We start from the raw sequence: 71,929 nt of genomic DNA, 5'->3' as shown, positions 1-71,929 counted from the left end.
AGGATAGATGGTGATTCCGAAGGACCTAGAATCTGTAGGGTGGAGGGACTGCTCTGAGAAGAACAGGCGGGTGGAGGTTTGACAGCTGCATAGCTGCTCAATTCATAGGATGTACTAAAAACAGGCCCTGACCCTGGAGCTTTATGGAACCTGTTCTGATACAGGGAAGCAGGAGAGACGGACATATCTCTATAGACTAAAGGATATAATTTAGTATGCCTTAGCCCAAGAAGGGTAGGAGAGTACTTACAGGGAATAACCCAGAGGAGCATGGTGCAGGGTTGAGCTCTGCAGTCCCTGAAAGAGAGATGCTGCAAGAGAAAGGATGAGGCCAGGCCAGGTCCTTGACTCTGGGAGACTTTCTTGCCAGAAGTCCAGGTGTCCTTCCCTTTGCTCTTTTCTGAGTGTCTGCTTAGGTCCCCTGAGGCCCAGAAAGGAACCAATCCACCTGTCCATTCTGTGCTTGGCATCAATTCTGACCATGGGGACAGATGTGACCCTACATGGTGAGCAGACATGTTTGCACAAGGGCTTTGCAATGCTCAGCTCAGAATATGGGACTCTTAGTCCCATCTCTGTCTCCAGAGCTGCTGCTCTTGAGCCCTGGAGATACTCCTTGTACCAGGTCAGCCTCAGTGCTGGGTACTGCAGCCAGGGGAATCTGGAGGCTCTGAAGGTGCAGTAGGACTTTACCTTCTGCAGGCAGCAGACACCAGCCACCCTTCTCTAGGATTGTATGTCCTTGCCTCTGAAGAGGAATGGTTACTACAGGGTGTAGAGCTTAGAGCAAGGCAAAGAGGTGCCAGGTGCCAGATCTCTGCCACACATTGGCACATATTGTCCCTAAATTCCCTGCTAGAGTCTGCCTAGATCTAAGGTGAGGAGGGCAGCTGTCTCAAGGCCCTGCCTAGCAGCCTCCTGTTTCCCTGATAGCTTCCAGCTCTCTCTGACAGACCCCAGCCCTCTCCATGGGCAGATGACTACTGGTTCCAGATGGGAGGCTTTTTTGGGGGACTGTGGGTCTCATGAGGCTGGAGCAGAAAATGCTACCTTGGAGTTGGAGCAGCCCCTTTCTGCCACTATAGGGTCTCACAGTATCTCAGGCTTCCTCTAGAAGTCTTGCCTTGTAGAGGCCCAGTGATGGCTCTCTGTACATAGCTCAAAAGTGAAAATGCATCCTCCTCCATATTTCAGGGAGACTCATGTAAACCTGATATGCAAGGGCTCTTCCCATTTCCCAACTCCTAAACCTTCCTCTAGCCCCCTCTCTACCCCTACGTGTATTCCCCGGCCCCTTTGTCTCCCCTTTGTCTCTGTCCCCTCTGCCCATGGATCTTTATGTTTTACTCTCTTCAACACCATTACTACTCAAAGGCCCAAGCTACAGGAACTGGACATTGGTCTCCAGGATTCTCCTCAGCCTCTCGGAGGGATATGTCTGTTCCCCCCAGATAGGTCAACATCCTTCTGACTGTCCTGTGCCCTAACATCAGACAGGCTGGGAATGTTTCCACCTTATCATCAACTGTTCTGACCCACAGTGTACTCCTCTGAGAAGTGGAGACAATAAAGCCTGCCTCCTGGGGCTTCCCAGTGAATTTAGGAGGCACAAAGACAGAACCTGTACCAGGGAAGATGAGGAAAAGGGGCAGCTGCCCCACATCTGTGAAAGGGGATCTTAACAGGAGCACATGCTAGTGACAATGCCAGTACCAAGGAGCTTGGCTTGCTAAGAATCTGTCTCTCCCATAATGAGGGGTGAGGCCTCCCTGAGAACACTGGCTTCCCCCAGACTTGGAAGAGGAGACTCCAAAGTGGGCTGGTGGCTGGTCCTCAAATCTAGATGCCAGCAGTCCCACAGTTCCAGGAGAAGGGACCGAGGCAGTGAAAGTTGAGAAAGGGGCAGCTTTTTCCTCTGGCTAGCCACTCTGAGGATGCCAACTGACCCTGACTCCTACCCCTGTGGAAATGAGCTGCCTGGACAAGAGGCTTTGGCCGGTGGGTGCTGTCCAAGGTACTGTCCAAGCTAGAGGACTCTGTACCTGCCTGAAGATGGTAGGTAGTTCTCAGACAGATAATTTGAAAGGAGCAGCAGCATACCAAGTACCAGCCACAAGGTATAGAGATAAAATTTACAGGGTCTCCTAACTCAGCTCTGGACTCCTGAGAGGCACTTCTTGAACTGTTCTTACACCAGCCCTAAAACCTGGGCCTGTTCGGGACAGATAGGGGCCTTGATATGGGGCAGTAACTGAGAGCCCCTCTCCAATCCTGCCTCAGCCATGGTGTTTGCATATTCCTTGGCTCTGCTCTGGGTGGCAGGGAGATTATAGGATGAGGAAGGGGCAGCATCTCTGGGCCATCTTCGGCTGCCTTCACTGGTGTCAACCTCTCCACTCCAAGGCCTGGCTGGCCCCAGGCCTCTTCCTGGCCAATACTACTTGTTGGTCTCCCATTTCCCTTGGTGGAGAAAGACGTGAAAGTGGTTCCCTGAGGACTTGGGGACCACTCTTGCCAAGAGGCAAGGGAGGCAGGTGTTGGCAGACAGGGAAGGAGCAGGGCAGGAAGGCACAGACCAGCCTTCCCTTTATCAGAGACCTTCCAGTAGGAGTGGGGAGAGGAATACTTCAAGGTTGGGACTCAGATGAGTCTTCTGAGTCTCAATGGGGCATCTAGTTTCTCAGGTTGGGCTTCTGGCTGTCAGGGGAGGCTTCTGAGGGTTCAATAAAGACTCTGGACGGTCAGGTGAGACATGGACATTTGTGGCAACCATTCTCTCTCCCTCTCCCTCCCTCCCTCACTTCTTCCCTTCCTCCAGTAATGTGAATGCAAGACAGAATAACTTCTATATCACATCATGGGGAAACCCTGACTGTAGACACTGAGGCCCAGCGGTGGCATTCACCCTTAGAGTCTGTGTCTGTCTGTCTGTCAGGACAAAGGCTGAGTGACCAGGACTTGAGTGTCTCCTCTGCCCTTGTGCTTTCCTTCACCACATAGGTCATGATCCCGGCTACATCCAGTACACCTACCCCTAGTGTGGCTCCAGGCAAGAGGTCGAGTTGGAAAAGAGCAGGAGTATGCTTGGCTGTACATAACCTCCACGGCTTGGAACCTAATCACCACCCTACCAGGCTGTGGGTAGGATTTGGGTAGGTGGTGAGGAGGGGCAGCTTGGGCAATGAGATGATTGCTCTGGCATCTTAGGAATGACTATTGCCAACTCTGGTTTCTGTGGGGCCAGGGCAGGCTTTGTCAGATAGTGCATTACTCACTGGACAGGGGACTGAGAAGGTATACAGGATTCAGAATCCAGAAGGGATCCAGAATGTGACCCCTGACCTCCTGTGGCCTGAGACTGGCCAGCTAACCCAGTAAGTCAGAGACAACGACTGAATCTCTGGGTGTCTATCTCAGCAGCAAGGCTGTGATTTTTTTAAAACATTATTTATTATGTGTACCTGCATGACAGAAGAGGGCACCATATCTTATTATAGATGGTTGTGAGCCACCATGTGGTTGCTGGGTATTGAACTCAGGACCTCTGGAAGAACAGTCAGTGCTTTTAACCTCTGAGCTGTCTCTCCAGCCCACACGGCTGTGATTTAATCAAAGATTGAGCCCTGGCTACAAACTGGGTCCCATTGTCTCCATTTCACAGATGGGGAAACTGATGCTGCAGGAGCAGCCAATTGGCTTCCTAACTGCCTGGCAAGGGGTGCAGTGAGGCCCTCCTGTGACCTGTACAGAGACTAGCTAGGTATTGTCTGTTCAGGGATGTCACCAAGCCGAGGGGTGGGGGGGAGATGGCTGGGGGACATAAGGTCCCTTCTATTCTTCCCTTTCTGTTTGTGTGTCTGAGTCTCCCAGTCACGTGTGCATTCTCTGCAGTATGTTCCGTGCCTGGGTCCTCACCCTCAGTTTGTTCTTCAACAGGCACTCACCCAGGGAAGGGTAGTCCCTGCAGCCCAGAAGAAGAGCCACGGTGTGGTAGGAGGAATTTTCTCTCCTGACCTCCCTGCCCTGTGTGAGTGAGCTGTTACTACCCTTGGCCATCCATCTTGCCACTCTGTCAGGCTAGCTCTGAGCAGAGGCCAAGATGATAGCTTAAAGGGGCTTGCCCCGCCCCCAGGCTGTGCCCCACCCCCAGGCTCTGCCTGGCCAGAACATTTCACAGTGGAAAATGTGCTCTTGGGTGGGGCAAAATGGCAGCATTATTTATCCCCCTTATTTTATTGGTATGAAAACCACATAGCATGTAATTAACCTGGCAGACGGTATGGTTCAGTGATGTTCACTCTAGTCTCAGTGTTCCGTAACCATCAGCACTAGTTGGCTGGTGTAAAAGCTTTGTCCCCCTAGCACCCTGGTAAATAGTATCTGCTCTCAATGTCCAGGCCCTGGCTCTGCCGTTCACTGCCTCTGAATTGGAAAATTCTTGGTCTCTCACGGGAGTGGCTGTATAGGACGGGTGTACTGTGTCATCCATGCTGTAGCAGGTGCCATGTTCCCTTCCATTACCAACTGATGCCCATATTAATGGCCCATATTTTGCTCACCTACTCATGTGTCCACAGACACTGGGGTGCTTCAGCATTTTGTTTGTGGGACAGTGCTGTTGAGCACATGTGTGCACAGGTACGTGTGTGAAAACCGCTTCAGTTCTCACGAGTCTACCCCAGAAACAGAACTGGTTCAACCTTTTGAGAAAACACCAGGCTGTTTTCTGCCATCCCTTCCTGATGTCCAGGGTCTCATGTCACTCCAGGCCTTGCCACCTGGCTCGCTCCATGTCCCCTCTTCTCCATTTGATCCTAACTTTGGAAGATCCCCAGTGGCAGCTGGACACCTGGCTTCAGGTCCACACCCACGCTGTCCATGGGCAGAGGTGCAGTTTCCTGGGTCTGGGAGTCCACCCAGACCTAGGCTGTACCATCTGTGAATGGAAGCTGGAAATGAGGACCCATGACCCTAGTGAACTCTAACCTATAACGACCTCTGCTGCCCTCACTTCCTGGTCTAGCTCCCATTGCAGGAGCCGCGTGTAGCCTCCTCACCTAGCTCACAGTTCTGTACCATGCTGCCTTCCCGTGGTTTCTGTAACAGATTCCCATACCATATGGTCAGGACTACTTCTGTCTCTCTCCCTCCTGCAGGTCAGAGTCAGTGGGCTTCCCCATTACTACTGTTTAAAATTGTTGTGGTCATTTAGCACAGCTTCCAGTTGTCACCATTGATGAGTAATATGGAAAAATCATTATTAACCCAAAACTATCTCAGGCTTCCTCAGTTTCCCACAATGTCCCCACCCGAAGTTCCCACCTGTTAACTTAGTTATCCTATTTCCTGGACTACGCTGGGCTACAACAGCTTCTCAGATGTCCTTGTTATGGACAACCTAGCAGTCTCCAGGAGGACTGACTAATTCATGGAACATGTCTGCTGATATATTGAGATTTGCTCCCAAAGGGCTCTGAAAGTATCCTTGGAGGAGTATGGCGAAGGCCAAATGACCTTGTTTATACATCCTGAAAAATGTGAAGTCTCTGGCCCTTGTAAGGAGTCCTAGCCAGCGTCTTCTGAGTATCTATCTATGTGCACGCAGCCTGGGCAGGGTGGGGGTGCTGGGGATGACTCAGGTTGGCCCTATCATTCAGAGTGTAGGTGAGGGGGCTTCTTCCTCATGAGGTACAGGCAAGAGATACTGGCCAGAATGGGGACAATGTGAGTGAACTGATGATTGCTGGAGGCGGCCCTGCCTTTCAGAGCCAGCCAAGGGTGTGGTTGTCTTTCTCAGGTAGCTTATTTAAGCTCAAGTCTCTGGCCTCACTACTCACTCTCATTGAGCACATGCAGGGCATGAACTAAGGGGAGAACAGTGGGCAAGAGAGGCCCCAGGCTTACTGTCGCGGTGGGACCTTAACCCATTCATCTCTGCGTGAGCCTGAGAAGTGAATTGGCCATGTCTGCACTCTTACCAGAGGAATACCTGCTCTTTTTCAGGCCTTGCAGCCTCCCTAATACCCACATCTCTGCCTCAAAGCTATATTGTGTCACTGGCTCAGCGCTCTGGCCTCTTTTGGACATCTACTTAGCAGGACCTGAGCTGTGGCCAAGCAAGTTCCTAAGAAACTATCAGGGCTCAGTATGGAATCCTTTCTTGAAGGGACCTCCTTCCAGACCTGTGCACACTTTTGTGAGTGGAAAAAGCTTTCACTTCCTGGGAAAGTGCTGGAGAATCTCAGGCTTGAGGTCTCTCAGGCTCTTTTTCCTATTACTTCAGACAATGGGGTTGGCCACACTTTCTTCTCTTGATCAGCTGCAGATTCATTTTTGAAGTTGTGTAGGGTTCAGGGTGAATAAGCTCATCAGAGGTCACCAGGAAAGAATGAAATGAAAGAATAATACAGACCAGGCCGACCCTTCCCCTACCTGCCCCGGTTGTGGATTCTGCCTGTGCTTCAGGCCTTTAGAACCCATCATAGGAACAAGATTTCATAGCCGGTAACTCCTGTGGAACCAGTTGCTTCTTGGACCTGCTCAACTTGACCAACACATAACCTAGTGAGGAGGAAGTGGGACCGTGGCCAGGAGGGAGGTCTCGATGAAGTGGAGTGGCCCTGGGCTGTTCCTGAAACATCATCTCCAGAGCTGCCTCACCTTTCAAGGTCTGAGGCCATTGCTCAAGTGTCTGTCTTTCCATGGTCATTGAGAGGGGGAGGATGGATAGACCATCTGCAGGGGCCTTTCCCTATGCTAAGCCAGATGGGAACTGTGTCTCATGGCATCCAAGGGGACAATGTAGGACCAATGGTCTGTTCCATGTACACCATGTACAAGTCAGGGACAGTTTCTACAGAAACAGCAACAAGCAGCACCAGAACCCACGGCAATGCCAGGATTGGCCAAACACAACTGGGTAGGTTGGAGAGCTTCTCTGGACAGCAGGACAGTGGGGGAGTCCTGCTCTAACCAGGTCCCTTGCCTTACCCTGCCCTGTGGTGGCTAAATGGTTAAAAGAAAAGAATCAGGGAAACCAAGCTGTCAAGTAGTTAATTGACTTTTCCTCAATCAGCTCGATGAATATTCATGAGGTAGCTGGTCCTCAGGGCTGTTGTCACTGCTCCTCTTCCTCGGAGCTGACGTGACATCCTGCGCCAGCCTCTTCCAGCCCACAGTTGTCCCTGATTGGCTCAGCTGCACTCTTGAAAATGCCATAGCAACCCCTGGCTGGTTGCCTAGCAATCCTTCCTTCTCTTTCCTCCCCCCCACAAAAAAAAACCCTAAGCTAGTAATCCATAAGCTTAGGGTGGAATCATCTTCATGTCATGGTGAGCGTGTGCATACATGCGTATGGATGTGTATGTGGGGTGTGTGTGTGTGTGTGTGTGTGTGTGTGTGTAGGTGTGCAAGATGAGGAGGCTGAGGGGGTCTTCTTCTTCTCCTTACTGTCCTGGCTATGCTGCCACAGATTAAAGATATGAGGCATAGACTCCTGGCCAGGCAGGTCATCTTGGGATGCTCACCACAGCACCCAATGACAGACCCTCTAACCTGAGTCCACAAGGAATCTATTTACCACTGCCCAGATATCATGGGACACAGGGCTCATCTTCAATACTTTGGCTCTTCAGTGGAGAAGCAACAGTGTCCTCAATTGAAGTTACTGACCAGCGTGAAGGATGATGCTAAGCTTCTGTTGTTCTATGAATAGTCTGGGTACAGATGTCTAGGTGACCTGCTTTAGGAAGCTGCTGTCTGGGATGGTAGATGCCCCCTTTCAGGCCGTGAGGGTTGTTGGGTGACTGTTCTTGGTGTACATGTGTTAGAGTAGCCACCGGGAGACTGTGAAGGCCAAGCATTGGCCCAGGAGCATTGTGAACACTCTAACTTGAGTCCCTCCTCCCATCCTCTGCACAGGTCCTGGAAGATATGCTGTGCTCAGTCCTGGGCCTGCCTTCAGGAGGCACTTCCTATGGACATCAAGGAAAGGGTCAGACCTCAGGAGGAAAGTAGAGAACACCCCTGACTGGCATTGGTTTCGTTTTTTACAAAGATGGAAGATTTGTGGAGGTACCATACTAGGGAGGTAGGAATGTTGCCTAGACTGAGATACAGGGCCCCAGCTACTTGCTGTGTATTGACATGGAGTTGGCACTGGTAGATCTAGGGTTGGAACTTAGTGTCTGTGGATTGGATGCCTGAGGGGATGATGTGGAGCACATCCAAGGTGCAGAGTCCTGTTAGACCTAGCTGGGACAGGCTTGACAGTATGGCCTGAGTGTTAGGCTCAAAGAAATACAACTCTAGCACTACATCAGGGCATTCTGGCCACCGGAGATGCTGGATACAATTCCCAAAAGATGTAGGAGGAAAATTAGTGTCCTGATGAGGAACAGCAGGTGAGAAACGAGAATAAATGCTCAAGGGACAATGCTACACTCTATGACCACAAGATACCAAAGCAGCACGCCATAATCAAGAAACCAGTGAATGGAGGCAAAGTCAGCTGCTGACATGTAATCATCTCCCATACCCCAAGTCAGAGAGAACTACTCATACATGCACAGTGGCAGATGCCACCTATGAGGGCTGTACGTGCTTAGGCTTTGCCTCCCTCAGATATGTGTGCCTATGTGAATGTACATGCAAATATGGGTGCAAGCCATTGCATGCCTGTTCAAGTGTGAATATGTAAACATATGTGTATGTGTATGTATGCCTATGCACACATGCCCATGTATGGACTTTTGCATATGTGTGGATATGTGTGTGTACATGTGTGCATGTGTACATATTTTCATGTTGAATGTATCTACATGCATGAATGTGTGTGCATGCTTGTGCATACATATTTGTGTGTGAAAGTATGCCTATCATGGAGGTGTACGGGTGCATGTATCTGTATAAGTGTGCATAGATTACACTCAGATGTGTTGAGTGACAACAACTGATATGGACACTTTATTTTTGACTGATGGAAGCAACACGGCTCGGGCTCCCTGCTGAGCCCTGCTCTGGTTTCCCTGTTAAACACAGCAAACGTGCGTCTCCAATAAAAAGCTACACAGCAACTTAATCTTCAATTGATTGCAAAGAAAGGAAAATAAAACCCTGCTCCCTGGGGCCCATGCTGCCTGATAGGCAGTTGTTCTTGATATAGAATGTGGGCGATAGATGCATTAAATATAAATGGAGGTACAGAGGAGATCGATAAACCCTGCTTCCTCCATGCTAATTGAAAACCAAGTCAAGGTTTGATTAATGTGGAGGTCCTTTGGGTGCAGCAGAAGCCTTGAGTCAGTTCACGCCAGAATCTCCCTCTCCACTGATGGTCAGGGTCTATGCTCCATTTGGGGCAGTAGGTGAGGTCTTTCCAGCTAGTCCTAGAGAAACAGGGGTGGTCAGCCCGTGAGGAGGGGTTAAGAATGATAGTCCCCTAACCTCATAATCTCAGGGACTAGAGTTCACCTTTGTGGCTTCTGGTGTGTCTTAACCAGGGAAGATCTGGGTAATCCTTGCCTGGAGTCCATAGTGGGCAAGATTTAGGGTGTATGAGAACTTGCATCCCCCAAGGAAACAAAGGCAGTGATGGAAGCCATGAAGACAGCTGCTGTTAGAGTGCTTGGCCTGGCACTGATGTAAAAGACAGATTCCCTGTCCTCTGAGGAGTCTAGATACTCATGAATCTACTTCCCAGGACTCCTGTAGACTCTATATCCAGGTACCTAAGCACGGGACCTCATGTCAGAAAGGACTCTAGCCAGCCTGAGCATGGTAAACATGGTTCTGACAGGCCTTGCCCTTCTCCTCCATCCCCTCTGCCTTGCTAAAATCCATTAGATTACATCTCTAAAGCTAGCCACCAAGGTTTATTCCTTATTTGGCTACTTCCTCCTCCTGAGGCTGACCACTAAGGTCCAGCTATCAAAGTATTGAAGTCCAGCAATCAAAAGCCCCCTTTGACTCACTTAATTAACATGCCCAATCAAAATTAAACACCTCATCCTAACATAGGATTTCTCTTTTTACATTTATAAACCACCATTTTCCTATAGGCCACGTCTGTCTCCTCTCTATCCAGAGGCAGTCTCTTGTTGTGTCTCCCCAGTGGGTGACAAATACCCCTTTTTCCTCTCCCTTATTCCCTTCCCCTCATCCTCTATCTCCTGTCTTTGTCTCTTATTCCCTGCCCTTTGTCCCTCTGGGGCAAATAAATCTCCTCTGTGCTGAGAACTTGGTCTTGCGATGTCTTGAGGAGATACCGATCCCTTCAGGAAGGGTGGTAGGACATTCCACTAAATTGCATAGACCCTCACTCCCACCCCAATGAAGTGAACAGGAAATTTCACACTTAGGAGTCTGCTCCTGGGCAGGCTATGGGATAGTGAGTCTCCAGATGTAGCTAAGTCCCTCTGAGCCCACCTGGGATAGGGAGGCACCCCACAAAGAGCCTGGGCTAAGTTTGCTGCCCAGGGATTTGGGGAGCTGAGTCCCTCTTGAGGCTGTAAGTTGAACAGTGGGGTGCTTGGTGTGAAAGCCAAACAGAGGACCTTGTGGGAAAAGAGGTAGACAAATAATGTCTACCCAGGCCTTCCTTTGGGAGTATGAATAGGCTGCACTGGCAGGATGGGTCCAACCAAACAAAGACTACAGGAAATGAAGGCAATGGTGTCAGGGATAGCCCTTTGATCCACTGCCCACACATAGATCCCATGCTCAGCCTGGGAGCCATGAGAGTTCTGGTCTTACAGTCTAGGAACGGGGAATCTTCAGAGGATTTACTGTATGCATGAGTGTGGTAAAGTCGTGTACATGTGTGTACAAATGTACGGTATAACATTGTGTGCTATAGCTTGAATAAATAGTATCACACACGTTAGGGACTTAGCCCCCACTTAGTGGTGGTGTATTGGGAGGAGCTGAAGACTGTAGGAGGTGGGCCTGGCTGGAGGAAGTAGACCATGGGGGAGGAGTCTACTTCCTGTGTGCCATGAGATGAGTAGCTTCTGCCACATGCTCCTGCTGCCATGATTTTCTTCCACACCATGGGCTGAGAAGCAATGGAACCAAGTAACATGGACTAAATCCTCTGAAATTAGGAGCTAAAACAAATCTTTCCTCCCTCGGGTTGTTTTGTGAAGTATTTTGTTACAGCAGGAGAAACTAACACAGTGTTGTCATGGTGGGAGTCAGGGGCAGGTAAACAGAGGTGGCAATCACTGCTTGCCGAGTCTGTCTTTTCCCTGGAGTAGTCCAGTGCTGTAATGTACTCCCCCAAAGACTGACAAAGAGGACATTGATGACAGAGACTGGTGTCGTTAAGGATTTACTTCAGAGAACTTCCTTTTTCTTACTGACTTTATTAAGATGCAATTACGTAAAATAGACCTTATTCAAGTAATGTGAACCACACGGTTCAGATGATGTCCATCCTGGAGGCCATCACCTCAACAATCAAGACCTGGGAGAATGCTACATCATCCATGGCCATTGCACAGATGGAGGCACTCTGGGCCTGAGCTATGCCATGGAGGTCCACTCATGTCCTTTAAAGGTAGAATTCTGAGGAATGATCGTCCAGCCTGGCTTTTTCCATTGTTCTGTGTAACTATGTTACAGTATGACTTCCTGTTTCTACTGGTTGCTGAGCTGTGCTCTGTCACTGGTACGCCATGGCTTGTCTCTAGTCTTCTGTAAATAGATGTGTGGGTGTGTCTGGGTTATGGCAGTTGGGTATTTAGCTGCTGTGAGCATTTTCATAAGTGTGTATGTGTTTTCTCATTTCTTCTCTGAATACCTGAGAGCCAAATATCTATGCTCAGTGATGGATGGATATTTAACTTCTCAAAATTTATATGTACAGCCTGTCAAACTTTAGAGTATTCACAGTAATGGGTAACCATCACCATTGTATAGTTCTAGAATGTTCTTATCATTCCAAAGAAACCCCTTGTCCAGCCCTGGCAATCACCAATCTACCATCTAATTTGCCTGCTCAGGATGGTTCACATGAGGCTTTATGAGGTGCTGACACTGCCCACTTCTATGGTGGCATGAGGTACTAGGGCCAATTAAGGAACATAGCGCCTCCTGGAGTTGGGGAAGATAGGAAGCAGTTCTCCCCAGGACCTCCAGAGGGAGCACAACCCTGCCTAGACTGAGGTTTCAGTTAAGTGAGTCCTGTTTCAGACTTGTGATCTCTAGCATCATAAGATTAAAAAGTGTGTGCTATATCAGCCAGTTGAGTATAAAGCACTATGTTCTGGCAGGGATGGGAACTAAGAAAGAAGTTCTATTTTCCAATTTGATCACAAACGGGTTTTGGTGAAATGTGTTTTCTACACTTATTGTGATACTTATGAGTTTTCCTTTATTTTGTTAATATAGTTGATTATATGGATTGGTCAGGGCACACAAGGTTAGCTGGCAGCCTAAGAGCTCTGGCCTTTCCATGAGTAGGGCCCAGAGCCTCCCTTCCCTTTTCTTTTCAAGAGCCTTTGTAAGAGAGGACAGTGCCCACTTGGAGGTTGGGATAGTGGAGCAAGGCTACGTGAGGAGAACCAAGGGAAGGGAGCTCTGGGGACTGGTTCTAGCTTCAGATCTAGGTGGGGATGTCCTGGACTGCTGTCCTGGTCTCAAGCCAGTGAGCGCCCCACAAAGTCCTTCCCAGCCCCAACTTCACCGTGGGTCCTCTCTTGTATTAGTCCAGACTATCTAGAGGAACAGAACTGATCGAATGAATATCCATTCATTCATATATATATGGGATTCTTTAGAGTGGCTTACAGGCTGTAGTCAAGCTAGTCCAACAATGGCTGTCTCCCAACAGAAAGTCAAAAAATCCAGCAGTTGTTTAGTCCATGAAGCTAGATGTCTCAGCTGGTCTTCATTATACACTGTAATCCCAAAGTAGGCTCTAATGTCAATGAAGCAAGAACAAGGGCAAACAGGCAAAGAGCAAGAATGTCTTTCTTCCTTGTCCTTTATATAGGCTCCCATGGGAAGGTGTGGTCCAGATTTAGGGGTGGGTGTTTCTACCTCAAGCGATCCGTATTTAAGGTGGATCTCTCTTCCTCAGGTGGTCAATTAACTAAAAATCTCTTACAGGTGTGCCCAATGACTTTTTAGTTAATTCCAGATATAGTCAAGTTGACAACAAAGAATAGTCATCACCCACCCACCCCCATGCCTACAGGTGGAGCCAGGCAAGGAGATGTGGCTATACATTGGAGGAGTGACCAAAGATAGATGGAGGGGTCAGAAGACTCAAGTGGGCGGCATTTTTGTAGGACTCTTGTAGTCTCCCATGGTAGACTGTCTGAAGGCCAAACAGTAGGCTCTCATCGTCATTATGTTCATCCCACTGAACAGGAGTAAAGACCATTGCCAAAATTCTTTGGTCAAATTTGCAAGCTTTCTTTTCTGTCAGACAGGGATATCTCCTGTGTTTAGGTGTTTATATAGTTCAAAAAGATGGTGTTTATATAGCTCAGAAAACTTGAAGACTAGGGGGTTTACAACATTTGGAGGATTTCCAGAGAAATTTTGGTTATATAGGCACTTGTCTGAACACTTCAAAATCATTTGGCAGTACATTTTATCTTATCAGGTGGAGGTTAGGGTATAGGGTACGGAACATGTCGAATTTCAGAAAATAGGTCAAGACACGCTCAAACCAAAGTTTTACAGAAAATAGGAATGAACTTATTTTGACCTTGTAATAAGATGGCTTATAATCTTAATATGGAGTCAAGCTGGTCCATCATCCCTCCCACTTGTCTTATGTGTCCCTTTCAAATTCTTGATAGGGAATGGTTAATTTTATCTGTTGTATGGGCTAATAATGCCAGAAGGAGGCAAGTAGTTTGTAATTTTTATTTTAATTTTTATTTGGTGAGAGACAAAGTTTGTATCATGGCTAAGGTCTCTGTAATTTTGTGATTGGTTAGCATAGATGGAGTATATTTTGATTAAAGCCATCCTTCTTGTTTTACATTGAGCAGGTTGAGTGCCCTAGCATATTGTAGAACTATTTCAGCCAGTGAGTTTACTTGTTGATAGACTTTGGTCTATTTGGTTTTAACAGGTACTTTTTTTTACAATGAGGAGCCTGGTATACCAATAGGCACTAAAAGTAGCCATTTTGCCTTTTGCCAGGAAGTTTCCTTTGGATCTAACATGACAGCCTTTGCTGAGGATAAGGGGCAACATATTTTCTTCTATAACTGCTTCCCAGCAGAAATGAGGATGCTGTTGTCAGAGACCAGAAAGGCTGGGGTATTAGTTAAAGGCTGGAAGGGGATTCAGGCAATGGGGCATTCATCAGAAGCACCTGGTTCATTGACCCAGTTGAAGAGAAAGGAAGCAATTACGTTGGTTGGACCAGTTCATATCAGCTTTTAGCAAGTCAGGGCTCTCTGGTTTTGTAGGACTACTTGGGTCTGGCATTTTTGGGTTTTGGAACAATTTGTAGTCTATAGTCCACAGCTGATTCCTGGATGGTGTCTGTCAGCCGAATGGAAGTCTACAGAGACAGAGGTAGACAAGGGACAGAAGTTAAAGTTAAGGAACTTAAAGGAAAATCTTATATTTGGAGCTTCCTCTTCAGGAATAGGCAATAGGCAGGGAAGCTTAGGTTGTTTATTGACATGAGTACTTATCTTGAGTCCATTTGACTTGTGGCAGGGGGATTCAGTTGCCCTCCCTGAAGCTTATATGAATCTTTAAGTTTACAAAGAAAAAAAAAATTAAAGTTTTAGATAACGTTAGCATTGCCATTGTTGTTGAAATCCATATTGTAGAAAAAGCAGCTAACAGGTGTCTGTAAAACAGTAGACTCATGTCTTCAAGTCGTGTAGCACAAGCTGTGACTCTGGGTTAAAAAGCATGACTATTCTTTTCCCTGCCCAGAGGGATAGGTATATAGATTGGACAGAGATGTTTTAAGCATGAAGAGAAGCATTTTTAAGTCTATACTTAGAAGACAACCAAAGAAAATTTAAAATCTTGAGCTTGTGGCTGGTAATAGTAGTCAGTGCTTTCCCAGCTTATCAGAATTCTATTGATCAGTGTTAAAACTCTGAACCTCTGAAATCTTAATATAATAATAGCATAGAAGGGGAAGAAATCTGATACATTTTATTTTAAATTATTTTTATACCTTTATTATATGCATTTATGTATCTTAAATCACTTTCAGACCCTTATAATTTTGTATCTTCATATGTTTATAACTTGCAATTCTATACCTTAACTTATTTTTAGACTTTTATAACTTATATACCTTAACTTATTTTTAGACTTTTATTTATGTAAACCTTAAATTTTTTATCCAGTTATTTACCATCAGACCTAAGTGGCTGATTACTGAGAGTAGTCTTTGCAAAGCAAGTTCTTTTTAAATAAAGTAATAGTAAAAAGTTACATCTGAAACCTGTTCATCCTTTAATATGAGCCCGTCTGTGAGTCTGCCTTTCCCATCAGGAGACCTAATAGCTCTAGGAGGGCAAGGCCTGATTCTCTTATACGAAATGCATTAACCGGGTAGCTTTGTTAAACTGGTAAAGCTATAGTTAGCCATCAATACCATCGGAAGTCTGAGAAGGATAAATTATAGCAAAAAGTATAAACTAAATGGTTTCTATATCAATTAAAATGGCACAGACTGCTGGGTAATGGTGGTGCACACTTTTAATCCCAGCACTCAGGAGGCAGAAGCAGGCGGATCTCTGAGTTCAAGGCCAGCCTAGTCTACAGAGCGAGTTCCAGGACAGCCAGGGATACACAGAGAAACCCTGTCTCAAAAAACAAAAAAACAGCAACAACAACAACAACAACAAAACCCCCAAACAAACAACAACAAAAACGACAGAGACTTGCCAGCTTCCTATACAATTTAGGCTCCTATATTGGTCTCAGTGGCTTCACTGGGGGCAGAAGTAGTTGGTCTTTGGCTGCCATATAGAACAACATTACATCATCAGTTGCTGCATAGGACAGCATAGGCCTTTGGCTGCCAGACCAGAAGGTCCAAGAACTTTTTCTGTGGAGGAGGAACTTGGAAAAACTGACCTGCTGTGATGGGACAGGGCAGTGCAGTCAACCCAACAGTGTCCATAGTGTGTGCAGGGCCCTGCAGGAGGCGAGGCATGGGGCAGCTTCTTCCAGTGATTAGCATCATTTACAATTTTTTTTTTTTTTTTTTTTTTGGTTTTTTTTTTTCGAGACAGGGTTTCTCTGTGTAGCTTTGCGCCTTTCCTGGAACTCGCTTTGGAGACCAGGCTGGTCTCGAACTCACAGAGATCCACCTGGCTCTGCCTCCCTAGTGCTGGGATTAAAGGCGTGCGCCACCACCGCCCAGCCTATCATTTACATTTTAACATTAGCCTTTAGAAGTGTTGAACTTGTAGTGGAGGTTTCAGACTGGGTGTGTAGCTGGAGAGTTTTCTCGGGTCCCGCCAAACCCTGGCAGTCCGACAGCCCACTTATAAAATAAACACACAGACTCCTATATTATTTAAACTGTTTGGCCTAATGGCTCAGGCTTCTAGCTATCTAGTTCTTACATCTTAAATTAATCCATTTCTATAAATCTATACCTTGCCACGTGGCTCGTGGCTTACCAGCATCTTCACATGCTGCTTGTCATGATGACGGCTGGCAGTGTCTCCCTCTGCCTTCCTGTTCTCTCAGTTCTCCTCTCTGTTAGTCCTGCCTATACTTCCTGCCTGGCCACTGGCCAATCAGTGTTTTATTTATTGACCAATGAGAGCAACACATTTGACATACAGACCATCCCACAGCATGGGTGTGCTGTAGGCCCAGGAGAACTTTTTTTTTTTGTTTTTTTTTTTTTTTTTTTTTTTTGGTTTTTCGAGACAGGGTTTCTCTGTGTAGCTTTGTGCCTTTCCTGGAACTCACTTGGTAGCCCAGGCTGGCCTCGAACTCACAGAGATCCGCCTGCCTCTGCCTCCCAAGTGCTGGGATTAAAGGCGTGCGCCACCACCGCCCGGCAACGCCCAGGAGAACTTAACAGGAGACACAGTAGCTGTTGGTGTTCCACCTTTATCCATCAGGAAGAGCCAATCCTCGGCTTTTGCATAGTTTGCTACCAACACCCAGCACCTGAATATCAAAGTACCTAGGCTTTCAGCCTATCATATAGTCCCTCAGAGCCAGCCACAGGCTTGTGTACATTACCAAACTCAGAGCCTTTGCTCTGGAGTCTCTGTGACACCAGCACTTCTGAAATCTTCACTTCCCTCTCCTTTCTTTCTTTCTTTTCTTTCTCTCTCTTCTTTCTTTCTTTCTTTCTTTCTTTCTTTCTTTTCTTTCTTCTTTCTTTCTTTCTTTCTTCCTTCCTTCCTTCCTTTCTTTCTTTCTTCCTTTCTTTTCTTTCTCTCTCTTCTTTCTTTCTTTCTTTCTTTCCTTCCTTCCTTCCTTCTTTCTTTCTTTCTTTCTTTCTTTCTTTCTTTCTTTCTTTCTTTAAGTCCATCGTCTTCCTACTGTTTGTTTTGGAGCACTTTTTAGCCATGTTCATCTAGACCCTTCTTTTAGGAGCCTGCTTCTATGAGGAACTTTTAAGACATTCATTGGCTATTCAAGTGATGAAAATAGCAAGCATATTTGTAGATACCTAAGGCTACTTGGAAACCATTTCATGTAACATCCTGGTACGTCTGGCAGCAAAAGTCCTCCTTTTTGCACAAAAATAACAAACAGGAAGTAGCCCATGGGGCGGAGGGAGACGCTTGCTGGGTACAGTGACAGACTTCAGTTGGGCCTGTGTACTTTGCCAAAAAGAAAATGTCTTAAGTTTTTGTACTTATAGATGTGGCCCTAATTTTTTAGCTTTTTTTTTTAATCTTTTATCTAGAATAATATAGATTTTTTTTGCCATTTTTGTCTTGTCCAAAATCTTCACCAGATCCTGCCTCATGACATTAAACCTCTGTTGGTTCTTCTAAGTTATATTTTAATCAGAAGACCTAATAGGGATGCCTGTGTCTGCTAGTGACTATCAGGTTGGCATCAAAGTCTGGCCAGAGAGGCAAGCAGCCCTAAGCCAGGAGGTAGCCTGGGCTGATTTTTTTTTCCTCCATGAGAAAGTTTCTTTTATCTCCTCTCTTATTTGATTTTGCTTTTGGCAACAATTTTGTCTTGACTTTTTAAAATGGATTTTTTTTAAGGCTTAGTCCTCTAAGTATAAACTAGAATTGGCAAAATTAATAGGATTTTTACATATATCAAATGACAGTGTCTCTGGTTTGATAAATGCAGACTCAATTTGAGGACATTGAAGGATAAACATTTTGGTCCAATTCATGACATTTGAGAAAAATTGACACCCAGAAGACCTGTTATTTAGTTTCTCTTTGTGGGATATTCTTTTTGTACATTATAAATATTTGTCTCTGCCTAAGGCACCTTCTGATTGGTTTACTAAAGAGCCAAATGATCAATAGCTAGGCAGGAGAGAATAGGCAGGACTTCTGAGGAGAGAAAGGACTCTGGGAAGAAGAGAGGCGGAGACGCTGCTGAAACACAGAGCAAGTTGGACATACAAAATGTTAGAAAGGTAAAAAGCCATGTGGCAGAATGTAGATTAATAGAAACAGATTAGTTTAAGTTAGAAGAGCTATTTGGGAACAAGCCTAAGCCAAGGCAAGCTTTCAGAATTAATAAGTCTCTGTGTCATTCTTTGGGGGCTGGCAGCTGACAAGAAAGTCTGACTACAGTTTCTTTTTAAGAGCAAATAGTTATTGACTGTAGTAATCAAAAGCTTACTTATGTTACGTTGATTAAGGAATAAAAATCATTAAAGGCTTTTATTTATATTTTTAATTATTATAGTATTTTAGTGTTGTTTCCCAATTTTTTTTCAAATAAGAGTTGAATCCAAGTTATATATACAATATGCTATAGTAAATTAAAATTACTCATGTATAGATTTTTAATTATCAACCTTTTTTGTTATAAGTTTTAAGCTAACATTTTGTTATAGACTTTATAAATCTTTAACTATGCGCAATAAATTTACAAATCTTGAGTTACATAAAGTTCATATAATAATACTACAAATCTTGAGATAAATTTTATGTTTCAGCAAAAGCCTTACAAAGTCAAATGAAACCATTGTTGTTCTGTTTTGCTCTTTCTTTCTGTCACAAAATCAGGTGGGTCACCAGTCATAGGACATACAGGAAACTTTCAAATAGGCATGCTTGGGTCTAGAGAGGGAAGCCATAGCCCGACACCAGCACCGGGTTTGCAGTGAAGCAGGACAGCATAAAGCAATGTTTTCAATATTGTCCATACCTAAAAACTGAACCCATTGACCAGGCAGAGCAACCTGAGAACAGAGAGGGCTCGAAGATAGAAATTATGAGCTCTGGTTATTAAATCAGTCATGGCAAGTGACCCAAGTGGCCACTGTGTCGGTTGGTCTTCTCCTGCCAGATCCACTCCTCCGTCCCTTTTTGGGCAACATTTTTTCCCTCTGTGCTTTCCGCTGTTCACTCTTCTGCCTGTGTAGTGTATTATCCCAGCCAGCACCTAGCAGCAGACTCAGGAGGGAAAACAAAGCCACACAAAGTTTTCTGGCAGCTGAGGTGGGGTAGGCCCCTGTGGCAGCTTTAAAGACACAGCAAGAACAAAACAATAAACACAGAACACAAAGCAATCAAGGTATGGAATCAGCAAAAATAAAACCAGTAAACATAGTACACAGAACATTCACATAGTCAAAAGGGACCAATCAAAAACAAAATGTGCTGGCCAACTTCATTCATACATTTAACTGGGTTTGACCAATTTCCATCTTGAGTCCCAGTACCCAAGAACCAGGAAGGCAGAGTGACTTTTTTGTTTTTGTTTTTGAGACAGGGTTTCTCTGTGTAGCTTTGAGCCTTTCCTGGAACTCACTCTGTAGCCCAGGCTGGCCTCGAACTCACAGAGATCTGCCTGCCTCTGCCTCCCGAGTGCTGGGATTAAAGGTGTGTGCCACCACCTCCTGGCTCAGAGTGACTTCTTATTAGTGCCCTGGGCAGGAGACAAACAAAACACAGGGGACCAAGAACCAGGTGTCACAAACAAACAAACAAACAAACAAAAAAACAGGTGGGCAGTACAGTGTCTTGCTAGTGCCCTGGACAAGAGTTCATGTACCTTATCAGGTAGTTCTCGTCCCCCCAGACAGGATCCTACCAGAAACAGCACCAGATGCCGTAGAAGGAGGCACCCTCTATGACTTACTGATGGGGACCCCCCAGACAGTTGCTTGCTAGTTTCTTTTTAGTGTGGCAGTTTGCTCCAACAATCCACCAAACCAAAGGCGTGGCTCATAGCCTTGAAGGTATCTTTAAGGTACACACCTCCTGAGGCAGCATTCCCATCCTGGAGTGAAGGTCTGGCTTCAGAATTTGGGTTCGGATCATGATCTTTCTGGGGCCTCTAACTGTTAACCCCATCCAATAAGAGTAAAGACTATTACCCAAATTCCTTGGAGATTAAGGAAACTTTATTTTCTGTCAGACAGGGCTGTCTCCCTAAAGCAGGGTTTAAAAAAAATAACATTAAACTCAGGAGAAGGTGGGGTTTATATAGCCCAAAAAACCCTGCAAGACTAAGGAGTTTTCAAGTGTTGGGGGATCTCCAGAGGAATTTTGGTTACATAGGAGCTTGGCTGAACATTTCAAAATTATTTGGCAGAACATCTTATCTTATCAGGGTAGAGGTTAAGGTATAGAGTGTGTTACATGTCAAATTCCAGAAAATTGGTCCAAGACACGATCAAACCCAAGTTTTACAGAAAATAGGAATGAACTTATTTTGACCTTGTAATAAGATGGCTTTTAATCTTAAGATGGAGTCAGGCTGGTCCATCATTTGCTCCATCCATGGTGGCCTTGGGGTTCTTGTCACAAGCCTACTTACCCTACCCTTCGTTGAAAGCCCTCAGTTAGACTTGCTCTGTGTGTCCTGGATCTTCTTCCATCCAAGTAGCTCAGCTGCATGTTGATGAAAATGCCTTTAAGGGGTCCTTGGCCTGCTACCGAGTCCAGAAGATTTAGTGGTGGGCATGAGACCTGAGACACTGTGTGCCCTCTGCATGAGGAGGAGAAGGAGGAGGAGGAGGAGGAGGAGGAGGAGGAGGAGGCTCAAAGAAAGACTGAGGCCCTTCTGCTTCAGTCTGCCTCTCTTCCTAAGGTCCATTAGTCAGCTATCCCACACTCTACCTGAGGGTGGGGAAGTGGGGTCTTGGCCTGGGTGTCTGTGACTCAGTGAACAGGAAAAATTATAAACAGAAGACAATCTATCTGGGGCCTCAGCTGAGCTGGAGCTAGGCTTCCATTCCCGAGGTACTAAGGCTGCTTTCAGGCTCACGGGGATGGAGATAGAAGTGTGGGTGTGTTTTTCTCCTCTGCTGTCTCAAAGGTGCTCTGTGCCTGTGTTTGCAGACTGCTCCTGTCCTCATCGTATTTGCAGACCACCTCTGCCTCAGCTCAAAGTGCAGAGCTGGCCCCTAGGCGTGAGCTACCATCAAGCAAGTAGAAAATAGCAGGAATGGGGTTAGACTTCCAACTGGAGGATACCAGGGAGATCAGGACTAATCACTTCCCCAACTCACTGGATCTTCCATCACCTCATAGGCCTGCCTGCGGAGTCTCCTGCTCTGGGGTAGCTAGCTTTCTCTCACTTTGTTCTTCTCCCCCTGTTGGTGACCCAGCATAATAATCTGGGGAGGCAGGTGTAGAGATGCACTCCCTCTTGCTGTAGGACTGGTGGAACTCCAGCAATGACCCAACCCCTTCTCACGAGAGGTTATCCATTCCAGTTCTGAGAGCTTCTAGAGATCTGAAGAGTTATGGTTTTACATAGTGACTTCATAGATCTTCCAGCTGCCTCAGCCCAGCTCTTGGTGACACTTAGATTTAAAATTTATCAGCCCCTCCTCTGGACACCTGAGGCAGGACCACACCTTCAACCTGGGCTCCTCAGTAGCTGGCCCTGCCTCCTGCACACTGGCCTTTATTACTCTGTTAATTTGGAAAACAGGTCACTGGAAATTAAATTTCTCAAAATAGATCATCAATTATAACTACATTCTATTAAAATAAGAGTGTCTGAACTCTTTCTTACTATAATGGAAAGCCACATTCTTGATGCTGAATTATTGCTGGTTGTATGTCTTATCTTGCAGACACCCTCCCTCCAGACTGTGTAAAATGCTCCTGGGAGGCCCTGACATGGCTTGGAATCTTCAGAAGTCACTGCACTGACAGACAGATCACATGAGAACAACAGGTAAGATACTGAGCCATCAATAAAAACAAGCAAGTTATATTCATCAGAAAAATGGGATCTTCTGATCTCTGTCCTCAAAACACGGTGGTCTTCGGTAGTAAGGACCACCCTTGTGTGGCCTTGGACCCAAGTCAGAGCTACTTGAGAATGCCTTTGAGCATTCAAGTAGAGAGCCAGGGAGTCTGACACAGAGACCCAGCAGGAATGCTTCCATGCTCTGTGTCCACATCCTTCACTCCACAGGAGCTTATGAAAAACAAGTGTAGCTATATGGAGGCTGAGGAACTTGCTCAATCACACAGCCTTATGTCTTGACCCCTCAGTGTGTCTTCTGAGGTCCTTTCTTGGATGGGTAAGTCCTATTTACTCCTTAAGAGAACAAAGAGCATGGGCCTACCTTAGCTTACATAAGCCACATAGTTTATATTGTCAACCTGACAGGAACAAAAATCACCCAAGAAAGGAGCCTCTGGGCTTGTCTGTGAGAGACTTTTTTCTTTTCTTTTTCTTAATAAAGTTTTTAGGTTTATTTATTTTATAAGTGTTTTTCCTGAATGTATGTGTGTGTACTACATGCATGTCTGGTACTTGTAGAATTTAGAAGAGGTCGTCAGATCCCCTAGAAATGGAGTCACAGATGGTTAGGAGCCACCATGTGGGTGCTGGGTGCTTGGTGCTTGGAGTCAAATCTTGATCCTCTGCAAGAGCAATAAGTGCTCTTAACTGCTGAGCCATCTTTCCAGCCCTGGTATCTTTGTTGGGTTTTCTCTTGCTGTGATAACACATCGTGATCAAAAGCAACTTGGAAAGCATAGAGTTTATTTCATCTTACACGACCAAGTAAAAGTTCACCACTGAGGGAAGTCAGGGCACAGATTTAAGCATGGCAGGAACCTGGAGGCAGGAACTTTAGCAGAAACTGTGAAGGAATGCTGCTCACTGGCTTTCTCCATGGCTTCCTCAGACTGCTTTCTTATAGCACCAGGACCACCTGCCAAGGGATGGCCCCACTCAGTTATCTGGGCTCTCCTATATCAAGCATTAACCAAGAAAATGCACTGTAGACTTGCCTACAGGCCAACCTGATGGATGCATTTTTCTTCCTTCCGACCTCCCTCCCTCCCTCCCTCCCTCCCTCCCTCCCTCCCTCCCTTCCTTCCTTCCTTTCTTTTTTCTTTCAACATGGTCTCTCTATTATACAGCTGGCTGTCCTGGAACTCACTATGTAGACCAGGCTGATCTTGAACTCACAGAGATCCACCCATCTCTGCCTCCTGAGTGCTAGGATTAATGGTGTGTGCCCCCACACGCGGCTAGGAGGCATTTTCTTGATTGAGGTTCCTCTTCTCAGATTTCGGGGGACCCAAAACAGCTTGACCACATAGCTGCCATGATAGGCTCTTAGAAGCCCAGACATAGCTTCTGGCAAGCAACCTGGACCCAGAAAAAGCCATAAACTGACCCCACCCAGGAAGCCTGCATCTAAGGGGAAATGCCTGACATTCCAAACATTCCCTAGACCCCAGAAATCCCTTCACCCCAACCTCTGCTAAGATAAAAACCCCACCCTGCCTGGGCTCAGGGCTTCTCTGCCATCACTGCTGCGTCGGACAGAGAGTCCAAGCTCTGAGCTTGAAAATAAAGGTTCTTTGCTTTTATGTACGGGATTCGGTCTCTGTGGTGGTCTTTTGGGGGTCCCCATGGTCTAGGCATAACAAGATAATTCTAGCTTGTGTCAAGTAGACAAATAACAACAATAAACCGACAAGCAGAATACCCAGTGTTTTCTTGATCAGGTTGATTGAGTTCAGAACACTCATCCTGAAAGCAGGTGGCATGTCCTGTGGGCTAGGGTTTTCGACGGAATAAAAAGGTCAACGGGAGCTGAGCACCAGCTTTCATTTCTCTCTGCTTCCTAACTGCCGATGCTATGTAACCAGCTGCCTCACACTCTTCCTGCCATGCCTTCCTCACCATGATGGCATGGTCTATCGGTGAAATTATTAAGGCAACTCCACGTAGTTAAAGGGAGGTTTATTTTGTGGGGTAACTCACAAATGAAGGGATAGGTAACAGGGTGCATATTGATACAAATGTAAATTTATGTCTGTCATACTGTATGTATGTTCTACTTCTGTTTAGGATATTCTGTATAATTGATATATATTTAAGATTATTGTCATATTGCATATTGCACTATAAAAAAGATGTAGCACAGTCCGGTGGTGTTCTCTGGAGAACTCTGCTCGGTCTACCTCCAGTGTCCAGGGTCCAGGCACCAAGAGAGCTAGCCCATCCGGATCTCGGGTCTTCAGGGTCCTCTCTCAGCCCCGCCTTGTAGGCGTGACAGTTACTGAAGCCTCAATGGGGGTTGGAACTTCCAGATCAAAGCTGGAATGGCTCCCCACTACATCTCCCCCTTTTGTCTACATAAGAAGGTTCTAACCTAATACAAGACTATATACAAAGGAATGGTTATCAAATATTGTCCTGGAGTAATGAGGGATAATGACCTAGATAAGATGGAACTACAACCAATGCGAACCATATCAAGCAAGAAACACATACTAAAATCCGGAGAAGTCTAGAGCGTAGGTAAATGCATGTTACAAAGATCATTCCAAAAGGTGTCCTATCCTAAAGAACCTGAATCTAATACTTAAAATGTTCTATCTAAGATATTATATATATACTAAGTTGTAACTATAACTGCTAGTCTTTAATCCCATCAAAGACCTGAGAAGGAATATAATGGTACCTGAGAAATAGAAGATGGATGCAAGCAACTTTTGGGAATCTTGTGAGAGTAGACAGAGACAGCTGGCAGCCTGGACAGTCACCTAATGTTTCTCAGCATTGTTGGTGTATTCAAATTGGCTACAGGCCTAGAGTATCTGACAGACAATTTTTAGAAGCAGGAATTCTGAAAGACCATCTTACCCTGTCTTGGCAGAGTTCAGAAGTTACTTTTTCTTGTGTCCTCCTTGTCCAGAAGGATAGCATTTATACTGTTAACAGTTGAGGAAAGGGCAGTTCTTTGTCCAATACGCCACTTTATGCCAAGAAGACAAACTTCCAAATGGAAATGTCTTAGAAGCCCAACATTCTCTCGGGATCAAATTGGTGCTGCCAGGAGCAATTGTGTCTCACGTCAACAGAATTCTAAGTTACTTAAATGTCATATTCTCTAGGTCCATGAACTGTTTGAAGACTACCTGTTCATCGGACCTATGTTATCTGTGAATCTGGATAACTTAACTAATATAACTATAGAAATGACAAGCATAGGTGACTATAAATCTATAAGTCTTATCTACCTAAACAACCTAAGGACTAAGGCTTCCCGTAAACAACGTAAATAGTCTATAAGCAAATGTATGGTAAAGGACTATGTCTTCAAAATTGTGACAATACACAAGATATTTATAACAGAAGTAGGAAAGTATAGTGCAATATGCAATATGACAATAATCTTAAATATATATCAATATACAGAATATCCTAAACAGAAGTAGAACATACATACAGTATGATAGATATAAATTTACATTTGTATCAATATACAAATATTTCAAATAAGAGTAGAAATATATGTACTTCATAACAAATATAGTTCTGTAGTTGTATCAATATACAAATTTTCTTAAACAGGAATATAAAAATAGTTTACATTTGTATGAACATATAAGAATCCATAACAGTGCAAATTACAGTGCAAATTATCTAAGGCTGTTGTTTTACTAAATTTGTTTACTAGTATATACAATAATCTACCATAATATCTTATACCTATCCATTCCATTTCTTCTTTTCCTTTTTTTTTTTTTTTTTTTTTTTGAGACCTCTCCATCTGTGAACCAGAATAAACCAATTCTCCCTAAGTTGCTTTTGCCAGGGTATTTTATCACAGCAACAGGAAAAGTAACTAACTCAAGAAGGCAGAATTACCCTAGAGACTCACTTTCTGGGGACATGTGTGGAGGTTATAGACACACAGGAAGACAAATAAGAAAAATGAATTAAAAATAAATAAATAAATATAATTTTGCTCTTCAGTTTGAACGAAAGTACCCTTTGTGGACAAGCTCTTCACCGGCAGGATTGTGCTAATTTTATTGCAATTTGTTTGCAGCGTTATGTTCTGGGTTAAGAGCACTCTGAAAATAACTCTTTTCAGAGTGCGGTAGAGGAGCCGCTGGGCTGACAGGCTGATTGCCAGGCTGGCAAGTGATGTATTCAGTGATGTCAGTTCTCTCACACTCCTGCAGCAGAGAGGTGCTTGGTCAATAGGCTGGCTCAGAAGCTCTCCAAGGAAGTGTCCTGGGCTACCGAGACTATACACTTGCTTTTCTTTTGAGCTCCCGCTAAGGTTCCTAAAAGTTCACGTGGACAAGCTGATAACAGGGTCCTGGTTCCGAAAGCCTTTCTGACAACACCTAGAGTCCCTGGCCAGCAAGTGATGGGGGGACCCTTCAAGTTCCCCCAACTCCCTCCCTGCGTCTTGCTGGTGGCCAGACCTGAGGACAGTCAGGACAAATGCAAAGTGAGTTCAGTATCTTGTGCCTTTGTTCTCTTAGATCAAGGACCCTACAACTAACTGGGAGTACCAGGCTTGTCTTCCAGTGTTTTATGCCAACTCCTATCTCTCAAGTGGCACAAACCTCCAGTGTCTAAATGATGAGCACTGAGAACAGAATAGGTGATGCCCTAGAACTGCAGCTTTGTAGGGGTGAGGCTGTCCAGGCACATGCTGTGGACCAGCTACAGAGCTACTCTAGGCCTGGCCTCTCCTGGACTTCTGCCTGGGGCAGCATTTAACAGGTGAATCTGTCTTGCTCAGAGCTGCCTCCTTGATGGAATGATTTGCTATCCCCACTCCAGGTTATGGAGCTATGGTTTTTGGTGCCCAGGCTGAGCCTCTCTGCTGGAAGCCACTCTGGCAAGCTGGAAATAAGAACCCTTGTCCGTTCACTGGGGAGAAAGAAACATTCAGCTAAATTTTCAGCGCAAATTACTATGCTTGAATTGAATCATGGGCAAGCAGCACTGACCAGCCTGCATCCTCACAACAGAGTCAGATGTAGGCAGCTGGTATGCCTTGGAAAGGGTGGTAATGCTGTGGTGCAGCTCAATGTAGATTAAAGCATTTAAGTATTCATCCCCCACTCAGCACACATGTCTGGATTCACTTGGGCAAAGATTTGGGGTCAGGAAATCTAGGCACAGCTGTGGTTCTCTAGAGCTTCCTACCAAACATTTGCAACAAGAAAAACAAACAACAACAAAAATCACATAGATGCCTTTGCATCCTCGAGGCCCTGAAAATGAGCGTGAAGAGTGGCAGGGCAAGGAGGGCTGAGGGGAGGCGCCTAGGGCTTTTGTGCACAGGGCCTTGGATATGACAGTCAAATGCCTAGCTGTAGGGAACCCTGACTCTCTTCTACTTTGAGAAATCCTAGAAGCCTTCCTGTTCCCAACAGTGTGTGTCCTTGGAGTGTGTCACCACTATCCATTTCACCATGAGTTCTGCTTGGGTTCCAGGGATGCCATGGAGGAATAGTGTATGCCCTACCACTTCCACTTTGTATTCTGGGGTCAGTGATTAGCCTCTGCTCCCTGGAGGCTTCTCACAACCCCCCATTTACAGGAGATTGTATCAGGCTTGGAAATACCCAGTCATGGCCCCTTAAGCTGTGAAAGCTTGATACTCATTTGGGCCTTTCCAGACTTGGTCTTTCAGAGGGTGTCCAGTCTGTGGGTGCAGAGTGAGTGTGTGAGACAGTCCTCATGTTGGCCAAGACCTGCACCCACCAGCACCTGTGACTAAGGAGATGGGAACCCTGTGGATAATTTAGATACAGCACCAGTCTCTGGGACTGCCATGACGAGGAATCACAAACTGAGTGGATTAGGTAATGGAAATTGATTCCCAGTTCTTGAGGTCAGGGCTATTGGATGGAAATGTCACAGGGCTGTCTTGGCTCTGAAAGTTCAAGGGAGGGTCCTTCTTGCCTTTTCCAGCTTCTGATGGCTCCTGGCATCCCCTGATGGTGGCCTCATCACTACTGTCCCTGCTGATTTTCAAGTTACTTGTCTGTGTATTTCAGATCCTCCTCTCCTTACAAGGACTCTACTCATTGGGTTTGAGGTCACCACAATACAATGTGACCTCATCTTAGGCAATGACATTCATTGGCAAAGAGACTATTTCCAAATGGGGCTATAGAGTCAGTGAACCCCCAGCCCTCTGCAGACTAGAGAAGACCCTGGCTTCTGCCTAATTGTCTCTTGCACTTGTTCTTATTCTCTTATTTTTCATCTTTGTTTGTTTGTTTGTTTATTTGAGGCAGGGGTCTTGATATGGTCCAGACTGGCCTCAAACTCTGACTCACCCTTCTTAGTCCCCTGAGTTCTGGAATTATAGGCAAGAGCCTCTTTTGGTTGTTGTTTTCACACAGGTGCTCATTATGTGTCCCTAGCTGGCCTGAAGCTCTCTGTGTAGACAGGCTGACCTCACAATCATAGAAACTAGACTGCAATTAAAGGCGTGCACTGCCACATTCAGTGTCATAGACACTGTTCTACTGCTGTGAAGAGACAACATGACCAAGGCAAGTCTTACAAAAGAAAACAATTGGGGGCTTGTTTACAGTTTCAAAGTTTGGTTCATTATCATCATGGCTAGGAGGAGCATGGCAGCACACCTGGTACTGGAGAAGGAGCTGAGAGCTTTACTGCCTGATCCTGAGGTGGGGGTGGCTTGGGCTTTATTTCCAGTGACACACTTCTTCCAACAAGGCCACATCTATTCCAACAAGGCCACACCTCCTAATCCTTCTCAAATAATGCCACCCCCTGATGACTAAGCATTCAAATATATGAGCCAATGGGGGCCATTGTTGTTCAAACCACCACACCCAGCAAGGGCATCTTTTTATTGCAAAGCATATCCTGTCAAAAGCAGCCACTTTTTTCTGTCTCCCTGCTGGAGTCTGTTTTGATTCTGTCAACTTTGAGCTGCCAGTAGGCAGGAGCTGAGATGCTTAGTCCTGAGCACACTTGGTACTTCAACATACCCCTAACCATGGCAACTCAGCAGCTGGCAATTGAAGTGTGCTTCAACAGTTGGTATCCAAGTCAGCTATATGCTTTCTCCATATGATGTTGAGTATCCCATCTCAGATGAGAAGTAAGTCAGTCTGCTAACTTCCAAGTTGTGGAGAGCTGCCAGGTGAGCTCACAAATAACACCTACATCAGCTGTGTAGACTCGGACTAGCCAGATCTCTGCACACAGGATGATGTCCTTGCCTCTGTGGCAGATGCCAGTAGATACTTGGGCTGCAAATTCCTGGGAAAATCCAGAACAGGGACCACCTCATCTTACAGTGCAGCAGGCCAGGATCTAAGATCCTAGTATTTTCAACACGGAGGGATCACCACCCTCACTGCTAAGACGGGGCTGAGTACATGGTGAGGATGCAGGAGAGTTTGCCTTTTAGATCCAACAGCTCTGTGACTTTGAAGTACCTCTCACCCTTAACCTCTCACCTGACATGTGGGGTTAGACAAAATTAAACCCCAAACAAGTGAAAAAGGAAAATACTGATAGGAACAGAACAGAAATCAGGAAGCATGCAAACAACATGGAAAGTCAGAAAAGCTGCAAATCGACTCTGAAAAAGTGATGCAATTAGTAAAAGTGATCAAAAACAAAAGGGAAGACATGTTTTCTACATCAGGAACAATACAGACTTTGGAAGGTGCTATGGTTTGAAGGTGTTTGACTGGTCATCAGCTGGTAGCACTGTTTTGAGACTATGGAACCTTTAGCAACTGGGGGCCTAGCTGGGGGAAGTGGGTAGTTCGGTTATGAGTTATAGCCTAGCCTTGGGTGTGGCCTGAGCACTTGCTTCTTGATTCACTAAGATGTGAGTAAGCAGTCTTGTACTCTTACTGCACTCCATTCTACAGTCATATCTTCCCTGAAATTAAGAACCCAAATAAGCCCTTCCTCGCTGTGCTGGGTAGTTTCATGTCAACTTGACACAAGCTAAAGTCACCTTAGATGAGGGAACCTCAACTGAGAAAATGCCTCTGTAAGATCAGGCTGCAGTCAAGCCTACAGGGCATTTTCTTAAGTAGTGATTGATGGGGGAGAGCCCAGCCCATTGTGGGTGGTTCCATCCCTGGCTGGTGGTCCTGGGTTCTATAAGAAATCAAGTTGAGCAAGCTGTGAGGAGAAGCCAGTAAGCAGCACCCCTCCAGGGCCTCTGCATCAGCTCCTGCTTCCAAGCTCCTGTCCTGTTTGAGTTTTTATTCTGACTTCCTTCAGTGATAAACAGTGCTGTGAAAGTGTATGCCAAATAAACTCCTTCCTCTCCAAGTTACCTTGGTCACGGTGTTCCGTTGCAGCAATAAAAACCATAACAAAGACACTCAAGTTGTTTATCAGGCACTTTGTCATAGTGGCCAGATAGTAACTAATAAGGGAATATTGTGAACAACCTCAAGCCAGGAAATCTCATGATAGAGAAAATGGAAAATCCACTTAAAAACATTATTAACCAAAACAGAAGCAGGAATGAGGAAAACTTAGAACTACATAAATAGTTGTAACCTATTAAAGGAACTGGAATCAAACAAAACAACCTCGCCACACCGGAGACTCCAGTCTCAGCTGATAAATTCTGCATATACCTAAGGAAGAGAGATTACAAACTGTAGTCTCTTTCAGAAAATACAGGAAGGAAAACATTTTGTTTGTGAGTCCAGCTATGTTTCCTGGTAAATATTTAACGAGTTATTCTCCAGGACGGGAAGGTGTGATTTGTAGTATGTTCATGCACAAGCGTTTACTTGCACCTGCTCATTTCAGACATTCAGGGTAGCATCAAGGGCACATGGATGGTAGGAGATCACATGGCTGGCCCTCAAAAGGCAGCACAAGTTGGCTCCTGTGTAACACCAGAGCTAGCATGGTCTATTTCCAAAGCTGTCAAAGATATTACAAGTAATGGAAATGAAAAACCAAATGTTTCTTATAAATGGAAATCGTTCACAAAATATTAGCAAGTCAAAAACAGCAATACAATGCCTAAGGATTGCTTCTCCCTAGAATGTATGCAAGGTTGGGTCAATGCTCAAATGTCAATTTATTTTTACCATATTAACAGATCAAAGCAAAAGTCTATGATTATCTAGATAGAACAAAAATAAAATCACCATTTTAAACACATTTCCATAATAAACATCTATTCACAAGCTGAAGTTAAAGAGAAGTTAATGTGATAAGAAGGACACACTGAAAACTTACAGTTTTTCTTTAAGACCCTAAACTACACAAAGTCATGTTTCTGACCTTGAGATAAGATAAGAGCCCGTTGGAAGGAAACACACACACACACAAATACCCCTTAACAAAACAAGGGGAGCTGGAGAGACGGCTCTTCCGGAAGACCTCAGTTCTTGTCTCAGAACTCACAGAGTGGTTTACAATCATAACTCCAGTCCAGGGGCATCTAACACCCTCTTCTGGCCTCCGTGGACACCAGACATCCAGGTAGTATACAAACATAAATACAGGTAAAACACCCATAAACACAAAAACATTTAATTTTTAAAAAATGTGCAAAGGGGCTGGAGAGACAGCTCAATGGCTAAGAGCATGTACTTCTCTTGCAGAGGACTGAGTTCAGTTCCCAGCACCCACATCAAGTGGCTGGCAACGGTCACTCCAGCTCCAGTGCATACGTGTAATGCGTGTGTGGTGTATGTGCATATTTGGGTATGTGTACCTGTGCATGCATACGGCGGAGGACAGAGAAGGATATCAGGTGGCTTTTTCTATCACTCTCTGCCTTATTTCCTCAAGACAGAGTCTTTCACTGAACCTAGAAATAGGCTGGAGGCCAGCAAACCCCAGAAGTTCTCTTATATCTGCCCAATACCTATGGGATTATAAGCATATGTGCATTCATGCCCAACTTTTTTTTTTCACATAAGTACTGGAGATTCAAACTCAGTTCATCATGCTCTGACCCACAAACCACCTCCCTAGCCCACGAAAGCTAGTCAAAGGCATCTTTAAGAAAATGAAAAGACATGTCTAATGTTAGGAGAAGCATTCGCCTATATGTGCTGAAAGACTTGTATCCATAACATTGTGGCTCACTCTGCAGAGCAGGGCAGAGACAGACACTTGACAGTGACAAGAAACCAACACCCAGTAAGCCTAGGAGAAGCTGGTTAATTCTATCAGTCTCCAGTGAAATGCACATGCTGCCACCAGCTACTGTAAGACCCAGCCTGGAAAAGACTGATTCGACCTGGCCCTCTCATGCGCAATTGGGACTTTAATCCATTGTCATGGGTATGGTCCCTTTGCATAACAAGTATTTTTTTCTCATAAAACAAGACTTCCCCCATCCTGTGATCCAGATGGTCAGGTAAGAGAAACATGAATGAACATCCACACAGATGGACGTTCTCCTGAAACTTTGCTCATGATGTCTTCAGATGGTGACCTTATCCAGTGAGTTCGTGTGGCAATGCTCCTGAGTCAGAGTACTTCTCAGCAATTTCCATGAAATAGACGTTGGATTCTTACAGGTCATGATGACTCCCTGGGACATTGTGCTGGAAAAAGGAACCAGACACAGGACACATTTAATGAACTCACACAAAAGGGGTGAAGTTTTAGAGGCACACTGGACTAACAAAACAAAACAAAGCCGGAAAGCAACTGCCTGGTGTCAGACACTGGCTAAGAAGAGGCACAAGGCACATTCTTGGTGCTCATGAATTTCTCAGGTGCACAGGTTTGTAAAGCCTCAGTTACACCTTCTGTGTATGTGAATGCAGCAGCAGGAACATGGAATGGAATTGCTGGGTAGTGGGGTGATAGTCGATACTGTCAACTCGACAGCATGGAGAATTACCTAGGAAATAATACTCTGGACACATCTGTGAGGGAGTTCTAGATTGTGTTAATTGAGATGGGAATACCCAGCCTAAATCTTGGTGGCATCATTGTCTATGAGCACCAGCATATCCCCCTGCCTCCACTTCCTGACTGAAAACACTATCATCAGACGCCTCATGGTCTTGCTGCCACATCTTCCCAACCATGATCAACTGTACCCCCTCAAACTGTGAGCCCAAATAAGCCCTTTCTCCAGGGCAGTGAGGAAAATAACTAACCCATGGACAATATCACTTTTCACTCCCAGCAGCAATGACTTACAAGTCCTGCCTGCCTATGTGTGGGTGGTCCCTTACACATAGCTATTGGGTTGGGTGTGTAATGGCAACTCACTCCAATATGCAGTTCCCTGGCTTGCCAGAGCAGATGGGTGATTTGGGCCAACAGCAGGGGCACCAGCCAGGAAACCAGATGTTGGGGCCTGAATGAGACCCTGCCTTTAGCTGGACTCAGGCTGCTGACCCATCAGCTTTGTGCACGTGTGTTAAGCTAATTACAACCATCTATTAAATCTGAGAATTTGCTGTACAGACAGCACTGATGGCATCAAGCCTGTTGCAAAGCAGTTTTTCTCAGCAAGATATCGCTGAAGCAGAGGCTATGGAGATATGGAACAGAGGGAGCGCCGATCATCTCAGAGCACTGTTCCTCCACAGGCAAGGTGAAACCCTGGAGGACAGCGATATTCACACCTCTTGATGACTATGCGGCCATGAGTGTGTTAATTGAACACACTTTCATGGTAAAAGGCAGATGGGTGTGCAGCTAAGGATGTGGACAGCTACCCACACCACCCTCCAGTGTATTTTGGATCCCCAGGGCTGTAGTGTGGAAGGTGACTCTGGGAAACACTGTAGTGTGCAGGTAGATGGCTTCACTGCCTCTCTTTCTCTGTCAAGGCTATTGCCATTTCTTCTGCCTTGCTGTGCAAACAGATTTAAAAATTGCTGTTATGACAATGAGGCTTTTTAATCACTTTGAATGTAAGATAAAACGATACCAGAATAACAGTTGCCAAGCCGCATGCCCAGATTCCGGGCAGCAGAAGGGCCTCCCGTGACACATGCTGAGGCGGGCTCAGCGTCTTACTTGCCTGGAACAAAGCAATGCCTGCTGTCACTTAAAAAAAAAAAAAACACTTGTTATTTTGAAATAATGATAGACTCACAGGAGGCTGAGGACAGACGGCCCAGCGATGTCCGCTGCATATCTCACCCAAGTCCTTCAGTATCACTTGGGGAAATTGTGATCCCACATCACACCCTGGATGTGATATCCCTGTAGTGTATCTGTCCTTTCTATATAACCAACACCAGTGAGACCAAGAGTTGTCCCCTAGCTACCAGGCTTTCCTCCCCCACCCTGCCACTCCTGTATACCCTTCACAGGCACCTCCCGCCCCTCAGGTACTTACGTGTCCCCCAACTCTGGATACTAAGTATTATGAGACAAAGAAGGCAGGTCTGGACTGAGTTCAAGCTCTGAGGACAGCTCTCCCCCCTCAGTACCCCCTCCAAGATCTCTTCTTGCTCTGTATCAATGGTCATTGTTCCATAGCTGAGCAGTGGCTGTGATGTGCTGAGCCACAATCCTTTACCCATCACCTACACAGGACACTGTTTCTAGTGTCTGGCTGTTAACAACATAACTGCCATGAATAGCTGAACAAGTTTCCATTTCTCTGAATAAAAACTCAGAACTGCAGCTGCTGAGCAGCTCAAATGCACACACTTGCTTTGGTTTTCTGCAGTGGCTGTACCATTTACATTCCCCCCAACATTGTATGAGTGGCCACGCTTCCACAGCCTTGTCAGTTTCTTGGACTGACCTCCAGCTCACAGTCCTCCTGCTTCCATCCTGAGTGCTGGGATTCTACATGTGTGCTGCCAGACACAGCTCCATCTTTGTTTCTATCTCAGCCACTCTGATTGGGGCAAGCGGAGCTTCCCCGTGTCCTACTTGCATTCCCTGGTGGTGGATGCTGAGGACCTTCGCATGCCCCATTTCTCCTCTGGATAGCCTTTTGGGTAGGATGACTCTTCATGGTTCTATTTTCCATGTGGGTTGCTTGTTTTTCACTATTGAGCTTTGAGAGTCCCTCTGCGTGTTCACTGGTCCACGGTTTGCTGATGTTTTCGCTACGCCTGTAGCTTGTGTTTTCATCCTCTTAATAGTCTTTAATTTAAACTAATTTCTTCAACTAACTTTAGTTATTTCCGCTGCAGCTAGTGAGGCTTCAGGAGTTTCCAGGCTATAAGTAAGGTGTTTTCCTGGCTGGTCATCCTTCCAACATGGTTTCCCTGGTAACCTGGTTCCTATGAGCTCAATTGGCTTAAGGCAGCTGATAGTGTGTCAAATTCAAATGTAGTTGTTTTCTCCAGGAGACTTGATCTGTATGCTAGACAGAATGATGCTGCCGTTGTTCAGCATCAAAAGTTCCTCCTGCAGAGGCACACCTGCCTTCACTCCCTAGAGACCGTGATACTGGAGCAGGAGCAGGCTGGGTGTTTGTAGAGAACAGAGGTGACTCTGTGCCATATTCAGATCCATACAAATGCCACAAGGTGGGATGGAAGCTACTTGGTGCTGTGCTCCAGCAGTCCTGTGGGGACTCACCTTCATGGGTCTCTTTCCCATCCTGTTAGACTGTTTTCACATTAGTTCAGGCAAAGGCTAATGGCCACATACCTTTTCAAAGGTGTGCAGGTGGCATATCCTTAAGACCTTGTCAGGGCTGAGGAGACCCAAATGGGCCAGTCACTCTATTTCTAAGTCTACAGTGAAAGTAAGATAGACTTAGTTCACCTACGAATGTGTCTAGCTGTGACACCCTAATGCCACAACTAGCTCAGCTATCCTCAGCATGAGTGTATGCACCAGGAACAGAACACAGCAGCGCCTTCCTGTGATCCTGTATATACACTGTCCCTCTGTTCGTGACTATGACTGCTCCGTTGACAGGGGTCAGGAGGGGTCAGGAGAGCAATGTGTCATACCACAGTGAGGGAGGCTATTTTCTTCTGTAAATGATTTAATTTTTCATTACATTTAAAATTTTATTTCTCTGTGTGGGCTTATGTATGCCACATTGTATGTGTGGAAGTCATAGGACAGCTTGTACAAGCTTCTGGGTCCTGGAGCTAAAACCCCAGATGGCAAGCACCTTTACCTGCTGAACCATCTTGTCAGACCTATTTTTAACATCTTTGAAACAGAAGCTCAGAATCTGCACGCAGCACTGGTGGGAATGTAAAATAGTGCAGCTGCTTTGGAAAAGCTCATGGATCTTCAAAAGGTTAAAAATGGGAACACCATGTGACATCACAATTCCACAATGCTCATAGCAAAATTGCTTGGAAAAGCCAAGGGATGGGAACAGCCCAAATGTCCATCTCCGGATGTGTGGACAGATAAGATGCAGGTTCATGTAAAGAAGAATGTTGTTCATTCATAAAAAAGGCATGTGTACTGCCATGTGACCTGAGCCTCCAGAACACGATACTGTATGAAAGAAATGAGACACGGAAGGCCATATATCAAGGCTGGGAGATAGCTTAGTGGGTAAGAGCACTTGCTCTGTAAGCATGAAGACCTGAGTTCGAGTTCCCAACATGCGTGTAAACAGCCAGGCATTGCCGTAACTGCCTGGAGCCCCAGCACCACAGATCAGAGGCAGGCAGGTGTTGAGAGTTCCCTGTCCAGCCAGCTTAGTTGAAATGGTGAGCTTCTCACTCGAGAAAAACCCTGTCTCAAGGCAGTGAGGCGTGACAGAGGAAGGCACCTGACATCCTGTTTTGGCCTCCACATGCACATCCATATACTCACATGCATGCCCAACACACATGTACAATACACCATAGTCACACACACAAAGCAGGCCATACAACGTGTGAGTCCACAGACATGGAGGACCCAGAGCACACAAATCTGTACACACAGAAACAGATGATGGAGCACCCCCTTATCCCTCCCAGCCTCTGAGGGCTCAGTAAGAAGATGCTACCACAAGGTACAAGATTCTACGGATCTAGAGTTCGCCAGTCCGCTAGTTCCCCACCAGGACTTCCCAGGCCCCAGGATCGTAAGGAATGGATTCCTGTTCTTTGCAGCTCAATGGCCTGTGCTATAGCAGCCAGAATAGAAAGGAGCCCCTCAGTCTACGAGAAAGGCCAAGCTGGGGCACTATCCACTATAGTCCTGCAAATTTTCACTGATTTGACTGACTCCTTCTCCAGCCCAACTCATTGAGGCCTTAGCCACATCCCATGAGCTCATACCCACACTTTAGTCAGGCCCTGGGGAGAAGAGCCACTTGGCCTCCATGTCTTATTGCCTCCTGCCCAGGGGTTGGCCAGTGGGTTCCAAAGCCCACAGCATCCCATGATGCCCAAGTCTTAGAGGAGACTATTAACCGGGGAACTCATGGCTGGACATTGCATAATCAATTCATAGGAACCAAATTAGCCCTGAGTCCCAAATCCTCGAGCTACAGACCAATTCGGCTAATCCAGAGTCACTGATCTTGAACTCAGAAAATGGCTTTTCCAAATGGTGTATCTGGCAACTTTAAAGTTCATTATTAACTTAAAGTGTACCTTCCTGGTTCGTTTTTAAAGAAAGTCTTGACTAAGCTTTGTGTTAGCCAAGCAGGTCCTCTGTACTCCAGTGAACACTTTCAGCGTTAGATTTGGGACAAGGAAGGGCTATAGACAGTTCTCACTGCCCTTCCTGGCCCTTGCCCTGCTGCCCTCCTAGTGGCTTCTCAGGAGACTCGCCCTCCGTTGGGGGAGGAGGTTAGGGATTCTGACAGTTTTCTTACAAAGGCAGACTGTATCTGCCTTGTCCTCAGGGTTGAACGAAAGGTTCGAATGGCCAGAGTGGCTGAGATGTCCAGGGCCTCCGCTGTGATCCTTGAGCACAAGCCTTTCCTCACTGGGCAGAGTGTGCTGTGGGGTCCTCTGCAGTGTTGCCAAGTGGCACGAGGTGACACGTGCCAGAAACAAAGGGCCTGGGGAGCGGGTGTCAGCAACAGTGCTGGAAGAGCCTCCCACTTGGCAGAGAAGCAAAGCAAATGTGCTTGGGAGCGTGTGGGGCATTCTGTCACCCAGCCTTGCCCCTCCTACATCCTTGTCCTTGGTCTGTGTGCCGCCATGCAGCATGGCATTCACAAGGAACTGCTGCATCGTGCTATATTCAAGGACACACCCACCTACCCAGGCCACACAATGCAGCAGAAACACACCATGAAGCTTGAACCATGGAGGAAGGGGCCAAAGGACCACCCTACCGTACAACGGCCAATACCCAGCCTGTGGAATCTCCGGGGTTCCACCTCCAGGCTGGATCCATAGGGAGGGCCCAGGAGCCCAGGCTTTACTCAGTCTTTCATGGCAGCATTTATTTGGGTGTTTCTGGGAAATTTTTTTAATGAGGATATGGACCTACTGTGTTGTAGCACAAGCACTCCTAGCTGTCTGGGTAGCGGCATGTCCATAGCTAAGTCCAGTTTGGCTCAGGCAAGGCTGGAAGCCTTATGTGTTAGTAGCCAGCATGATTGTACACACAGCCAAGATCCTGTCTGCTAGGGTCTGCTAGGACCAAGCCTCACCTTGGGCCTGCCCAGTTAGACTCTCGCTCCTAAACATGTACTATTCTGGAAATGTGACCCTCACCCATATCCTTGGAGTAGAAATCAGTAGGATTCTATTCAGTTACGTGCAGGTGTCTAAATGCACACATGTGAGCATGTGTGCAGTGTCTGAGTCCACATACGTGAAGATGTGAAGGTGCCTGAATGCATGCATGTGAGCATGAGTACATGTGTCTAAATGCACATATAATCATGAGTATGCATGCAGATGCCACTATTGGTGTGTTCATGCATGTGTGAGTGTGTGTGTGTGTGTGTGTGTGTGTGTGTGTGTGTGTGTGTGTGTATACAATCCCCAGCAGACCCTTTACCTTCTCTCTGCCTCTCTTTTTTCCAGACTCAGCTGGAAGAGGCGCTACTGACAAGGATCAAAATGTCCCATGCAGTCCCAGAAAGTGAAGTCTGTGTGGCTAATAGACAAGTGGGTCTCCAGGCCCGTTGGAGGAAGAGCAGGCAAGCCTAAAATTTTATGCCTGAGAGCTCCACTGACATGTACTGGAAGGCAAAGGCATTTATCACCCAGTGTCACATGGCAGGGTCATAAACAGTTAATCTTCGACAAAGTGCAGAAGGAAGCATTGTTGGATACCCCTTCCAACAGAAAGAATAAATTAGGCTTAACTACCAGGTGCATCTTTAAATGCCGGTTACTATTCACATTGCAGCACAGACCCGTCTGTGAAGCTAGTGGGTGGAGATGCTGGGTGGTATCACCGGCTTCAGAATTGCATCCCCCAGAGTGCCTCTCTGGAGACTAGAAGAAGGGATCCTTGGGGTTCGCTATTCTTGCCCCAGCTTTTGATGTGGTCTGCATGGGAGCAGCCACAGGCTAGGCTTCCCTTTCTGCTTGGATTTCTAACCAGACCCTCTTCCTACAATGCTAAACTGACTGTTTGCTTCTGCAAGGATTGCACCCAAACAGCTATGGTCTAGGCCACTCACCACCTGAGATTCGAGTCTGAGAATGGCATGCAGTGCCTCAGCCATCTCAGAACAAACACATATCTGGGAGCTATGGCACTTTTGACTTTCCTGGTGGCCTCTACCTCATCATGACCTCTGCATAGCTCCAGGCATACCTTGTCGCAGTTGTGAGCTCCTATTTATGGCTATTCCTGCAAATACTATTGCATGATATGTATTTTGTATGTTTTGTAAGAAACAACCTCTGAGTTTATTTTTCCAAAATAAAGATGAAGACAGTAAAGATGTGGAGGGACCTTGAAACTACAGTCTGCACCCCCTACTTACTGGTGACAGGTCTGTCACATCTGAGCTGCTGTGACCTGCAACATGCCCCTCTCTGGCCATTCAGGCAGGAGGTCTTGAGTCCTTGTCTCCTGCTGGTGGGCTTCTGTGTATCCTGGGGCGATGGGGGTGATGACTAGCTTGTTTTGGAGGAGGGGTCCTCAATTTGCATTTCAATGGGTTTTTATTAATCCACCTCCACGCGCATGAGTGCAGTGCACGCGTGCGCGCGCACACACACACACACACACACACACACACACACACACAACATACACACTCCATTTCTGTGCTGTGCAAGGCATAATTTCAGCAGCTTCAGAAATAAAAGGGGACAAATGGTATTGTTCTTCCCAATCTACAGATGTTTACTCTGCCCCCCTCTATTTCCACTTCTGTCTAGTCAGTGACGACATAAACACGACGTGTCTCCTTGGTGTCTCCAAAGGGCTTTGTTTCCCGGGACAGCAGCCTATTATGATGTCACGCTGCGGGACAGTAGTGACGCCCCCGTGAGACAACGGGGAGACAATTGTGAGGCAGGCAAAGGAGGAGGCTGTGGAGAAGGAGGGAAGCGGGGTCTCGCGGGGAGAGAAAGGATGGGGGTGGGCAACGTAGCCCACTGACCACAGGCTTGGTGGCAGAGGCTTACTGAGCGAGGAGGAGGCTGAAAGAGAGGACTGCAGCAGCCTTTGGCTCCTCCTCTTGGGACAGGGTGTCAGATGAGGATCCATGCTGCACAGATGCTGCTAGCACCCCAGGAATCCACCCAGCAGGTGGGTTGGAGACAGGGCTGGGTTTGGCCCCACAGCAGTCACACGGGCAGCGAGTGGCAGTCTTTTGTGGAGACTCTCAGGAGACTCCCGGGATGATTGTTATAAGAGATCTTATTTTCTTTGTGGGTGCAGAAACAATCTGATAAAATGAAACTTCCACTGAAGACCAAAGCCTTACAAGAGGAGGACGGCCACATGCTGTGTGGTACAGAGTAGGGTATGGATCTGCTCCCACCACAAGCCTGTGAGAACAGAGGCACCAACCCAGCAGGAAGGACCAGGAAAAGGAGAAGATGGGGAATCAGGCAAGTGGGAACTCACAGATACCCAGGACAGCCTGCAGTACCAGCACAGGAATCCCAGGTTTCTACATTTGAGAGAATCTACAGAAAGCAATGAAGAGGGGCAAATGTCAGGAAAACCATTCCCAATGTCATTCAAATATAAAGCATAGCGTTAATACAACAATTAACTGAGCATCTGTGGGAAATACCAGTGAACCACCAAGCAGCAAAAACAGCTGGACGTACGGAGAGAGATGATGCTGTGACCAGACTTGACTGTAGGTGGAAATAATATCAAGCACCCAATGGGTGAAGATGCAATTGGGGAAGGGGGAGAAAAATAGAGATATAGAGACAGATACTTTTTAAAAAAATATCTTCAAATAATTATACTGTGGAGAGTGGCTGGGCATCCTGGAGGACCAGATGGACACCCACACTAGTAGGTGAGCCAGAGATGCTCTGAAGCCATAGTAATTGAGAACGTAAGGTTCCCTCAGGGTGGATGAGGCAGGCAGAGAGTGGAACAGGGCATTCGGGTAGCCAGGCATGTGCCCAAAAACACTGAGGAGGACCCAAAGTGCTGGTGCCACAGTTTCATAGGAAAGGGTGGACTCCATTGGATGGGTGCCAGGAAAACTGGGTCCCCACATGGGAAACAAGTTAAACTGATGCCTGCTCCACTCCTCCAATACTCAGATGACTCAGCCAAATATGAACTTGAATCCAAAGCATCTAGAGATGATGTAGAAGGTCTTCTCATGTTGAGAAAGAAGAACAGAAGCTAGAGGGGCAGCCATCATGAAGAGACTGGCAGAGTCACCCGCACTGCCAACGATGCCATGGGAAGCAAAAACTGGAACACAGAAAACACGGCAAAGAGTGGGCATGGTGGTACATACCAGTGGTTCCAGCTACTCTGGAAGCTGAGGCACAAGGGTTATTTGAGTTCAGGAGTTTAAGGCTAGCCTGGACAATAGAACAAGACATTGCTTGGAAGGAGGAAGATGAAGAAAATCAAAAGGAAGAAGAAGGAAAGCTCACAGAGTCGGCATCCAGAACAGGAAGTCTGGAAGTCAGGAAAAGATGATGCCGTAGGAAACTGAGCAAAGCCTTGAACGCATCAGGAGGAAACTGGGCATGATGCTCCCTCTGTTCTCTGAGCCTGACATGGCCATGGCTGTTTTGAAATCTGGGCATCTGTGATTCTCTTGGATGCAGGAGAGAGCTCACAGGGCTAGTGAAGTGTCTCATAAGGCCCCCTCTCTTGTCCGTAAGCAGCCCATGCACTCATTCACTAAACTGGATGAAACTGATCCTTTGGTTTTGTCGCTGGCGCCTTATTTTGGGTTAACAGGTTTGTTCACGTGTGGTGGTTTGAATAAGAAATCTCTCCCACTGGCTCATGTATCTGAATACCTCATCCCCAGTTGCTAGTGACGTTGAGGAGGTTATGGAACCTCCATATGGTATGTCTGTTTTTTTCATGCAGTGATCTTTTTGGCTGTAGAGTCATGAAGAAAGACCTGTGTTTGGACTGGGCACAGTAGTTGGGGACCTCAGATTGAAAGGCAGTTTTCTGCTCAATTCAGGGTACATTTTAGTGCACATAGGTTCACAATGCACATAAATGTGAATGATGTCAATTAATGTGGGGCATGCACACGTGTGTGAGAGAGAGCATGGAGGGTAATAGACACTTGGTGGTACAGGCAAAGCCAGCTCATCTGGGACTGCTCCAGCCCTGGCCAGCATGACCTCTGATTCTAACTTTTCTGTTGGTGATGGTATCTAAGCAAGCTGCTTCCCTGTGTGACTAATTTTTCTTAACCTCTGATTCTGTGCCCTAGAGGTCTTAGGATCCTTGACCTCTCCTCCCAGGTCTAACCCTACTCCTCCCAACCTCCCAAAGGCTACAACTCAGACAGACATGCTTGCCTGTGCTTGCTTCAGATTGGTTGTCCCCATTTCCACGTTTGGACCAGCTTTCCAATGTGGCTTCTCTGGTTGTCCAACCTTATTGGATGTATGTGGGGCCAAGCGGCTGTGAGACCTCTCAGCAGCTGTCATCCTGAGCTAGCAGAGGGGATATAGTTGCTTCTGCCAGAACAAAACTGTTCTTCATCTAGGCTCCCCACTCCCTGGCCCTGATGGTGAGTGCTCAGGAGGAGTGTTTTGGCTGATGGATGATTTACAGGTGTCTAGCTGGCAGAAGCTTCCACCCCGTGCATTTCTGTAGGCTAATTTAACTCACAGCACAGCTGATCATGGGAGGAAATAGCTGCACTGTAAATCTGAGCCAGGTTTTTATTTGCTTTGAAATTGGCCTGCTTCATGTTGCCTCCATTAACACACACCACCAGGCCCTCACTCCAGGCATCTAAACGAGGTCTCTCATCCGATGCTCCCATATACACACATTTGAGTGACACATGGCACACAGACAATGACCACACATGTGGAAACAATGTGTCCCCTGCAATGCCCATGAGCTCAGAGCACACTGTATACATGTGCACACGTGATCCATGTTGCACAGTGTATGCAGATGCTGTCTTCACATCTGGTTCACTCACTGCTAAGGAGGTTGTGGTAAAACATTCAAGCAGGCATGCTGTGCCAACCTCTTCAGCCCCGGCCACCATTCCCAGCATAGTGGCTGAGGACCAACTGCTTCCTATGTGGTGGCAAGCTCAACGGTGAGCTGTTAATTGCCCCCAGCAGACATACTTCCCAGGACAACACTACTTTATAAAAATGGTCACTTGGGGGTGTGGATGATCCAGTGTGACTAGTTAGGAGTGAGAGTTTCACTGCAGTAGTTTTGGGGATATGGTCCTTCCTCATGTGCTGTGGGAGACCAGTTCCCACCTTTTCCCCAGGGTACTCTTTAGGAGAGAGGGATGAGATTTAGATAGAAGGATAGAGGGGAGAGAGACAGATAGAAACACAGGATAGCCTCAGGAGGGCCTGGATCCTTATCCACCAGCCCTCACAGTCTCGTCTAAAGGGCTATTTATAGGAATGCCAAGGGGTGGAGCAAAGACCTCCACCTAGCACAGCCAAATGCAGACCCTTCCAATCACCTAGTAACCATGCCCGTGGTCAAGCAATCCTCTAATGCAGCCCTGCTGGGTAAAGCAAGCTCAGATCTCACTAGGAACCTTTGTGGTCCTCCACACATCTGGAGCAGGTGAACTTTTTGGGGTCATGGTCTCATTATCTGTGATAGATTTGGGGAAGCATGGGATATTATCTCAGTCATGTGTGAAAGGGATGTGGTCACAGTCCTCACAGCAGTAGGCAGAGGTCCAAACACCCTTCTTTGCTCCACTATATCACAAACTCAATCATTCCTGTATCTTTTAATTCAGGGTCACCAACACTGCCACTATGACTGTGATCGGTCTCCAAATGCATTCTGTAGGGATGACAAATACATCCCAACTGCCTTTTCCTTGAACAATGGGACTCCTGCTGCAGTGTAGCACCAAGGCCCCAGAAACTGCATAGAACCAAGAAGTGAGCTTTCTGTGGGGGCTGTGTGCACAGAGATGTGTCTACACATACATGGCTGGTAAATGAATATGTTTGCATAGAATACAATGAGCAGACATACATGTGTGTATATACATATAGAGGTACACATGTACATGTTATGAGAGTGTATACATATGTATATATCTGTGCCCATATGTATAGTGCATGTGCACATGTGCATATATGCTCCATATATGCATGCATTCACATGACGTTCACTATCTATGGTTGTATGAACATAAGACAAGTGTTTTCTGCTGCTTGAGGACTTCCTAAAGGGAACAAAGGCTGCCACACTCTGTGGTGCAGTAAATATAACCTTTAAATCATAGCAACATGGATGCTGCTGGTGTCTGTGAGCCAAGCGAGGGAGTAACAGGCTAGATCTGGCCTGAGCCCCAAGCAGCAGGGCACTTGTAGTCACTAAGACATCTTTGGCATTAGTTCCTTTTCCATTGCTATGACAAAACACCAGGACCAAAGCAATTTGTAAAAGAAAGAGTTTAATTCGGCTTGAAAGTAGGAGGCAAAGAAGACACTGGGAATGGTGAGTCTTCTGAAACCTCAAAACCTTAATGACACACCTCACCCAACAAGTCCACACTTCCTAATCCTTCCCAAACAGTTCCACCAATGGGGGACCAAGTTCTCAATCATATGAGCCTATGGGGGCCATTCTCATAGAAGCCAACACACACCTCAAATGCCATCTGTGAAGAAGCAGGGAACACACTGCTGTTCTCCTATGGGCCATCGTGAAGATGTTGCTGTGCTAGACTCCGTAGAAGGGCAAGGCTCAAAGAGCACACTGGGTGGCCACCCCTCTACTCCCTTGCAGAATCCAGATGTTTCATACCTAGACATTGATAGGCAGGCTTGGCATCAGTGTTTAGAAACATGGGCTCCAGGTGCCACACATGTCAGCGCAGGCAACAGTCAGTAGAAATCACTGACCATTTGCTCAGCAGAGAACTGTAAGTGTATGATTGACTCACAGGCCCGTCCAACAGCCCATTAAGCTGGATCTGGAGATGTAGAGGGGCCATTTGCCTAAATCCATGGGCTGCTCTAGTTATGCTGCTGCCTGGGCCTGTTGTGCCGTGGGGCACCTTCCTGCCCCCTGCCACATTCTCTGACCATCTGCTCAAGATGTTCCCAGAGGCAAGATGAGGCCCCAGTGAAAGTTGAAGACAAATGGATACATCTTAAGTACCAGTGATAGAGATACATTTGAGGGGTGGGTGATGGTTTGGGGAGTCATTTAATGGAGGTCACACGGAAGCATAAAGCGCTTCAGGCAGCTAAAAGCCACAATGTAATGTGAGTTAGGCTGACTGAACACTCTTAAGAGGGTTAGCTTCAACACGTCCTGAGATCATGGTGCCAGTTCTGCCACTGAAGAAAGGACCTTAATCCAGAGTCAGGTCTTCAACGTGAGAGCAGACAGGAGCACTGCTGGGCAGGGGCTGAGGAAGAGGTCTATGAGGTCCTTAGGCCTGGGGCCAGGTAATTCTCTCTGGTGGCTCAGCTTCCCCTGTGTCAGCGCAGATGTGGATGCCAGTGCTTGAGAGGAAGGATTGTCTGAGTGCTGAGGCCAGAAAGCCCCAGGCCATGTTGGTCAGCCCAGGCGGCTGGGTCAGTTCTCTAGCAGCTGGCTGCATCCGGGAAAGCAGAAAACTGAGTATCATCAAGACAAGCTGTTAGCGGAAATCTTGAAGTCAGCAGCAGCAGCCACATACATGAAGGAACCACCCAGCACGGGGTTCGGGAGTGAGGCCTGGAGTGCAGCATGTGAGCTGGGAGAAGGAGCATGCATTTTTTTTCCTGAGGTGCCATTTGATCCTGCTAAGGGAGGTGAACCCACAGTAGAGCCCTCAGGGAGAAGGGCAGAGCAGGAATAAGATACATACATACAAACATACATACATACATACATACACACTCACACACAGCCAAGCTTTCTCAGGCTCTCCCCCAGAAGGCTCTCCCTCTTGTGCTCCTAGGCATCATATCCCAATCTAGTAGATGCTTGCACCTTTCACAGCTTCAGGGAGATCAGCACCTTCTTCCAGCATCCATGAGTAGTGGAGAGGGGCCTAGTGTGTGATCCCAACAAAGGACATACAGACTTGCTGCAGTGTCTTGCCTAATGTCCAGAAGTTCCCTGCATTGTGCCCTTGTGCCCATCACCATCAGAAATCCCTGTGCTGTAACAGTCAATGGCCCTGCCAACCCGAAGGCTGCACTTGTAACAACTCACAAGGATCTGATCCTGGTCCAGCGTTGCTACACCAGAGCTGCTGCTGCTGCGGCAGAGCAATGGAGTCCCATTAGCCACCTTGCCTCAAGGACTTGTGCTCAGCACACTGTGGTGGAAGAGCTGTTAATGAGGCCGAGGAAGGGCGGACTGTCTCATCAGCTCTGGCCGTCTGAGGCTGCCAGGGAGGAGAGAGCATGAAGATTGCTTCTTTTTAATTACTCTGTTAATTGACATAAAACAAAAGGGACGCAGATTAGTTGCATGCAATTAGCAAATTAATTCTCGGCAATTACAGGCTTAATAATGGAATGGTTTTTCGGTCACATGTTGGCCTCTGTGGCTTATTGATGGTGTCTTTCTAAGGGAAAGATTGATGAAGAAGATGTGAGCAGGACCCTGGCAGAGGCAGGAACAGGTCCTGCTGAGGTGTCTATGAATGCAACAGCTTCATGCCATGGCAGGGAAGCAGCCTCACGTGGCTGACTGTTACAGATTCTTCTGTATCTGACTCTGTGGCTCTGATGCTGGCCCTGCTGTGAACCTGCCAGTACCCCTTGCATTCTTGTTCTTGTCAAAGACAATGGGACCCAGTAGTCAGTCAGCATGTCACTCAGCTTGTATGTGCTGTGGTATATTTGTGGATGTGTGCATGTTTTCCCCTGTGTGGGGTATATGTGCATATATGTACGTGTATATACGTATTTGGACAAGCAGAAGTAGTTCAGCTTAGAGACCCCTTACTGGAAGGATGCCCGAGTACCCGGAGTCCCATCTGCCAGGTATAGCCCAGGTGAGGTGGGCCATGGGGAGAGGGGACAAGGATGAGCTCTCCTTACAGAGTTAGAGGCACTGGTGGAGCAGATGGATAGAACCAAGGCTCAGACCTCAGGGGAGACGGTACATTCAATGTTAGACCCCTTACTAGGAGAAGTCAGATGTCTAGCCTAGGCTACAATGGTGTGAGGGGTTGGCCAGGATGACTGGGAACAGGCTGAGTGGTCTGTGAGTCCAGCCCAGCAGGTGCTCCGTGTGTAGCAGGTACTGGTAATGTGGAGTGCATCCTGTCCTCGCTGCCTCAGAGCTTCCCAGAATCTCTGGGGCAGTGCAGATGTTCTTACCCTTGCCATGTGCAATGAACTCGAACACAGGACTTACTAGTATGTGGTGATACTGTGTCCCCCAATATATTGTGCACCCTAATAAACTTACCTGGGGTCAGAGAACAAAACAGCTACTAGATAGACATAGAGGCCAGAAAATGGTGGCACACACACCATTAATCTTACCATTCTGGAGGCAGAGATCCATCCGGATCTCTGTGAGTTCAAGGCCACACTGGGAACAGCCAGGCAAAATGACACACACCTTTAATCCCAGCACTTGAGATCTTATGTCTTGCTTGGAAAAGACACACATCATTAATCCCAGGAAGTGATGGCAGGAAGCAGAAAGGTATATAAGGCATGAGGACCAGGAACTAGAGGCTTTTAAGCTTTTAGGCTTTGAGCAGTTCAGCTGAGATCCATTTGGGTAAGGACTCAGAAGCTTCCAGTCTGAGGAAACAGGATCAGCTGAGAAGTTGTTGAGGCGAGGTTAGCTATGGCTTGTTCTGCTTCTCTGATCTTTCAGGATTCACCCCAATATTTGGCTCCTGTGTTGTTTTTTATTTAATAAGACCTTTTAAGATTCATGTTACACTAGTGTATTCTGCTGGCTCCATCTCCATGGCTCCATGCATGCCTTCCTAGAGTTTAGAATATAACCTAATTTAGAAATACTGTCATTGTACATTTGATTGGCTAAAATCATGTCAAACTGGATAGGTCAGGTCCTGAATCCGATGTAGCAGAAGTCTTCATAGGAGGAGACCAGCATCACACACACTGCAAAGACAGAGAAGGATGCTACACTGACTGAGGGACACTTGGGGCCACCAAAGCTTAGAAAAGGCCGGAAGGTCCTCCTCTGGTGATTACCATGGGCGCATGATCCTACCCACACCTGGATGTCAGAGGCTAACCTCTAGCATTACTTAAAACCTCTAGGTTTTTGTGTTTTATTCCAGAAACCTCAAGAGACAAGCATAGGTGTACCCAGGCTATTATACATTTGCCACACATTCTTTTGGGGAGGCTGAGTGTGCTGGTAAGTGCCTCTCTTTCCCTAACAGGGAAACCCTCGGTCTAGGATGTCTCTCCTCTGCTTCCGTTGGAATTATCAGTCATCACAAGCCCTTTGCAAAATACTGATCCAATATAAAATCTGTGATCTGCCCAAAGGAGTACTGTGTTGATTGGCCAGAGGTGAACCTAATCACCAAGCCCTGTGCTGGGACTAGAGAAAAACCAACCATTCTCTCTGGAATGGGCAAAGTACTCAACTGGGAAACCAAACAATTTACAGGTCTATTTTTCTTTTTCCACTTTGAATTCTTGCAACATCCAGGAGAGCTGGGATGTTGGAAGGATAAAGGAAGTGTGATTTTTTTTTTTCAGCCACCATAGAAACAACATTTCTCATTAGCCTCTATGCCAATACAGGGCTGTCTCCAGGACCCAGGTAGAATATATGACAGATGATGATGTCCCAGTTGTGGGTGAACCAAAGACTTGAAGCAGATTACATGCAAGGGCCCACCAAGTTTCAGTCCCTCTAAGAGGGAAGAGACCTCATTCTCTTTCAGGAAGCTGAGACTTGGGAGTGGAGGAGCACCACATGACTCACAGAAAAGTGGCTGGCACAAAGTGGATCTGAGGTCTGTGTGTGTGAGCCAGAGTTCTTCTGAAAGTATAAAGCAGACATACTGGCCTGGAAAGCTACACCTGTTGCAGCTTTCTGTAATCCACTCCATCTGCAACCCTAGGTTCCCTTTAAAGAGCCAATCCAGAGCCTAGTGCTGAGAAGACTCTAGAGACAGCTGTGGCTGTATTCCGAGGTGGGAAGAAATGGAGATACCATTTCTGTCTCCGGATTTGACCCTCAAACATTCAGCCCGGTGGCTCTGGACCTATGCAGCCACTTGACCCTCACAGGTGTGCTGCAGTGAACTCCCAGGACTGGTGAGACTCGTTTTCCCAGTGGAGTATTTACTGTATTTAGTGAAGTGAAAAGTGAATGGATAGCAGGCTAAAAGTGAAGTGTTACTGTGCTCTGCACAGCTTCAGGCTACATGGGGATTTAAGTGCAGGGTGTTAGCATCCTGCCCTCACTCCTGCACATGCACAGCTCGGGGTCTTGTGTCTTACTTCATCAGGCGGCGCTGGCAACTACTTACTTGTGGCGTGCTCACACAATCTGTGCCTTAAAAACCAGACGCAGACCCCTCTGCTCTCTGCTCTGCTCTGCTCCGCTCCCCTCTTCCCCCACCCCACCATCTTTCTCTCTCTCCAGGCCTGGCTCTCCTCTCTCCTATCCCCTCCTTTCTCCCAATAAAGCTCTCTGTAACTCTGGTAGTTGTGGACTTTTCTGCCGGCCACTGGTTATCATCCTTTCACAGGGCGCGCGCACACACACACACACACACAAACAAACAAACAAACAAACAAATCGCAGGCTTGGCCCCCAACACCATGGAGCTCACAGTCTGGAAGAACAGGCTGTCCAAACTCCAACGACCCGGCGACAACACTTAGCAGAGCCACTAGGGAGCATGTCTGCACTATGAGAGTGCAGCACCCCCAACCGAGGCTGGGCCGCCAGAGCTTTTCTGAGCAGATGCCACTTGAGATGAAGGTGCAGTTTGGTTGGAGCCTGAAGCTTCTCCTGAGAAGCAACATGTGGGCAGGGAAGGAGCAGAAGGCCAGAGAGAGACCTAGTCTCTTCTACACCTACCCCTGCCCTTCTGGGGACTCAGAACATGTTCCCAGAGGAAAATAAGGACTGTGCCAGCATTTGCTCAGGTATCAATATGTGTCCCTGAGGGGAATAAAGAGCTGAAGTCCATGTAAGTCCCTTGAGGGGTTGACCTCAATACTTCTGGGGACTCAGGGCAGGTTCCCTGAGGGAAACAAGGGCCTCTCTCCAGTAACTGCACTGCCATGTGTACAAGTGCCTTGAAACTGGTAATACCGGGAAGTGCCGAAGCTGACTTACATCTATGTGGTGTGAGTGTGCTGGCCTTATCCCCCTCCCCCATCTGGATACCTCTCAAGTCCCAGCTGATGCCCATCCGCCCTTCTGTGCCTGAGGCATGGAGCAGCAGACACTAGGCCACCTCTCCTAGGGTGGGGCCACTGAAGGTTCTAGCCCTCCTTTACAGGTAATACTGACTTACCTGACCCTTGTGGCCCTCTCGTCTTCTGCCTCTCCCCAATATTATGATCTATTTCCCAAGGTAAACCCTGCATGAATGGCTTGGGTGTGATTCTGGGACCCTAGTCAGGGTGCAGGTCTTGGGGTGGGTGGTAAGTCACAGGCCAGCTCCCTGCCGGAGTACAGCCTAGCGCTGGAAGCCCAGCTCCACCAGCTGGCCAAGTTCACTCCCAGCTCTGATTCTAAAGACACATTGTGCCCTCGAGAGCTGATGTCTCATTAGACTTCATTCAGGAAGCAATTTTATGTCTCTAAGTACTGTTATCCCCTTGCCTAAATAAAAACATCTCAGAGGTCATCTTGACACCTTACTCTAACAGTGGAGAAGGAAAGAAAATAAAAGCCCAGAGGAAATAAATGAGGATATTCACCTCACGGTGTGACCTCAGCTAGTGAGATGGAGCGGTGGGTAGAGGAGACTGTCACTGGGCCTGACAACCTGAGTTTGATCCCCAGAATTCACACAGTGAAAGGAGAGATGTTGATTGAGTTTTCCTGCCTGGCCCACAGTCAGGACAAATCTCTCTCACCTGCCAGTCCCACAGCCAGCTCAGACCTGACCAAGTGAACAGAGACATATTGGTTACAAACTGTATGGCCGTGGCAGGCTTCTTGCTAACTGTTCTTACAGCTTAAATTAATCCATTTCTATAAATCTATACCTTGCCACGTGGCTTGTGGCTTACCAGCATCTTCACATGCTGTTTGTCATCGTGGCGGCTGGCAGTGTCTCTCTGACTCAGCCTTCCACTTCCCAGCTTTATTCTCCTCCTTGTCCTGCCTATACTTCCTGCCTAGCCAATGGCCAATCAGTGTTTTATTTATTGACCAATCAGCAACACATTTGCCATACAGAACATCCCACAGCAGAGAGAACTCATTCCCCCGAGTTGTCCTCTGACCTCTTCATGTACACTGTGGTATGTGTGCACATGTGGTGTGCACACACACACAAATAAAAATGAAAAAAGCACAGTTCACCAATTGCATTCACTTCTAGATTTCCACTTCTTATGGCTACTTCAAAAATATTTCTCTTTCAATTTTTGTTTTTTGAAATTAAAATATAAATATGTCATTTCTCCCCTTCCCTTTCTCCCCCTTAACCCCTTCTATGTCCCCTGCTTGTGAATCTCAAATTTATGGCTTCCTTTTCCTTAATTGTTATTGTTTTACACACACACACACACACACACACACACACACACACACCTAAATACGTAAATTCAACCTCAGTTCATTTAGTGTTATTTATATGAGTACAATTTCAGGGCTGACTAATTGATATTGGATAACCAGTTAAGGAGCTCAAAAAGACTGTTTTTTAGAGCACTCATAGGTTTCCTTGTCATTTTGTGCATGCACGTGTGCACACGTGTGTGTTGATCTGTCATTGGTGCCCTCTGTGGGGTGAAATGTTTTCCTATCTCCATCTCCCCTGGACAAGTTGACTCAACACTAGCTTCTCTGTGGACTCTGCAGCTTCCTTCCTCCTGAACTCATGCTGACCTGGCTTGGCGCACCTGTCCTTGTGCCCTGCTCATGAGTCTTCCTATTCTGCATCCCACTGTCACCCAGATCCCTGACTTGCTTCAGTGCTCGAACAGGTTGCAGAGGTCAACAAACCCCAGCTGTGGCTCCTGCAACAAGACCAAACATTATGAGGGATGAAGAAAAATAAAAATAGGATGAAAAAAATCACAATACATTCTGCTTGCAGATACAGTACAAATTTTAAAATCCATAAATCACTTTGAGATGAAAACATTGCAAGTGAACCCCAAAATGTCAAAACCAATTTCCCCCTAGAAAAAAAGTTGTCACCTGAAGCCCTGTCTCTCTCTTGCACACCCACACATGCATATACACACACATACACATTGTCTTCTTAATCTGGGTTTTTACAAGCAAAGCCCACATTGGGCAAATGTTTGCCAAACTTTCTAGGAGCAGAACATCTTACTGTTAAGAGTAATTCAGCTGGATATGGTGGTGTATGCTTATAATCCCAGCATTCTGGAGGCAAGAGGATTACCTCGTGTTCAAGACCAGCCCAAGCTACATAGTGAATTCCAGGCCAGCCTGGCCTATAGTGTAAGATTGTATCTCAAAAAAATGTGATTTATAGAAAAGTAAGAAAACACCCAAATAATTTATTGGTATGATCTTGATCTCAAAACAAGACCAACAGCCAAAAAGCTGCTAGCAAATCAAGCCTATCACTATCTAGAAGATGCTGTGATGGAGGAAGGACAAGAGCTGGTTCATCTCAGAAATCCTCTGTTGTGAGTACAAATTGCCACAAGAAGAAAGCCATTGTATTAGTGACTTCCCACTGTTGTGCAAAACACCATGACCAAGGCCACTCACAAAAGAAAGCGTTTTATTGGGCTTATGGTTCCAGAGGGTTAGGGTCCAGAATGGCAGAATTAAGGTATTGGCAGCAGGAATAGCTGAGAGCTCACAACTTGAATTGTGAGCAGGAAGCAGAGAGCATACTGGGAATAACATGAGTCTCAACTGGAGCTCAGCCCCAGTGACAGACCTTTGTAGCTAGAGTTTTCCTGCCTGGCCCACAGTCAGGACAAATCTCTGTCACTTGCCAGTCCCACAGCCGCTCAGACCCAACCAAGTAAACATAGAGACTTACATTGCTTACAAACTGTATGGCCGTGGCAGGCTTCTTGCTAACTGTTTTTTTTTTTTTTCACACAACAAAGCTTTATTCATCCTCAGCAACTAAAGAAAAGGCAAGCTCACTGGCCCGTCACTTGAGTATGCTGTCATCTTGAGCTTCTGCCAGTTCTCTCTCAATCCGTTTCAGCTCATCTAGTCTCTTCTTTTCCTCCGCTGCCACCCTCCTCTCCTCCTCTGCCCGGGGTTTTAGGTAACTATAGCGCTTGGCGCCATAGGCCATGCCGAGGACCAGGGCTGAGTATCGGCAGAGCTTGATGAACGGAGAGACCTGAACTGGGGGAACCATCTTGTCCGTGACCTTCGCACCAGAAGCTCAACTAACTGTTCTTGTATCTTAAATTAATCCATTTCTATAAATCTATACCTTGTCATGTGGCTCGTGGTTTACCAGCATCTTCACATGCTGCTTGTCATGGCGGTGGTTGGCAGTGTCTCCTTCTGCCTTCCTGTTCTCTCAGTTCTCCTCTCTGTTAGTCCCACCTATACTTTCTGCCTGGCCACTGGCCAATCAGTGTTTTATTTATTGACCAATCAGAGCAACAGATTTGACATACAGACCATCCCCTAGAATACCTTCTCCAACAAGGCCTTGCTTCCTAATCCTTCCCAAACAGTTCCACAAAATGGGGACCAAGTATTCAAACATACCAGCCTATGGAGGCCGTTATCACCCAGACCACCATAGCCATGGTATCATCTCAGGAAGACAAGATGTAATCCAAAATCCCAGCATCCTCCCAGGCTGGGTACAATGCAGAAATGCATAACAAACACTGTGACATAATAATGCATTTTTGTAAGTCTTATTGATCCAGTAAGAAAATGCCCATTATTTGCTTCTGTTTGGTTTGTCTTGAGTGTCTTGGCCAAAGTATTGAGAAGAAACAAAACAAACAGGGTCCTGGAGAGTGCCTCAGCAGTGAAGAACACTTGCTGCTCTTTCAGAAGACCCAGGTTCCCAGCAGCCTTAAGGTGGCTTGCAAGCCTCTATAACACCAATTCCAGGGGATCCAATAGCCTCTGCTGACTTCTACAGGCACAAGTCACTCATGTGGTACACACATACATGCAGCAAACTCTCATACATATAAAATAAATAAATATAAAAACCTTGTGTATGAGTGTTTTGTCTGCATGTATGTATGTGTACATGAGCATGCCAAAACAAATAAGCCTTTAAAAAACAACTGGACTAGAAACTGAGGAAGACAGAAATGTCCCTTATTTGTAGAACACTTTAGGGAAACACATAGATAACCATGAGGACCAACCAGTTCTAAGTTTCTGGGTGTAGAATCCACAAACAAAAGTCAATACCATCCCAACTTCCCACCAGTTTAAAAAAAAAGAAAAGAAATCCAACTATGCAATAGGAATAAAAGCCCCAGCAATCACTGTGCAGAGGCTCTAATGAAAAGTCTGGTTAAAGTGCAAGCTTTGCGGTTAGTGGGATTCAACAGCATTAAAGCTGTCAGCACTCCTTGACTCCACCTCCCAACATACTACATTCCCAACCAAACCCATGACACTTACAGGTGGGTGGTAAATCAAGGACTTCTGTCCCACCAGCATGAAACAGGCTTCCTGCTCCCAAGTTCTCCCTCCAGCTAAAAAGCCATGTGTAGCAGGAATCTTAAAAGTTCTTATTAATAAAATCAAACCTGAAGCCAGTTATTGGGGTAAATGCTAGAAGATCAGAGAAGCAGAACAAGCCACAGCTACCTCACCTCACCAGTTCCTCAGCTGATCCTGTTTCCTCAGACTGGAAGCCTCTGAGTCCTCATCTGAGTGGATCTCAGCTGCTGTGGGATGGTCTGTATGTCAAGTGTGTTGCTGATTGGTCAGTAAATAAATCACTGATTGGCCATTGGCTAGGCAGGAAGTATAGGCGGGACAAGAAGAATTCTGGGAAGTGGAAGGCTGAGAGAGAGACACTGCCAGCCGCCACCATGACAAACAGCATGTGAAGATGCCGGTAAGCCACGAGCCATGTGGCAAGGTATAGATTTATAGAAATGGATTAATTTAAGCTGTAAGAACAGTTAGCAAGAAGCCTGCCACGGCCATACAGTTTGTAACCGATATAAGTCTCTGTGTTTACTTGGTAGGGTCTGAGTGGCTGTGGGACTGGCAGGTGAGAGAGATTTGTCCTGACTGTGGGCCAGGCAGGAAAACTCTAGCTACACTCAGCTCACTGCTGCTAAAAGCCTAAAAGCTTAACCAGTCCCTTGTCCTCATGCCTTAAATACCTTTCTGCCTCCTGCCATTACTTTCTGGGATTAAAGGCTCACTCCGTGGGATTAAAGGTGTGAGTCACCATGCCTGGCTGTTTCCAGTATGGCTTTAAACTCACAGAGATCCAGGTGGATCTCTGCCTCGGGAATGCTAGGATTAAGGGCGTGTGCTACCACTGCCTAACATCTATGTTTAATATTGTGGCTGTTCTGTTCTCTGACCCCAGATAAGTTTATTAGGGTGCACAATATTTTGGGGAACACAATACCACCACAGCCATGAGCACAAACAGCCACAGTATCAAAAGGATGAGAGGTTGTGTAGGAAATCCAGTGCTTGACCTCAAGGCAGAGAGCTCTGGGATTTCACCTCTCACACACTGTGAACAGGGCATTGTAAGAAACTCCAATCCAGAGCTACCAACAGACAGGAGTTACAAAACTTAAAGAAAAAAAGAAAAGCTTCTCTCAACCATAGGGCTCAGTAGAGGGTGGTTAATAACAAAGTACTTTTTTTTGCTAATACCTACCCTACTTTAGTAAAAAAAAAAAAAAAAAAAAAAATGGGGAAACCTACCCCAAACCCTGTAGTCAGAGTGTCCACTCTATCACTCTGACCCAGAAGCAAGGGGAAGTGCTGTGATTTCCCACACTGTTGTCAACAGAGTGAGCAGAGAGAGTTTGTCTTTTATCTCTTACCTGGTAGAGGTAGATGGTAGTGGGAATCCCTTGCAGAGAGGGCACCAGACAAACCTTTCACGGAATATCAAAGGAATATATGCAATGGGCCAATGAGTTACTTCAGTAAAGCAAAGATGGTACAATATTCAAATTTAATCAGCGTAACAGACCACATTTATAAAATGTTGATCTTTAAAAAAAAAAAAAAAAGATGAGCATCTCAGATGAGACATTAAAAAGTACTTGAAAAAAAATCCAATCCTTCCCAGCACCCAGCACTTGGGAGGCAAAGGCAGGTGGATCTCTGTGAGTTTGAGGCCAGCCTGGTCTATAGAGTTCCAGGGCAGCCAGAGCTACACAGAGAAACCCTGTCTTGAAACAAAAACAACAACAAAAGTCCAATCCTGATAAAAAATACTAGGAATAAAAGGGAATCTCTTCAATATAATAAAGGGAATTAATTAAAAAAACTACTTAGGGGAGAGAGAGTCAGTTTTCTTTAAGGGTGTGACCCCTGATGGGTTGACCACGATCCAGTGATGGCCCTACACCCAGGACTGTATGAAGCACAAACTGTACTTGATGGGTTATTTTAAAAAAGAAGAAATGGACTTGGGAGAGTGGGAAGGTAGGAGTGGGTCTATGACTTAGGGGGAGAAGGAGGAGTGAATTAAGTAAAAATACACTTCATGAAATTTCCAACAGTTTAATAAAAATATTTTTTAAAAGAAAACAAAAAGAAAAATCTCAAAGTTAACATTATTTTCAATGGTGAAAGACTGAAAGTTTTGTCTCTAAGGTCAGGAGCAAAATAAGGATGCCTTTAACTCTCAGTGCCAATATTCAATGCTGCACTGGTAGTAACAGACAGTACAGTTAAGGGGAAAACAGAAAGGAGGAAAACAAGTAAGAGGAACTGAAATTACAAAGGAAAAAAAGAAGAGCATGCCCATTTGCAGACAGCCTGATCCCATATATAGGAAACCCCAGAGAATCTTTAAAAAGAACTGTTTACAGATAATAAATAAATTTGCAAAGTTTATTCATCTGTTTTCTGTTGCTAATAACATGGTACCACAGACTGGGTAATTTATAGGAAAACAGGTTATCTTGGCTCCCAATTCTGGAGGTGCAAGCTCAGACAATCTAATGATAGTGTTCTTGGGAGGAGAGTTACATGGAACCATAGGACACCGTGTGGTGAGATCGGAGGCACATGTGTGTGTGTATGTGTCTAGTGTTACTCCTTCTTAGAAGTTCCCTAGCAGTCGATTGTGGCCTCCACGATGATGAACCTAACAATCTCCCAAAGGCCCCTTCTGAATATGAGGACTGAAGAGATAGCTTATCAGTTTAGAGCACTAGCTGCCTCTACAGAGGACCTGGGTTCAATTCCCAGTATCCACATGGTGGCTCACAACCATCCATAACTCCCATTCCAGGAGATCTGACTCCCTCTTTTGGCCTCCACAGGCACCAGGCATGTAATGTGATGTACAGACACACATGCAGGCAAAACATTCATATGCATAAAATAAATAAATGTAGCAGGAATCTTAAAAAGTTCTTATTAATAAAATCAAACCCGGGGCCAGGTATTGGGGTGAACACTGGAAGATCAGAGAGACAGAACAAGCCACAGCTAACCTCACCTGGCCAACTTCTCAGCTGATCTTGTTTCCTCAGACTGGAAGCCTCTGTGTCCTCATATCCAAATGGCTCTCAGCTGAACTGTGCTGCTAGAAGCCTGAAAGCTTAACCAGCCAAATGCTTCTAGTTTCTGGTCTTCATGCCTTATATACCTTTCTGCTTTCTACCACCACTCCCTGGGATTAAAGGCTCACTTTCTGGGATTAAAGGTGTGTGTCACCATGCCTGGCCGTTTCCAGTGTGGCCTTGAACTCACAGAGATCTAGAGGGATTTCTGTCTCTGGAATGCTAGGATTAAAGGTGTGAGTGCCACCATTTTCTAGCCTTTGTATCTAGTGGCTGTTCTGTCTCTGACCCCAGATAAGTTTATTAGGGTGCACAATATTTTGGGGAACACAATACCACCACAAATAAATCTTTTTAAAACTTCAGCATGAAAATCCTGGGGGACACTCAAGCTGTGTGCAAGCTGCAGCACAGAGTTGTGTTCCTGCACACCACTGAAGGAGACTCAGGCAGTGATCACATTTGCAATAGTTTCCAAAAAACCAAAATGCCTGAGAGTAAATTTAACCGAGGAGGAGCTTGGGAACACATTGAGCTGAGGTTCTGGCTCTGAGAACCTGGTTAGGTGCTACACAGCATCCTAGAGTTACCCTGGCCAAGGGACCACCATGCACCAGTTCTGTTCTTCCTGGCTGTGGGCAGTCTGCCATCTAGCTGCTGCAGGTCTCTGTGGCCCCTTAAGCATCTGTGGAAGCCACAGTCCTCACAGCCAAGGTCTGCCTGGTGCTTGGATGAGGTCTCTCCTGCATTTGTGAGTTGTGGGCATGAGAGAACTGCCTAGGAGGGAGAGAGAGGCTCAGTCCCAGTGCTTCGAGACGTTCCTGGTAAGCCTGTAATTAAAGCTACCATGCTGCGGCATCTCAGAAAATGGAATTTGCATAATTTGGAATTTGAGGAAAATCTCTAAATACTTTAATTTTGATAGAAACCATTTCCACTGCTGACATGTGTCTACACCTATAATTTCAGCTGATAAATTGCTGTAATTTCTCCTCCATTTCATGTTCTTTCTGAACATTAATTGTCACTTGCAGGGTAAAAAGCTATGGAAAAGAAAGGAAGAGAAAACGCCACAGTCAGGAGCATGGGGTGACTTTGTGGGTGATTACACAGCTCACACAAGCAAGCAGAGTGTGAACCCGCCTGACACACTGCTGCAGCCTGAGGTGTGTGTGGGCAAGTACACCCTGTTCACCACATACCCATACACCCACACACACTCCCAAAGACACACCCCCACACTCCCATAGACACCCACACACACTCACACACATAAACATCCTTATACTCCCCATTTCCACAGATGCACCCACATACATACTCACACATTCACATAAACACCCCCTCACACCCCATGGACATTTCCATACGCCCCCTCACACTCTCCTACTTGCCTTCACACACCCACAGAATAGTCTGCTGACTCTCTCATCAGCTTTCCTGTGCTTATCGATAATTCTTCCCAACTGTGGGAGGCTAGCAAAATGGACAGCTTTGTCAAGGAGAAAGCACGAAGCTAGTTCCCATGGGTGTAAGAGACGAGAAACGCCTGCTCCTCAGGACTGGACAGGCACTTTAGAGGAAAAACTGCAACTTTCTGTGGAAAATGGGATGATGTCAGGCTGGTGTGTGGCAGGCTGAGGCAGTGCCTGGCTACTAAAAGTTCTTGGGAATGCTGCCCAACGCTTACCTGCCCATTCTTTCAGGCTCTTCACCCCTTTTCTATTGACCCCTCCTGGGCACTGTGACACTCAATTCTGCCCTCCTCCTCCCACTGAAGCAGAGCTGTTCTCACCAAGTGATGTCAGGGGTCACTGTAACCCTATTCCATCTATCCATCATTGTGTTGAAAACCCGCTCTGAAAACATCCCCCTGCTGCAGATACCCAAACATAGCTGAGTAAAGCCCCTTCCCATGGACCTCCTTTTAGCCAGAGCCAATCTATCAAAGCATACCGAAATTAAAGGCTAATCACTGGAAGGATGCTATGTCTTATAAATATACGACTAAGGTCCTGAGCTGAGTGGGGCAGGACAGGAGCTGGCCATTAAGCAATACATGAAGGGGCCTCCCCATCCTGACAGAGGGCCACAGCTGCAGCCCATTCCTCCTCTGCCATACTTCCTCTAGCTCAGCTTCCTTTCCTCTGTCTTCCTTCTCAGCCCCATATCCAGGAGCTCAGAACTGAGTGTCTGGGGTAGTCCTGGCACAGAATGGGGGTATTTTCTGCTGAGATGACTCTCTCTGGTCCTCTTTCCTTCCCTCTCTGGGTGCCCTCTCCATATGGGATTGTCAGTCCCATTCCAGGGCCCAGCAGCCCCTGAGGGTCTTCTGGCATCTTGAGGAAGTGAGACATTCTGTCCCCTCTTCTGAGTACACGCCAGGTGTCGTTGCACACAGGCCCACGTCTTGGCAGATGGCACACAGGCAGCTTCATCTGTCCAGCCTCCATCTGCCTGGCCTCGACCCAGGAGAAGGGGTTGGAGCCTGACTGGGGCCCCTTTTATTTCACTGACCCACATCTATACATACCTCTCCCATGCTGGTGCCTTACTAGATTTCTGAAGAGAAATGCTTGAGAAATAGTCCAAAACAGGTTCCCCTCACAGCCTTGTCCCTGAATTGGGTCCTCTTTCTTCTCTTGCCGGAAAGCTGGGAAGCGAAGGGCCTCCTCTTTCATTCTCCCTTCCTTGTTGTCTTTCCCACTCTCCCTCCCTGGCACTCGGTCTAATCAAGCAGCCACACTGTGCGGTAGGCCATGTAAACACAGCTGTCACTCAGCCACACCCTGACCTGTGAAGGGAGTGACCATTCTCATCCATAGAACAACAAAAGGACTTGGTGTAGTGTGTGGATTAAGGACCTTGAGGAGAAAATGACCTGAAGTGGTATGTGGCCCACTGTGTCAAGCAAAAAGGAGATGAGAGAAAAGCTGAGCCCTGTAGAGAGACAGGAACACTGCATTGCTGGCCCTGAGAGGCCTCAGTGTCCACACACATTAGTGTCCACCTCTAGGTGAAGAGGAAGGGAGCCATCTTGCTCTGAGCCTGCAGGGTAGGTGACCCACCCTGGCCTACCCCTTTGTACATGTGTGCATGTGTGTGTGTGTGTGTGTGTGTGTGTGTGTTCGTTCATGTATGCGGGTGTATGTGAGTGGGTGTGAGTGCATACATGTACATGTGGGGGCCAGAGATTGACACTAGGAGTGTTCCTCAATTGCTCTCCACCTTGTTTTTTAAGGCAGAGTCTCTCACTGAACCCAGAGCTCACTAATCTGGCCAGCAAACTTCATAGATCCTCCTTTCTCTGCCTCTTACTGCTATAGGTGTGCTCTGCATTGTATGACACGATTTTATTTTGTTTTAAAGTGTGTGTGAGGGATCTCACCAGGTCTTCATGATTGTGTGGCAAGCACTTTACTGACTGATTCATCTCCCTGCCTCCCAAGCCCCACCTGAGTCTACATCTTGAATGGAGATAAGAGACTGCGTAGGACTTAGAACCTCAGATGATTATTCAGTGTTTGTGGGTTTCTTTTTAAAGATGTATTTATGTTTGTCTTATGTGTATAAATGTTTTGCTGCATATAATCTGTGCACCATGTATGTGTGCATGTGCTTGGTGCCAGCAGAAGCCTGAAGAGATCACTGGATCCCCTGTAACTGGAGTTACAGATGGTTTTTAGCCACCATGTGGGTGCTGAGAATCGAACTCTGATCATCTGGAAGAGCCGCCAGTGATCTCGTCCACTGAGCCATCTCTCCAGCCCACCGAGATGATTGTTTACATTAAGTCAGAACCTCTGTAACTTTTGTCTTCGCAGTAATGTGTGTATGCAGAGAGGAGAGGGTTTGCTATGTAGGGCCAGAGGCCACAGGTACCTCCCCTTGGGACAGGAAGAGATGCTGAGGATCCCTAGGCCCTTCTGTTGATGAGGCCACCTTACCTACAACTCCTGAATCCCAGGAATCCTTAGCACCACCATTGGTTTTCAAGCCCTTTAATGGCTGCTCTCTCTCACAAGGAATGGTTTTCTGTGTCAGAAAGAACTGCCCAAGGAGAAATGCATCCAGTGCTGCTTCCAGTCAGGACCTCACAAGCTCCATAGTAGATACTCACCTATCTACTTCAGCAGTTCCCAGGACCACCCATCGGCCTCCCAGGCACCTGGCTTCCAGCCTTATGATAGGGAGCACAAAGAGCCTGGAAGCCAAACAGCTCACAACACTGCAGAGATTTAGATAAAAACCGGTGAGCCAGGCAGCCCGCCCCTCATGAGTGGCTCTGTAGAGCAGAACTGACTTTACTCAGTCCCTGTTGATTTCCTGTGGCTTCTCTAAGCAACCCAACTCCCTTCCACTTTTCCTGCAGCTGGGGTGTCAGAAATGGTCTCCTCAGAATGAAACCAAGACAAAAGTCCTCATAGCTCCCTCTGACTCAATCCTCAGAGCCCCTGTGACCTCTCTGGGCCCGCTGCAGTGCAGAATGTTCTTCTGCATGAAGAACAGATAGTCAGCACTGATGGTTCCCTTTGTCATGACCGTTATCTCTGCTAGAAGGCTACAGTCACGGGCTCATGTGGATACTGAGATATAGCCATCTTTGAGGACAACTTTTCTGCCTCCCAGGATCTTTGGACCTGACTATAATCTTTCAACCTGCTTTGTGGGTCAGATATAACAAATAAAAATATACAATGTCCCACCTACCATTCAGTGTGAATTTTTTCTTTATTAAGAATTTTTTTTTATTTTACATACCAACCACAGATCCCCCTCTCATCCCTCCTCCCACTCCCCCCCAAGCTTCCCCACCCCCAGCCTACCTCCTTCCAAAAGGCAAGGCCTCCCATGAGGAGTCAGCAAAGCCTGGTACATTCAGTTGAGGCAGGTCCAAGCCCCTCCCTCTGCATCAAGGCTGTGCAAGGTGTCCCACTATAGGTAATGGGCTCCAGAAAGCCAGTTCATGCACCAGGGATAGATCCTGATCCCACTGCCCCTTAAACAGACCAAGCTACACAACTGTCTCCCATATGCAGAGGGCCCGATCCAGTCCCATTTTATATTAAGAATATCCCGTTTACCGCAGAATCGCTTCCCATGTCCCTGGATGGCCTGTATTTTAGCTGCCAGGTCACTGTGCCCTTCAGTTAAAGAGAGTCCAAGGTTGCCCATATGAAGGCAACCATCCAAGTTGGGAAGACAGAGACACAGTTTAGCTCTAACTGCCTTTGGGACAAGCAGGTGGTCTACAGCAGCCACAGATTGCATCTTGGAAGCATGGCTCTTCAGTGATGACGTGAACTCAAGGACAGCTTGTGCTTCCTGTAGGTCTTTGGCCCCTATGGGTTGGCCTGAACTCTACTTGGCTTAGCCTGGACCTCTACAAATCCCTGACCTTGGCCTGACCTCTAATGTAGCGGTTACTTCAGCTCAGATGCTATATGCTGGCTCCTAACACATGAACTAGACCTTATTTCCTAGCATAGGGACTATATCATGGCCCCCTCTCTTCACAGTAAACCAGAAGACTGAGGAAGAATGGATAACTGTTGTTGCTTTATCTCCCTGAAGATATGTGTGGTGGTGATGCCCAGAGCTCAGGAGCCCTAACCAGCTCTCTCTGAGGCCAGCTTCTAACTGGCCAGCAAAATGGCTCTTCCCATGCCTTGGACACACAGAGAAGGAAGGCCACCAGTCACCAGTTTCCTGGCTGTTATGCCAGTTCACGATGTAAAGAAATACAGAGATGTTTATTCTGGAACATTCCGAACATAATTCTACAGAGTTCCCATGTGCTCATCCTTGAAAAGACAGTTTGGTGGCCCAGAATTGCCACTAAAGTTCTCCGTTCTGTTCACCTCAGATGTTGTAAGGCAGTATCCTCCCGGCACATCCTAGAGCACATGTGACTTCCCCCAATGACATCCCACCCACAGCCACCCTCAGAATGCATCCTTGAGATCCATGCAGTAGACTGGAGAAGGATGTAAGATGAGGAAGCACTGCTGCTTCCCAGGTGCTGGATTCAGTAAGAAGTTGCAACTGATTTCATGAAAAGGCAACATGATTTTTAAGTTGCATGCCTGACTGAGCTTTAAATGTTAGGTTAATGGTTCTCCTTTTGTCATGTTCTTTAAGATGCATATCAAATTCAATATTTTTTCTAATTTTCAACATTTTCATGTGTCCTAGTTGCTAACTGACATGTGGAGTCTGAGAGGCATCCACCCAGGTAGGTTTCCAGTCTGGACAGTAAGGCTGAAAGATACTCACTCCAAGTGCCAGTCAAGTTCTTATATGACAGGGTATTTCCAAGGGGAAATCTTTTCACCATTTCACACTTACCTTCTTGCCCTGCTCCTAATACCACATGGGCCACGCCATCACTTCTGGGGCATGGAGAAGGGGCGAGGACAGGTGGAAATAGGGCACAGAGAATAGAGGAGGAGTTCCAGAGAAGGGAGGAAGACAGAAGGGAGCAGGAGGGAGGAGGGAGAACATGTGACAGGGAGGAGGAGAGAGAGGAGGGAGAAGAGAACAGGAGAGAAGGAAGGAGACAGAAGAGGGAAGAGGGTAAACACGTGAGTGGAAGGAGAGGCAGAGGAGAAAGGAAGAACAGCACAGAAGAGGAGAACCAACAACCATCCAGAACCAACAGTCTGCAAGCTGCCGGGTTTTTATTACTCGCTCCAGGACTGACACACTTAACTGTCCCTTTTCCCGACCACTAAACTGCCAGTCCCTGAGCCACTTGTGGTGTGCTCTGGACTGGAAGCATTCACCTAACTTAAAGCACACTGGCCTCGTCTTCTCACTCTCTCCTCAGTGACTAACTTTTCAAGGTGTGGCTGGGAACTGTGCCCTTTAGCCTGTGGAAACCCTACTTCTCCTTTCTCTGAGTTTAGTTAGGAAGACACAGGAAGTCGAGCATGGAAGGCTAACCTGGGGTTCTACTTTACCTTCTTGGAATCTGCTGAGGGTGTCAAAGTTGCAGAGGATCTTTTAGAGAGGTCTGTTGTGGGAGCCCGTTCTCGGGTTCCTCGTGGCTTTACCCAGCAGGTCCTCATAGAGGATGATTAGACCACGGGCCTGAGTGCAGGTGTCTGAGATGGTCTGCACTTGCCTGTGCTGGGGGAGGAGGTCTTTTGCTCCACCCCTTGGCGTTTCTATAAAAACCCTGGGACAGAGACAGTCGGGGCCCGTTGGAATAGGTTCCAGGCCCTCTCGAGGCTATCCTTTATTTTCTATCTGTTTATCTCCGCGATATTCTCCGCAATAAATCCTTCTATCTAATATTTCCTGCTGCTCGCACTCAAGAAAACTCTGGGGAACTGTGGGGGTGGTTGGGTAAACGCCCCACAGAATGGCGCCATGAACAGGGACTAAAGAAAAAAGAAAAAAGGAACTAAAGAAAAAAAGGGGGGACTAAAAAAAAAGGGGGGACTAAAGACAAATGAACAGGGACTAAAGATAAAGGAAAATAATAGTTTTATTACAGAGTTTTTGGCGAAAGTGCTGAGTTCAGCCCTGCCAGTGGATGAGGCATGCCGGTGTTATGGAAAATATATATTTTTTATATATATTTTTGAGAGGCAGGGGTTTTATCCTCGAGAGAAAAGGAAAGCGGACTGGAAGGATGTCCGATGCTGCAGTGAAATTCTCTTCTGTCAAAATTTTCTATCTTCTATCCCTTTCTCAATTTCTATCTGTGAAAAATAAGTATAAGGCATAGGGTAGTAAAATAGTGTAGGAAAAACTTAGAAGTGTAAGATTGTGTAGGAAAAAATAAGTAAGGCAACTAGACAGAAAAACTCTTCAATTTTCTAACTTGGGGGCTCTGAATGCAAACTGGGGGAAAAAAATCTTTCTTTGGGCTATTTGGGTAGTAAAAAAGCTCTTCTTTGAGCTTATGGGGAAGAATAAGTTTCCTATGGAAGCTTTTGACCTGGGGCAGCTGAAATGCTAAGTCCAAGCGGCAGGAGAAAGTGATTTCTCCCTGAGGCAAAAATGGGGATGTAAAAAGCCAAAAAGTTTAAAGTTGGGAAGTTTTGGGAAAAGTTGGTCTTTCTCTTTTGGGAAAAAGTCTTTCTCTTAAACTATAAAGCTTTTCTTGGAAAATTTGGGGGGGAAATCTCTCTAAAAAGCCTTCATCTTTCTCAAAAGCTCTCAAACTTAAAAACTAAAGCCTTTAACTTTCTCTCAGAAGGACAAAAATTAGAATCACCTGAAGATTAGTATGGGGATCACCTGTGATTAGCTCAAAGGGAAAACAACAAACCTCTTAAGATAGCAAAACCTAAGTTCTTCCAAGCTTTAAAAATCCTCCCTGCAATGCAGGAGGCAGGGACAAGTTCCTAAAAACCTCTTCTAAGCTCTGTCTCTTCAAGCTAGTAAAAGACAGTGGGTCAGAGTACCCTGAGGGAAACGCTTGGGAGAGTGTGGGTAAAGAGCTACAGAGAGCCCAAAAGGGCCAGAAACTTTACCTGAGAAAAGCAAAAAAGCCAAGCTTTTCAGTTACAACCGAGCTGAGGGATCAAGGGTTTTGTTTCTGAGTTGAGCATTTCAGAATGAAAAGGTGCTCCTAATGGTCCTAATGCAAAGATCCCCTGAAGCAATGCAAACTGTTAGCATTGTATCCTCGCTTCTGAGCAAAAACCCAGAGGGACTGGCCAGCTTCTCTGAGTTGGAGTGCATTTCAGGGATACTAGGGTTCCTGCAGTGGTAAACTTCCTGAAGCACAGAGCTGAGGCAGGAAGGTGCAGGACCCAGGGGAAGATTGCCAATGAACAAAGCTAAAGCCAGTGGGAACAGCACAGTTGTCCACTTTCCTACAAGTCTCAGTTGATAGGTCCACAGCTGCAAAAAGAAATCTGAGAAAAGCTTTCCTATCAGAGTAAGGACCTTTCTGGGAAAACCGTAAAGCTGAACTGTGTCTGAAGCAGTTGTGCTGCTGAGTCAGAATGCTGTCTGGGGAAAGAGCCCAGCCAGGGCAGAACAGAACTAGTACAGCTTTCTTTTCTGTCAGAGAAAGCACCTCTTTGAGAAAAGCTTTGTTTCAACTGACTCCAATGAGATGAGGGAGTGTAGCCCTAAGGGGTGATTGCCTCTGGCATAAGCTCTGTCCTTGAGCACCCAGACAAGCAAACACAACCCACTGGGGAACTGGGCCAGGTGAAGGCCTAATGAAACAAAATGCCTGTCTTAATGGGAGTTTAGAAATGGTAAAAACCTCCTTTGTTAGATTTTCAGTCTGTGCGCAAACCACACAGACCCTTAAAACAGAAACAGACAAAAAACTCCTACCTTCAGTAACAGGGAAAGCCACCACTGTAGTATCGGAAACTGTTTCTGGGGTAGAGGGGATAAACTTGAGACCAAACTGGGAACTGTCTGGGAGAAAGACTCTGCAGAAACAGAAGGGACCGATTCCTCCCCAGAAAAATATGACCTGAAAAAGCTGCTAGAATTTGAGGCAGATTCGGGGGGAGGAAAAAAAAAGCCCCTACTTCCAAGGGCAGCTAGCAGAGGTACAGAGCCGCAGATACTTGAAGCTCTGCATCTGGGGAAGGAAGAAACAAGCAAAATGAAATAGAGGGAGAAAATCTCTCTGAAAGAGCTATGAAAAAACTCTGTTGTGAATGTTTTTCACTGACTGGCTAAGACAAACACAAGCCCCGAGGAAAGTTGCTATCAGAAATTGCCCACCTCAATGCGCGCTAACGAGGCAGGTGCAGTTCTGATTTGGGGGCCAGTGTCAATTAAAGGAGAGACACCTGTTAAAGCCAGCTGAGGAGAGACCAGAAACCTCCCAATGTCCCATAATTGAAAATGTAAAATGCTTGTTCAAATCTCCCGTTGCAAAAGCAAAAAACTTTGTTCAAACCTCCCGGGCAAGAATTTGTAAGCAAGTCTGGTAAAAAAGAACTTAAAAGTTGACTCTCAGACCCAAAAAGAACTATGGGAAATGACTGATATAAGGGAAATGATATAAGGGACTGATACTATTATGGACTGATATAAGGGAAATGCATTCTGGGAAAGGTAGTTTTTCTGCTAAAGATGGCAACATTGCCCTGAAACACTTTTGTCAGCTCGAAAATACGTTCATGGTAAACTTTAAAATACAGCTTTTAAAAGAATAAGAAGGAAAGTCATCTAAGAGTTTAAGTATCAGTTCCAATGAAAAATTGAAAGGATATGGAACTAGGCGCTTCACGGTTTGGGGCTCCCTTGGTAAAATGCCTTATTTACCCTAATAGCTGTGCAAAGTTTTTATGGTAGTTGGATGACAAAAAGCTACCTATAAGACCAAACAAGCTACCTTAAAATCCTTAAAACAAGGGAAAGCAGTTTATACACTGAACATTGTCTTAGATATGAAGAAACTAATGTTGAAATTAAAAAAGTTCTTTGCCTTTTGAACAAACTGCCTGCAATGAGTAATTCCTTTGCAAATCTAATTAAGGGGATAAGAAACAGGCATTCAAAAAAATGACTGCTTTATAGATGGGAAACAAACTTCAGAAAAGCTGTCTTACAAAAGAGTTGCTTCACCTGAAAGTTCCTTATAAGAAATCAATGCTAAATATCACAGGTGCTAATATCAGGAGTTAAAGCTAATGAAGTGAAAATACTAAATCCTGAAAATGCTTTTTCTCAGAGTAAGCTAATGAAGGATATGTTTCATGAAAGAACATCTATGTTCTTAACTCCTTTGAATAGTAAGTTTTGGTAAAAATACTGGAACTAACAACAATCCAGTCAAAATGTTTCAACAAATCCAAGACACTATTCCACAAAAGAAAGCTGCCATGCTTTGTGGGCCATATTAGAGTTCACTCCAATCTTCCTGGTCCTTTAGCTGAAGGTAATGAGAAATAGAAAGAACCCTGCTTGGGATTATGGAAGGGTACTAACCCTGTGTTAATATGGGGTCTAGGACATGTTTGTGTTTTTTCACAAGAGGAGAATGAAACTCGGTGTTTACCGGAGCGTCTGGTAAGAAGCGTGGAACTAAGGAAAAGTCAGCTCCAATGACGTTCCTATAAAGGAACCAGAATGAAAGTGGCTCGATTAGTGTTTCTGAGGTTTTGTCACTGGTTAATGCAAACAGTGAGGAAATAGAGTTCTGAGCTGTGCCGCTTTTGGCTTTACTAGCTCCTTTGGAAAAATACTTTATATCACCTAATAACTGTGCGATATTTGGCAAAGAGCTTACAGCAGCTAAATACGGTAATTTCACCGTCAGCGTGAAGGGAAGTTTTTCGGTAGAACAAACCAAGAGTACTGCTGTAATAGAAACATTTGTCTGAATTGAAGCACTTAGGGGAACTATTATGAATCTGGGTGAAGGGACAGCCTCTAGTTAAAAACCGTCTACCGCTGACAGTGCATCTCTGCTGGTCCGGAACGGCTGAGAGAACTGGCAACTTTGGAGTGTGGCGTCATCCTGGGAAGGTTACAGTCCCCTAGCAACAACTATCACAATTCTATAACAACACTCACTAAATCCCAGTGTTTTATAACAAAGCTGACTAAAAACTCTAAACTTTAGAAATGATGTACATACTTCCTGTCTAGTTAAGAGAATCTGTCTAATAGAAATAGTACTAATAATTAAGAGTAAGAAATAGAAAAAGATGAAAATAAGATATGTGAGTTTGTAAAAATTCTCTTGTTAGATCTGTGTTAAAAAATCTTTAGGTGTTTGCTAAGTTAAATATATGCTAATGGTAGCCCTATATAAGTTTGTAAAATAGATCTATAGATCCTTTAAGAATATAAGCTTGCAAGAAGTATCTAATATAGTCTTAAGACATGTAGTAATAAGCTTGTAATAAGTAAAGATGCTAGTTGTAAATGTAAGTTTAAGTAAGTACATAAGAAGTAATAAGAAATATATTTGCTAAAGTAGTTCTATAGTTTCCTTAAGGAGTATAAATAAGTAGATGTTAATACGTTACATGTGAGTTTGTAAAAAGGTTATATGTGAGTTTGTAAAAAAGTGTATATGTTAAGTGTGAGTCTATTCTTAATGTATATGGTGAAAGAACCTGAGACACACAGAAGGTAGTGTCCTAGCAGACTGCAAAGCAGGCAGTCTGAATGGTTTCAAAAGCTCCAGAAGCCGCTAAGAAGCTAAGAATGGCGGACGCCAGAACCAGCACAAGGTATCCGCAGCTGAGATCCGTGGAAAATCGACGCAACACAGAAAAACCTGAGCTAACATCAAAAAACGGTGCAGTTTAGACTACTACTGTACCTAAAAAGGTCTCTGTCTGTGAGAACAAAAGTTGCAGAGACGCTTGTTTGAAGTAAAATTGTTAACGGCAAAAAGTTTTGGTTGAAAACCATCTCTTCATATTTGGAAGTGAAAGCCTGATACTAGAATTTATTTCTTGTTTGAACTTTTTGAACTTAAAATGAGATAAAACTACAAAGATTTTGGTTATGGATTTCTTCATATTTGCAAGGCTCGTACCAGAATTTATCATTTGAATTTTGGGACTTAAGAAATGAAATGAACAATAGAGATTTCATGCAATGGGACAATTTTGAGTTTATTCATAGTAATGACCTAGAACTGTTTGCTGGAATTGGGTTAAAAATGGAACTGTTTAAATGAAGAAATTTATTTCTACCTAGAATCAAGATGCAGTTTTGTGTATGCATATATGCTTTATTAACTGGTGATTCATGAATTGTTTTGTGGAACTGTTTATGTAAAATGGAATTACTATGGAACTGGTTTGTGTTACAAACGGAACTGTTTAAACAGAAGTTTGGGTTTTCTAACTAAGCTTGAGATTTTGCTTAAATTATAAAGAAGAGGGGGAGAGTTAATATTCCTTAGTCTAATTTCAAATGTTGTTTGAGTGAATTAATGTCATGTTTTTGTTAGTAAGAAATGCAAATGGGGTATATTAAGAGACTACTTCTAAAGTGTAAAGAGTTTTATTAAGAAACTGCTTTTGGATGTTTTGCTAAGTTTTCAAAGTGTTAATGGTTAGATTGAGAAGATTGCTTTTCAATATGGGTTTGTAGGAATTATATATGTTTGGATTCCTCTAACTAGGTTTGAGATTTTGTTTAAAAAATTATAAAGAAAAGGAGGAGTTATGAGATTGAATTATGTTTGCAGAAACCTATTGATATTAATGCACCCTGGTTTTGTGGAGTTAAGAAATATTTAAGTTTGATGTGAATACATCGAAGTTTTTCCTATGTTCTGTTAGCAA

General features: G+C 45.9%; 1 protein-coding gene and 2 long non-coding RNA genes across 3 annotated transcripts; 2 read left to right on the top strand and 1 right to left on the bottom strand.

Moving 5' to 3' along the window:
- The first annotated feature begins 11,951 nt into the window (after window positions 1-11,951).
- Window positions 11,952-39,568, top strand: LOC131908801 (uncharacterized). Its single transcript, XR_009378666.1, has 3 exons — window positions 11,952-12,176; window positions 22,205-22,308; window positions 39,279-39,568. It is a non-coding gene; the product is annotated as an uncharacterized LOC131908801 (long non-coding RNA).
- Window positions 39,569-40,708: 1,140 nt separating this feature from the next.
- Window positions 40,709-42,565, top strand: LOC131908800 (uncharacterized). The gene is made up of 2 exons (XR_009378665.1): window positions 40,709-40,965; window positions 41,098-42,565. It is a non-coding gene; the product is annotated as an uncharacterized LOC131908800 (long non-coding RNA).
- Window positions 42,566-54,060: 11,495 nt separating this feature from the next.
- Window positions 54,061-54,370, bottom strand: LOC131908799 (ATP synthase subunit e, mitochondrial-like). The gene has a single exon (XM_059259824.1). It carries the CDS (start codon window positions 54,341-54,343, stop codon window positions 54,128-54,130), a length of 216 nt encoding a protein of 71 aa, XP_059115807.1. The 5' UTR covers window positions 54,344-54,370; the 3' UTR covers window positions 54,061-54,127.
- Window positions 54,371-71,929: the final 17,559 nt, after the last annotated feature.

The sequence above is a fragment of the Peromyscus eremicus genome, chromosome 4 (assembly GCF_949786415.1).
Source record: "Peromyscus eremicus chromosome 4, PerEre_H2_v1, whole genome shotgun sequence".
In the NCBI taxonomy this organism is placed as follows: Eukaryota; Metazoa; Chordata; class Mammalia; order Rodentia; family Cricetidae; genus Peromyscus; species Peromyscus eremicus.
This window is presented reverse-complemented; position numbering and strand designations above follow the sequence as displayed.

Coding starts and splice junctions, on each gene's coding strand:
- LOC131908799 (XM_059259824.1), bottom strand. CDS start 54,343: ATGGTTCCCCCAGTTCAGGTCTCTCCGTTCATCAAGCTCTGCCGATAC.